Source organism: Arachis ipaensis, chromosome B4, assembly GCF_059453495.1.
Source record: "Arachis ipaensis isolate K30076 ecotype BB chromosome B4, ASM5945349v1, whole genome shotgun sequence".
Taxonomy (NCBI): Eukaryota; Viridiplantae; Streptophyta; class Magnoliopsida; order Fabales; family Fabaceae; genus Arachis; species Arachis ipaensis.
Window position 1 is genome coordinate 127,331,676 of NC_142439.1, and position 72,089 is coordinate 127,403,764.

Genomic DNA, 72,089 nt, shown 5'->3' on the forward strand with positions numbered 1-72,089 from the left:
ACTTGTATGACTATCGCCTATATAGGCCTAATGTTGAGGCAAATCTTTTATGTTATTCCTGTGTCAATGATTCATTTAATCAAGGTTGCAAATAGTTACTTCAATGATGTTCCATGACAATGTAAACTGAACAGATAAAATTGGGTAACAATGAATTTTCATTCAAAATCATTCAATCAACATCTTACATTTCATCCAACCCAATCCCTACATCCACACTGCAAAATACAGACAAGATATTGCCAAGAAGCCTACACTACCACTTATGTTCTGCAACCTTAATGCAGAAAAAACCTCCCATTTCTTGTCAGTGACAATTTTTCACACAATAAAATCATAGCACATGTCCATCCAACCAGAGCTACTGCTACTGCCATTGTCAACATCCTCTCAAGTGTTGTAACTTTACCCTTCAAGTCTGTGATTTTCCTTTTCAATCGTGCAACTTCTTGCTCCTTCTCAGACTCTACCCATACAAAGTACCCACACTCTTCTCCAATCTAGGCCAAAACCAAAAAAAAAAAATTCAAATCAGATAACCAGGTAACAGCTAAACCCCACCAATTACGTTTTCTACTTACCCCATAGTTAACACAGCCCTAAAACCTCCTTCCGGGATTCTCTGCCGTTGATGAAGTCACAAGCACTGGCCTCTCCCTACAGTAACAAGTTGTTCTCCGTCGCCTCCCTTGGCTGCTGTTTCGATACGAAGCACTGCAACTAGGCGCCGCCTGGGAGGCCTGCGAAGCCATGGACTCACCAACGACCAGTGCAGAGTCGGCGATGGTGAGAAGAAGAAGGGGACAACAGGTGCATTCTCAAATTAGGGTTCCCCCATTTAAATAAATATTTCTTTTTTTTTCTTTCTCAGTAACGGTCACTAGGAAAAACATTTGCCACAGTGGACAAAGTTAGCCACGTAAGCATCTCCGTTAGTGTTCCGTCAGTCAATTTAACGGGAGGGTAACATTGAATCAGTTTTCAAACGTTGGGGACGTAAATAGGATGAATGAAACGTTAGGGACAAATATAAGACTTACCCCAAACGTTGGGGACAAAAACAATACTTTACTCTTATTATTATTATTATTATTATTATTATTATTATTATTATTATTATTATTATTATTATTATTATTATTATTATTATTATTATTATTATTATTATTATTATTATTATTATTATTATATGCAACTTTCATACGCAACTTTTCATAGTAAAATTATTCTTACATTAAATTACCTAAATTAAGAGAAGAAAACTGCATATTGAATTGAAAACAAACTCTCTAGCTACCATAGCTCATCATCAGATATGATTCTAGTTAAACTTTTGGCATTTTGTATTGAAGAGAGGGAAGACAAAAAAAAATGAGTCACTTTCAACAAACTCTGTCATATGCTTTCTCTAAGTCAATTTTGATAGCCATAAAACCTTTTTCAACCTTCTTATTTTTCACGGAGTTAATAACTTCTTGTGCTGTTAGGATGTTATTTGCACTTATTCTGTTAGTCACAAAACTAGATTGAGTGTTGGATATGATACTAGGCATAAAATATTTTAAATGACCAGCAATAATCTTAGTAATAATTTTGTAACAGACATTACAAAGACTAATAGACCTAAAATGACTAAGATTTTCAGAAGAGTGTATTTTCGAGATTATAGAAATAAGAGTTTGGTTAACCCTATCAATGCAATTCGGATCCCGAAACACCAATTTAACCCATTCAAATAAAGAGTCAACCATACACTCGATGATTGTTGGTAAAATTTAGCCGGTAACCCATCATTCCTGGGAGCTTTCCAACTTTTCACACACTTCTTTGCCAATTTCAATATAGTCATTGTCCCTTAGTCTAGAAAATATTCCTTAAATAGAAAAAATATATATAATAATGTCATTGGTATAGAGATTTTAAAAAAATTGACTCCCCAATCTTTAAGCATATCTATATCATCCACCCAAGCCTCATCTTCAGACTTGATTACCATGAGTCCATGACTCTGCTCCTCTTATGTTTTCTATTGGCTTTTTGATGAAAATATTTTGTATTTCTGTTCCCGAAGTTGATGATATTGCAGTGGAACATCTTCTGCCAATACATCTCTTCTTGGATAGCAGTAAACTCATGCTCTTTCCAAAACTCTTTTTGGAGGTCTTTAAAAAAGAAATTTTGGTTTAAGAATAATTTTGTGTTAATCCCTTCTAATCTTTTTTAGGATCTGTTTTTTTTAAAGATATTTCCAAAGACCTTTTTATTTCACATTTTAATATTATGGATAAAGTTGTCAATGTTCTTTGAGAAGGAACCAAGGGGCTAAAAATCTAAAAGATCTTTTCACTTGGTTGCTAATAGTAGCTCTAAAATCTAGTAAAATAGAAAGATGATCAGATTTTAATTTAGGAAGATGTCTAATCCCAACATCTAAGTATCTATTTGCAAATTCAAAATTACTTAAAAAATAATCAAGTCTCCTTTTACTATTTTTTTTGGTAGAGTTGTCAGATAAAAGGAGGACCTGAAAAGTCTAAATCTTTTAATTCATAGCAATTTAAACAATTAACAAACCTAATCATGAGTATCTTGAGAGAGATTATGAGAATTTTCCTAATCATTAAGAGAAAGGATAGAGTTAAAATTGCCTCCCAAGCACCAAGAGCCAGTTGCTCCATAACAAATTTCTATTTCCCACTTGGGGGCTGTCATAAATTACTGTAAAATTCTAAGGGATTCGACTTTTTTAATTGGATTGCCATGTGAATAAACTATTTATGCGTAACGAGGGTCCTCATATTCCATGAATCTTTCATCCATAGACACCAAATTTGTAATACCCGGTCTAACCAAAATTAATTAAATAATAAGTTAAATAGGAGCGGATATGGTTGGAAGATTTGGCAATTGGAATTTGATCATCTAAATATGATATTTAGATTCAGTGAATTTTTCCGAGTCGAAAAACATAGTTTTCTGCGTAAAAGCGCGCAGTGAAATTTTGACCGGCAGTACCGGCTGAGATCTGTCAGGTACTACAGCTGAGGAAATTGATTATGAGTAAATGAGATTAAGAAATGAAGAATTATAATTAGGGAAGGTAGAAATATTTAAAGTGCGATTTAGAGCGCTAATCTTAAAGGTTTTGGCCCAAAATTGGGCCAACGGACAAAAATAAGTGAACCGGGCCTAAGTGGGCCCAAGATCCAACATATATAAACATTAGTTATGAGCATTTCAGCTCATTTTACCCTAAAGAGAAGGGTTGGGGCGCTGAAATTGAGAAGAGAGAAGAGAAGAGAGAAAACCTAACTCTCTTCGATCTTCAAACCACCATAACTTGAGCTACGGAGCTCCGATTGACGAGCCGTTTGTGGCCACGCGTCGCTCTTCTCATCCTCTACAATTCTATCTAAGTTTTGTGGTGAGTATTCCATTCATCTCTGCCCAGTTTTCGAAATTCCCCACTGTTGCATGTTTTTGGGTAGTTAGTGTTGAAATCTTGTGATTTTGGGTGTTTAGGGATACTCCAACATGGATTCTAAGTGGGTTTTATCCCTACTTCATATGGGCTGAGGTAAGATGTGCTCAAACCCTTGTGATTTGTCATTTTTATGAGCCCTAGGTTGATGTATGTATGTGATATTGGTTGTTAGTGTATTTGGTGATGTTGGTGCACAATTGAGAGATTGGTATTGCTTGAGGAGCTTTGGTGAGGCTTGGAGCTAAGGTTGGTGAAGACTTCCAAAGAAGAGGCTCAATTGGTTTGGCTACAAGAGGTACGGTTTAAGTTTCATTTAAGTACCGTGTGTTGTGATGAGAATTCCTAGGCTAGATGCCCCTAGGATTAAGTTTGGATTGTGTAAATGGTTGGTGCTAATATGCATAGTTGGTATGTAATGTGAATTAATGATTGGGTTGAGAATTGTGTAGCCTTGTATGCTTGGTGTATTGAGAATTTGATGTACTGGGTAATGAGTATTGATTTGTGGTTTATGCATTTAAATTGTGAAATTGGGCCGGAGGCCGTGAATTTTGGGCCGGAGGCCGGAAGAAGGTAAGAAAGGTAAGTGATGTGTGCATTGTATGATGACACAAGTGATTGGATGAATTTTCGATAATGAATATATGAATGATTGGGTTGGTTATTGAATAATAAGGTTTGAGGAGTTGAAGTGTGGAATTTGGTAAATTTGGGTGAAATTATATAGATGAGGTATGTTTGGTTTTGGTTGAGACATATTATGTGGTCATATATGTGATTATGACTATTGATGCCTTGATGGTATGATGATGCATTAGAGATATGTATGTTGTAATATATGCTTGAGGAATGATTAAGGTTGACTTGTGGGTGAAACTACGTGATAGTGAGTATGATATTGATTATGTATAATGATGGTTGATTGGAAATAGTCTTGTTGAACTTTGGCATGAGGAAGAGTATATGATATGTAAATATGTTTGAGTTTGAGAAAGTGTCAATGTGTGAGTTGAGGAGGCTTGATGTTGATTTTAGTATATTTTGATTGATTTCAAAGAAAGGGATGAAATTGGCATGTTTTGATTGAATTTGAAAAGAGTTGAAAATGGCTTGTTTTGAAAATGGCACTTTGTGGTTTTGTATGAAAACATGGTTTTTGGGCATATTTTGACGGGACATAACCTGGACTACGGACCTCTGTTTTCTACCAAATCTATTTAGAAATGAAATTGGATCCGGGATGTCCATGCCATTCGAAGAATGGGTGAAAAATGATTTAAAATGAGAGAGTTATGACCGTCGGAAGATTGGGGGTTGAATCTGTGAATTCTGCAGCTTTTAACTTAGAAAATTTTTAGCAGAATGACCCTACGCGCGTAGGCGCACTTGGCGCGTGCGCGCCGTTCTTCCAGAAAGCACCATCCACGCGTGCGCGTGGTGTGCGCGGGCGCGTCGATGCGCTGCACCATATGCCCAGCTATTTTCCAGAGAGTTGTGCCGGAGTTGTGCCAGTTTTGTGCCTGGCGCAAGAGCACCCACGCGTACGCGTGGCTGACGCTTGCGCGCCGTTTAGATATTTTTCAACCCACGCGTTCGTGCGTATGACGCTTGCGCGTTGATGAGTTATTGGCCATCTACGCGTGCGCGTGGAGTGCGCGTACGCGTGGCCCTGTTTTCATGCCAAAGATGGTTTTTGAGTTTTTAAAGCCAAATCTCATACTTCTAAGCCTCCGATCTCACCCCTTATGTATTAAATCATTATGATATGCCTAGCAATGAGAAAAGAGCTAGGGGATGTGGTAACTTGCGAGTGAAGCAAGGGGAAAGGGTATGATCAATGATGATCAAAGATGATTATATGAGATATGGAGGATGACGGTGGAAGTACCGTGTATGCCATGAGCCGAAGGGCTATATTTATTGATAAATGGCCGGTTCTTGATTGAACCATGAGCCGGATGGCTGAGTTATTGCCGGGTTACGGCGAAGCCATTATTGTTTATGGCTGAGTATAAATGCATATATGATTAATGAATGAATGTGTTACATGGATAATAATGAAAAAGGTTGAAATGTGATGTGTGACCCCGGGTAGTAGGCAGTGGCGTTGTCCACTTGCTCCGGATATGAGACGGGAAAGGATGTCTATGATAAATGAGTTTAATTATGGAGTTTTGAATACATGTGTATTTGTGATACCTGGGTAGTAGTAAGGTGGTGGTTCGTCCCGCTTGCTCCAGGTTAATGTTTGAGATTTGATAACAGTGATGATTGCTTCTAAACTGAACGAATGTATGTTTTGAGACCCTGGGTAGTAGCAAGGGTTGTGGTTCGTCCCACTTGCTCCAGGTCAGAGATTGTGACGCCTGGGTAGTAGCGGCAGTAGTGGTGAATCCACTCGCTCCAGGTTGAGCTGTTAAACACCCGCCTGGGTAGTAGCCGCAGTAGTGGTTAATCCACTGGCTCTGGGTGGAGCGGGTAGTAGCAAGGGGGTTGTAGCTCAAACCTACTTGCTCCGCAATGGGTGTTTCTGTCCATGGTTAGCTACCAGGACGTGTCGGGTTGGCTATATAACCGACAGATGATATCATCAGCCATAGGGCAGGCATTCATCATTTGCATATGTTTGAATTGTTTGGGTTTGCCATTTGTTTTGGATTTCTACATCATATATGCCATGTTACCTGACTATATGCTACTTGCTCTACTTGTACCATATTTGTGTATTACTTGCCTGTATTGCTTGTGTTTGTACAACTGAGAGGCCCCTCATGCTGGTGTTGATGGGTGTTGAGGGTTGTTCTTGATGTGAAGAATTGATGATGCGATTGCATGATGATGATGATTATTGAATGAGATAACTGGAGCTCCCTGGGTAGACGCAGTGATGTGGTTTCACTAGCTCCAGGCGAGTGTATGATGTATTGATATAGAATTGCTGAGGCAGAATAACTGGTGATGGTTTTGCTTATAATTCGGAGTCTGATTCGTGGAAGAGTCAGCAAGTTGGGAAACATGTGAAACATGAATTAGATTTAGCACTCCCTTATGACAGTTGCCTATTCATGGATTAGCGAGAACCTAAGATGAATAATTGGTGAAGAAGCTTAGGATGCTTAGTGAGTTTTATTGCAGTGCATTGTATTTATTTGGCACTTTTACCGTACTGGGAACCCATGGGCCCGGGGTTCTCATTCCGTATATATCTCTTGCTTTTCAGATACAGGTCTAGGTGCTCAGAAGTGAGTTGTGGGTCGTCTGAGAAACGGCGAAGATCTTTATTTCCTCTACTTTGTGTTTTGATTAGAATCTCTCCACCTTTATTTTGGAAGGATTATATTATGTATTGAACTCTTTGAATTTGCCTATAGAGGCTCTCATGTTTCCTTCGGGAGAGATTAGGACATATTGTTGTCAACTATTTTCATACTGTACCCTAGCCGGCCTAAACTTCGCAGGTCGCGACTAGTGGCTATTTACTTGTATTATATATATATATATCTATCTGTTATCTATCTCTTAATCTCCTCTACGCCTTGTCCGTATATCGTTTTCGGCTTCACGGTTTATCTTTTGTTGTCGAAACGTGAGAGATACGTCTTCGCAATTTTATTTCTACTCTTTTCAGGCTTCTCGATTAATACTCCTTTCGAAATTACCTATATTTATTTATTAAAAAATCCTCCTGAGAGTCGTACCACCGTAATATCATTGACTTATGACTCGAGCATAAGGATTTGAATATTAGGGTGTTACAAAATTTCTCCTGAAAAAACTTCCACCTCACTAATGCTCCAAGAGCCAAAGACTAATTTCCTAATAATTTTCTCTGCTTTAATCCCTGAAATGTGAGTTTCAAGTAAGATACAACACTTAAAGTTATATTTAACTATGAGATCTTTAATAATGATGTGGAAGACTTTTGATGAGGTTCCTCTACAATTCCAAATAAAAATATTCACAATAACAAAGACAAAATAAAGAGAATCCTAAGAATAAAACTTCTCTACCCATAATCAAAGTAGTCAAGTTTTTATAATATTGGTAGACAAATTTGTCTGCATCTCTTCCCTACTTGAGAGTTTTTTTTTATGGGTAGAGTAGCTCTGGTCCTTCGTGCACTTGTCTTGGTTGTTTTTCTCTGGTTCTAGAGGTTTGTCTTTTAGAGATCTCATATCATGAGCTATAGGACACCTGCCATCATTTTAGCAATGATGAGTTTAGTTTGGTTGTATAAACTAGCATCCATTGGAATGTACATTCCATCATGCTGGTTATTTTTATATATTTCTTAGTTTAATGTGCTAAACTAACTTCAATATTATTTGTATTCTTCACATTCTTTCCCCAAATTCTCATTGGTTCTTTGATTAACAGCTAGCACGACATTGTTTTCTTGGAATTTTGACTTAGAACTTCCTTCTTTGATCTGAAATGGTGATTGTACTTTGGTAGTGTCTACCTCTTTTTCTTTGAAAATTTTAATGCTAACAAAATTTTTCTATTTCACTATTTGATTATTATTTGCATTACTATTTTTAATTTTCTAGAATCTTTCCTTAGATTTTCTCCCTTTTTTTTTCCTCTTGAAGTCTTGGCCTACTGAATATTAATTTTTGGATTGCGATTCTTCTTTATGTTGATACTATTTTCCTTTCTCATCATTTATGACATTTAAGACCTCAAATATGATGGAATAATTTCCTTTCTTTTCGGTCTGTTTTACCTTCCCTGATTTTTGCTTATTTTTTCGTTGTTGCCTCTTAATAACTATCCATGGTCCATATAGATTTTCTTCCTTTGATTCAGGGATATTATTCTGATTTTGCGTGTTGTGAAAGTTTTTGGTCACATTAAGCATATTCTACGGAATAGAATCATTATTAGCAGAATTAACGGCACCATGTGTGAATGCTGATCCAAATTCTTCGCCTTCTATTGATCCATATTCTTCGCCTTCTATTTCTTCTTTCTCTTTGTGTCTTTTATTTACTTTAGCTGTTGCTGGCTCCAACAATCAGAATCAGCTTCGTTCATAAAATTTTTATTACCAACACCTATAATCGCACCCTCTTTGATAAATTTTCATTATTTTTCTTTGGACAAACATTCACCTTATTTTGACCATATTTTCAGTAACTGAAATAAATTAGATGTAGTCTCTTGTATACTAACATGAATTCTTTTTTCAAGACTGAGAAGGTTGGAATCAATTGGTTTAAAAAAATAAAGAGAATTGAAGACAGAAAATTAGAGAAGATGAATGAGATAGTAATTATATACTCAAATCTCTGTTAAGAATTTTGTATTCTACAAAATATTATTGAATAAATCTCTCATAAATTAAACTAACATCCGCTTGACATGTAAAGCGATATATTAGGTTCAGATTAGTTCAAATTGAAAAATTATAAGAATGAGAAACTAATATTCAACCAATTATTATTATTATTATTATTATTATTATTATTATTATTATTATTATTATTATTATTATTATTATTTGCAACTTTCATACGCAACTTTCATAGTAAAATTATTCTTACATTAAATTACCTAAATTAAGAGAAGAAAACTGCATATTGAATTGAAAACAAACTCTCTAGCTACCATAGCTCATCATCAAGTATGATTCTAATTAAACTTTTGGCATTTTGTATTGAAGAGAGGGAAGACAAAAAAAAATGAGTCACCTTCAACAAGATCTGTCATATGCTTTCTTTAGGTCAATTTTGATAGCCATAAAACCTTTTTCAACCTTCTTATTCCTCACGGAGTTAATAACTTTTTGTGCTACAAGAATGTTGTTTTCACTTATCCTGTCAGTCACAAAATTAGATTGAGTGTTGGATATGGTACTAGGCATAAAATATTTTAAATGACCAACAATAATCTTAAAAATAATTTTGTAACAAACATTAGAAAGACTAATAGTCTTAAAATGACTAAAATTTTTAGGAGAGTGTATTTTTGGGATTATAGAAATAAGAGTTTGGTTAACCATATCAATGTTATTCGGGTCCTGAAACACCAAGATTGTTGGTAAAATTTAGCCGACAACCCATCATTCGTAGGAGCTTTCTAGCTTCCCATATTAAAGGTTGTTGTTTTCAATTTAGTCATAAACACGCACTTCTTTGCCAATTTTAATATAGTCATTCTCCTTTAGTCTAAAAAATATTTCTTAAACAAAAAATAGATATAATAACGTCATTTGTATAGAGATTTTTAAAGAAATCGACTCCCCAATCTTTCAGCATATCTATATTATCCACCCAAGCCCCATCTTCAGACTTGATTTCCATGACTTTGTTCCTCTCGTGTTTTCTACTGATTTTTTGATGAAAATATTTCATATTCCTATTCCCGAAGTTGATAATATTGCATTGGGACATCTGTTGCCAATGCATCTCTTTTTGGAGGTCTTTAAGAAAGAAATTTTGGCTTAAAGATAGCTCTGTATTGATCCCTTTTATTCTTTTCAGGATTTGCTTCTTCTTTTTAAAGATATTCCTGATGACCTCTTCATTTCACATTTTAATATTATTGATAAAGTTGACAATGTTCTATAAGAAGTTATTGTTTTTATCCCAACTATTTTTCACCAGGTTGTTAAATTCTTTGTGAAGGAACCAAGGAGCTAAAAATCTAAAAGGTCTTTTCACTTAGTTGTTAGTAGTAGCTCTAAAATCTAGCAAAATAGGAAGATGATCAATTTTAATTTAGGAAGATGTCTAATTCCAACATCTAAGAATCTATTTGCAAATTCAAAATTACTTAAAAAACAATCAAGTCTCCTTTTACTATTTTTTCGTAGCACTGTCAGGTAAAAGGAAGACCTAAAAAGTCTAAATCTTTTAATTTATAGCAATTTAAACAATTAACAAACTTTTGAGTATCTTGAGAGAGATTATGAGAATCCCCCAAATTATTAAGAGAAAGGATAGAGTTAAAATCGCCTCTCAAGCACCAAGACCCAATGATGTTGAGATAAATCTCTTCAATGTTGTTCCATAACAAATTTCTATATATTTCCCACTTGGGGGAGGCTATAAATCGCTGTAAAAATTTCAAGGGATTTGACTTTTTCACTTTATTGCCATATGAATAAACTATTTATACATAACGAGGGTCCCGATATTCCATGAATCTTTTATCCATAGACACCAAATTTCTCCTAAAAAACCTTCTGCCTCACAAATACTTCAAGAGTCAAAGCCTAATTTTCTAATAACATTCTCCACTTTAATCCCTAAAATGTGAGTTTCAAGTAAGATACAAAACTTAAAGTTATATTTAACTCTGAGATCTTTAATAATAGTGTGAAAGACTTTTGACGAGGCCCTTCTACAATTTCAAATAAAAATATTCATAATAGCAAACATAAAATAAAGAGAATCCTAAGGATAAAAATTCTCTATCCATAATCGAAGCAGTCAAGATTCCATAATATTAGTAGACAAATCTATCTGCATCTCTTTCTTACTTGAGGGTTCTTCTTTTTGGGTAGAGCAGCTCTCGTCTTTCGTGCACTCGTCTTGATTGTTTTTCTCTAGTTCTAGAAGTTTGTCTTGTAGAGACCTCATATAATGAGTCATAGGACCCCTTCCCATCATTTTAGCAATGATGAGTTTAGTTTGGTTATCTAAACTGCCATCCATTAGAATGTACATCCCATCATGCTGGTTGTTTTTGTATATTTCTTGGTTTAATTTGCTAAACTAACTTCAATATTCTTTGTATTCTTCACATTTTTTTTCCTGATACTCATTGGTTTTTTAATTAGCAGCTGGCATGACATTTTTTTCTTGGAATTTTGACTTAAAACTTCCTTCTTTGATCTGAAATAGTGATTGTACTTTGGTAATGTCAACTTCTTTCTCTTTGAAAATTTTAATGCTAGTAAAATTTTTCGGTTTCACATTTTGATTGTTATTTGCATTATTATTTTTAATTTGTTAGAATATTTTTTTAGATTTCCTTCTTTTTTGCTCTTGAAGTCTTGACCTGTTGAATATTAACTTTGGACTGTGATTCCTCTTTAGGCTGAGACTGTTTTCCTTCCTCATCATTTATGACATTTAAAATCTCAAATATGATGGAATAATTTTCTTTCTTTTCAGTCTGTTTTACCTCTCCTGATTTTCTTCCTTTGATTCAGGGATATTATTCTGATTTTACGTCTTGTGAAAGCTGCTGATGCCATTAAGCATATTCTATGGAATAGAATTATCATTAATAGAATTAATGGCACCATGTGTGAATGCTGATCTAGATTCTTTATCTTCTATTGATCCAAATTCCTCGCATTCTATTTATTCTTTCTTTTTTTGGCCTTCATTTACGTCAGTTGTTATTGGCTTCATTCATAGGATTCTAATTACCAATACCTATAATCGCATCCTCTTTATATAAGTTTTCATGATTTTTCTTTAGGCAAACATTCACCTTATTATAATCATATTTTCAGCAATTGAAACAAATTAGATATAACCCCCTCATATACTAACATGAATTCTTTTTTCAAGACTGAGAAGGTTGAACCAATTGATTTAAAAAGATAAAGATAATTGAAGACAGAAAATTAGAAAAGATGAATGAGATAATAATAATTATATACTGGTAAGAATTTTATATTTTACAAAAAATTATTGAATAAATCTCTCATAAATTAAACTAACATCCACTTGACATGTAAAGCGATATATTAGGATCAGATTAATTCAAATTGAAAAATTATAAGAATGAAAAACTATTATTCAACCGCTTATTATTATTATTATTATTATTATTATTATTATTATTATTATTATTATTATTATTATTATTATTATTATTATTATACTCTCATATGCAACTTTCATACACAATTTTTCATAGTAAAATTATTCTTATATTAAATTACCTAAATTAAGAGAAGAAAACTGCATATTGAATTGAAAATAAACTCTCTAGTTATCATAGCTCATCATCAGATATGATTCTAATTAAACTTTTGTCATTTTATATTGAAGAGAGGGAAGACAAAAAAAAAAGTGAGCCACTTTCAACAAACTCTATCATATGCTTTTTCTAGGTCAATTTTGATAGCTATAAAACCTTTTTCAACCTTCTTATTCCTCATGGAGTTAATAAACTTTTGTGCTATAAGAATGTTATTTGCACTTATCCTGTAAGTCACAAAATTAGATTGAGTGTTGGATATGGTACTAGGCATAAAATATTTTAAATGATCAGCAATAATTTGAGTAATGATTTTGTAACAAACATTCCAAAGACTAATAGACCTAAAATGACTAAAATTTTTAGGAGAGTGTATTTTCTAAATAAGAGTTTGGTTAACCGTATCAATGCTATTCGGGTCCTAAAACACCAAAATTGTTGGTAAAATTTAGCCGACAACCCAGCATTCGTAGGAGCTTTCCAGCTTCCCATATTAAAGGCTGTTGTTTACAATTTAGTCATAAACACTAGGGGTGTTCAAAACCAATCCGGACCAAACTAAACCGACGAACCGAACCGAAAAAATTGAAAACCGAATTAACTGAAAACCGAAAAAACCGAAAAAAAACTTGTTTTGCTGTTTTTTGTGCGGTTCGGTTCAGTTTTCGGTTTTGACTTTGAAAACCCTAACCGAACCGAACCGAACCGATTAGGAAAAAACCCTAAACATTACTAACCCACCCCCAGACCCCCACCCCCAAACGAAACTACGTGAGTGTGAGCGTCTGACCCTAACCCCCAAATCCCCAATCCCTAACCTACCTCAGTGCTCATCGCCCTCTCTTCTACAAAACTCCACACCTGCGCACCCAGCCACACCTGCGAAGCCTTCGGCCCGTCGCACATTAGGCCAACACGAAGCCTTCCTCTTCGCGAAGACGCCGACAGAGCAGAGATCCCATCACGCCGCCACCCTAACCCATCAGTTCAGCCCAGCACAGAGACGCCACCACCCTAACCCCTCAGTTCAGCCCAGCACGGCAGCACCTCCCAGTCTCCCACTCAGCCTTCCTCCCAAGTCAATATGGAGCCCGAGCCACCGATTCAGGTAATGTTTACCATTTGCTGTTTACTGGTAATTCTGTTCATTAGTGTTGATTTGTTGCTACTTGGCGCTTGCTGTTGATTTGTTTATTTCTTGCTAAGTTTTGTTGATTTATAGCCTTTTTTTTCCACGTTAATACTTACAGACAAATGCATTGTTGATTTGTTGCTACTTGCTATTGCTGGCTCAGTGGCTTGCTGTTTAATGGTTCATTTTATTGTTGTTTAATGGTTCAATATATTGAAAATGTCCTGCTTGCTGCCTTGCTGGTTGCTGTTTAGTGGTTTATTTTATTGTTGTTTAATGGTTCAATATATTGGAAATGTCCTGCTTGGCTGCTTACTGCGTTGCTGTTTAATGGTTCATTTTATTGTTGTTTAATGGTTCATTATATTGGAAAATGGAAATGTCCTGCTTGCTTCCTTGCTGGTTGCTGTTTACTGATGCATTGTTGGTATTGCTGGTTATTGTTCAGTTTATTCAATTTAGGGTTATTGTTGGTATTGCTGTTTACCATCTATTCAGTTTATTGTTGGTAATTTGGTCTTGCTGATTTATTGTTCAGTTTAGGGTTATCAGTTTATTGTTCAGGTTTTGTTCAGTTTATTCTTGATAAATTGTCGTTTGCTAATTATTGATTTATTGTTCATTTTATTGAGATCAGTTTATTGTTCAGTTTATGTTCAGTTTATTCTTGTTAATTTGTTATTGTTGGTTATTGACTCATGATAACAAAAAGGGAACTCTGAGGCATGTCTTTTGAGTAAAATTATAACAGAAATGAAGGCTTCTTAGTGTATCATAACTCATAATTCAATTGGCCCTTTTTATATAAGCATCTTCTCATCATGAAACTATTGCACAACAAAATAGTGAAGAAGAGTTTGATTTATATTCTTTGTAGTTGAAAATGAAGAGTTTAGGATTAAAAGGTATGTCTATTGAAAGAAAATAAAAATTTATGCCCCAACTACATATTTTGTACTTGAATTGCTCCAACATAATTCTCACCTTCCTACTTTTGTTGCAAGAATAGCTTTTTGGGCTGTCTTGACCACTTTCCTCTTGCTCTTTGCTTAGCCATATCCTCCACTTCCATAATTGTTTCATTTTTCTTCTTCCATAATGTGAACAAATGTATACATTATTGCTTATTTTCTTCATGGTATGAACATAGATAAAATTGCAGAAATATACTCTGGGGATATAAAGTTCCAGTCACATAGTGATGTCTTGCGGTGCTTAATTAATTATCATAATTTTATCGAACGTATTCCTCATTATTTCATTGCATGATGCATATATACTACTATCACCATGGTTTCATTTCATGTAGCTGTTTCCTAAGATTAATTTTATTGGCACTGGTACTTTTGAATTTTGGTCATTCTGGTATATGTATATTATAATGTCACTGGAGTTATAGATATTGGACTTGTACCCTCACTCTCATATAGAGCACCAATGCCAATTCAACTTTAGAGTAGAGAATAGATGCATAACTATTATTATTATTATTATTATTATTATTATTATTATTATTGTTGTTGTTGTTGTTGTTGTTGTTGTTGTTGTTGTTGTTGTTGTTGTTGTTGTTGTTGTTGTTGTTGTTGTTGTTGTCGTTGTTCTTATTATGTAACTATTTTTTTTATTTCAGGTTGGTTTGTATTAAGAAGTTTAGCTGTTTTGTTAGAGAAGACACCATAACTTTGCTATCTTTTAATGACATTTTTTTTAATTTTCAGTTGTGTTGACTGTTGAACTATTAAACTTCTTTAATTGTCGTATTTGAATTTCTTTTGTCGTTAAATTTTATTAGATCTAGACTTTGTTAGCTATTGTGTATTTGTGTTTGTCGATTTCAATGTTATGACTTTGTGAAATAGTATGGTAGTATTTTTTTTCTGAATTGATTGAAAAAATCAAACAAACCGAACCAAATCAAACCGATTTTAATTGGTTTGGTTTGGTTCGGATGGCCTTGATAAAAAACCGAACCAAACCGAACCGCAGTTTAATTAGACGATCGGATCGGATGACTTTTTCCTCAAAAACCAAACCAAACCGCACCGCGAACACCCCTAATAAACACGCACTTCTTTTCCAATTTTAATATAGTCATTCTCCCTTAGTCTAGAAAATATTTCTTAAACAAAAAAAAAAATAGATATAATAACGTCATTAGTATAGAGATTTTTAAAGAAACCAACTCCTTAATCTTTAAGCATATCTATATCATCCACCCAAGCCCTATCTTTAGACTTGACTTCCATGACTCTATTCCTCGTGTTTTCTATTGATTTTTTGATGAAAATATTTCGTATTCCTATTCCCGAAGTTGATGATATTACATTGGGACATCTGTTGCCAATGCATCTCTTCTTGGATAGCAATAAACTCATGATCTTTCCAAAGCTCTTTTTGAAGGTCTTCAAGAAAGAAATTTTGGCTTAAAGATAGCTCTGTATTGATCCCTTCTAATCTTTTCAGGATCTGCTTCTTCTTTTTAAAGATATTTCTGATGATCTCTTTATTTCACATTTTAATATTATTGATAAAGTTGACAATGTTCTGTAGGAAGTTATTGTTTTTATCCCAATTATTTTTCACCAAGTTGTTAAATTATTTATGAAGGAACCAAGGGGCTAAAAATCTAAAAGGTCTTTCCACTTAGTTGCTAGTAGTAGCTCTAAAATCTAGCAAAATAGGAAAGTGATTAGATTTTAATTTAGGAAGATGTCTAATTCCAACATCTAAGAATCTATTTTCAAACTCAAAATTACTTAAAAAATAATCAAGTCTCCTTTTACTATTTTTTCATAGCATTGTCAGGTAAAAGGAAGACCTGAAAAGTCTAAATCTTTTAATTCATAACAATTTAAACAATTAACAAACTTATGAGTATCTTGAGAGAGATTATGAGAATCCCCCAAATTATTAAGAGAAATGATAGAGTTAAAATCGCCTCTCAAGCACCAAGAGCCATTGATGTTGAGATAAATCTCTTCAATATTGTTCCATAACAAATTTCTATTTTTCACTTGGGGGATACCATAAATCGCTGTAAAATTTCAAGGGATTTGACTTTTTCACTGTATTGCCATATGAATAAACTATTTATACATAACGAGGGTCCTGATATTCCATGAATCTTTTATCCATAGACACCAAATTTCTCCTGAAAAACCTTCTGCCTCACTAATACTTCAAGAGTCAAAGCCTAATTTTCTAATAATATTCTCCTCTTTAATCCCTAAAATGTGAGTTTCAAGTAAGATACAAAACTTAAAGTTATATTTAACTCTGAGATCTTTAATAATAGTGTGAAAGACTTTTGACGAGACCCCTCTACAATTTCAAATGAAAATATTGATAATAGCAAAGATAAAATAAAGAGAATCCTATGGATAAAAATTCTCTATCCATAATCGAAGTAGTTAAGCTTCCATAATATTGGTAGACAAATCTATCTGCATCTCTTTCCTACTTGAGGGTTCTTCTTTATGGGTAGAACAGCTCTCGTCTTTCGTGCACTCGTCTTTGTCATTTTTCTCTGGTTTTGGAAGTTTGTCTTTTAGAGACCTCATCATATAATGAGCCATAGGACTCCTTCCCATCATTTTAGCAAGGATGAGTTTAGTTTGGTTATCTAAACTACCATCCATTAGAATGTACATCCCATCATGCTGATTGTTTTTGTATATTTCTTGGTTTAATCTACTAAACTAACTCCAATATTCTTTGTATTCTTCACATTCTTTTTCTGATACTCATTGGTTTTCTTATTAGCAGCTAGCATGACATTTTTTTTCTTGGAATTTTGACTTAAAACTTCCTTTCTTGATCTGAAATGGTGATTGTACTTTGGTAATGTCAACTTCTTTCCCTTTGAAAATTTTAATGCTAGTAAAATTTTTCGGTTTCACTTTTTGATTGTTATTTGCATTATTATTTTTAATTTGTTAGAATATTTCTTTAAATTTTCTTCTATTTTGCTCTTGAAGTCTTGACCTATTGAATATTAATTTTGGACTGCGATTCCTCTTTAGGTTGAGACTATTTTCCTTCCTCATCATTTATGAAATTTAAAACCTCAAATATGATGGAATAATTTTCTTTCTTTTCAGTCTGTTTTACCTCCCGTGATTTTCTTCCTTTGATTTAGGGATATTATTCTGATTTTGTATCTTGTGAAAGCTGTTGGTTCCATTAAGTATATTCTATGGAATAGAATTATCATTAATAGAATTAATGGCACCATGTGTAAATACTGATCTAGATTCTTTGTCTTCTATTGACCCAAATTCTTCGCATTCTATTTATTCTTTCTCTTTTTGGCTTTCATTTACGTCAGTTGTTGTTGGCTCCGATCATCAGAATGAGCTCCATTCATAGGATTCTAATTACCAACACGGCAACACCTATAATTGCATCATCTTTATATAAGTTTTCATGATTTTTCTTTGGGCAAACATTCACCTTATTATAATAATATTTTTAACAATTGAAACAAATTAAATATAATAACCCCTTCGTATACTAACATGAATTTTTTTTAAGATTGAAAAGGTTGGAACCAATTAATTTAAAAAGATAAAGATAATTGAAGACAGAAAATTAGAAAAGATGAATGAGATAATAATTTTATCCTTAAATCTCTAGTAAGAATTTTATATTCTATAAAAGATTATTGAATTAAATTTCTCATAAATTAAACTAACATTCACTTGACATATAAAACTATATATTAGGTTTAGATTAGTTCAAATTGAAAAACTATATATAAAAATGAGAAACTATTATTCAACCACTTATTATTATTATTATTATTATTATTATTATTATTATTATAGAATATACTATACATTTTTTTCTCTGATACTCATTGATTCTTTAATTAGTAGCTTGCACGACATTTTTTTCTTGAGATTTTGACTTAGAACTTCTTTTCTTAATCTGAAATGGTGGGTAGTGAGTGTTAATCTCTTTTTCTTTGAAAATTTTAATACTAGCAAAATATTTCTGTTTCACTATTTGATTGTTATTTGCATTATTTTTTTTAATTTGTTAAAATCTTTTGTGATGAAAATGATAAATCACAAGGGTTGGAGGGTTTCTTATGTAAGACCCAGAACTTTTGAAAAGTCTTATTATGATCAAGTCTCAAATCCTACAGTTATTTATAGTCTTAATTTCAGAGATTATTTTATTAAAGATAATTAAGGCAAGCTTTGATTTATTGGATTTGAGATAAGCTATGATTATTATCCAATTTTATAATTATTGGATTATTTTCTATATTTAAAGTATAAGGTTGATAGTTATGAAACAATAAGGATTTTATATGATTTGGATTAGATAAGTAATATTTTAAATATTATTACTGCTATTTTGGAAAATGAAGAAATTAAGTATATTATTTCTAATTTTTAGATTTGGACATTTTATTGAAAATAATTTGTGAAATTGATGAGCAAGTAGTATTTTCTATATACCTCTAGTGTTGGATTTAATTTGGGTTTCAATTATTATATTATTCCCAATTTTATTCGAAACTACCAAATTACCCCTAACCCTAATTTTCAAAATAAGGAAACCCTAACCCAGTAACCCGTTAACCGACCCGGTTCCCTTTTTGCCCACACTTAGCTCCCTAGCCCTCAGCAGCCGAAACCCTTCCCCCCAAAGCAACAGCACACAAAGTTTCCTTTGACTCCCTGAAAGAAAGAAACGAAGAAAGGGAGGAGGGAAACAAGAGATCAGAGAAGTGGAGAGAGGAAGAGGAAGGACGGCGCCGGCGGGCATCACTGCCGCCGCGCCGTCGTGTCGCCGTCGAAGGAGAGGAAGCCATGGACCGAAGTCATGGGTGGAAGAGAGAGCGCGAGACAGAGCCGCAACTGCTGGGTTGCCGTCCAGCCTCACCCCACCTTCCAGCCTTCATCACCACCGCGTGCACGCCGTGCCGCCGCCTCTGTTCGTCACACCATCACTCCTAGCCGCGCCGTCGCCAAGGAATCATCGTTGTCGAGGGATCCCAGAGGAGAGAAACTGCGCGACATTGAGGGAGGAAAGCGCGGGTCAGTGACGCGAGGAGCACGACCCGTTGCGCCGCCGTGTGCTAACGCCGTCGTCCTCACCGTGCCGCCATCACCTTTGCCACCGAGACAGTCTCCGTCATTTATGGTAGAGCAGAGAGGGAGAGCTCGGGAGCAGAGCAGATGCGAGAGATCTGGGGCTGAGCTGGGAGTCCAGCCACCGCACCCGACCGTGCTTGCGTCGCCGGCGCCGCCTCCGTTGGAACCGCCGTGCTGCGCGAAGCTAACGCTTCCTCCGTCGGAAAAAGCCGCCATTAGAACCCTTACTGATTCGGTGAGCCTTTCCCCTGTTTCTGGTTCTGTCACAGCCTTTCTTGGAGGAGAAGTCAGTCGTGCCGCCATGCCTGGCAGCCGGAAAACGCCATTTACCGTCACCGAAATACACTGCCGGTAAGGTCTTGTTAATGGATTCTGTTTCCTTTGAACTTCAAGAATACCATAGTCACGTCTTGTTGCTGCAGTGGTCATCTGAGTCACGTGGAGGGAGGAAGGGCCGCTGGGTGTCGCCGTACCTTGCCTCCGCCGCCGAAAACAGCCGTTGAGTCCTCAGTATCGGGTCGTGTATCCATGCTTGCCTTTCGTGCTCGGTGTTCGCAGCTGCCTTTGTCATTTCAGTAAGTATGTTTCGGAAAACCTCGCGTTAGTATTTCGTTGTGTTTGGTTAATGAATGTGAATTTTAGTAACGTGGGGTCGAGTCCTGATTATTATATGTTGCGAATAGTGTTGCGATGGTTATTGTGAAAGTGGCTGGGAGCTGAGGTTTTGGTTGCCGTCGGTTCGGGTTGAGGCGGAAAGGACCCTGTGAGGCATTTGGGTTATGGATTTGCATTTCGAGGTAGGGGCGCTTTCCAAAAACTATAGTTTATTATTGGAATTATTACATATGGGTATTGATGTGAGATATTGTGTATTTGGTGATTGTATCTGCCTTATGTATCAATTGATTGACTCGAATGACTATGGATGTTGATTTGGCTGAATTGTTGTGTGGCTTGTGAAACGTAATGTTTGAAGTTGATTCTTTAAATATTTGAAATGAGTTTAATCCATTGAGGATTGGTTTGGATTGAGTCAATTATTTTGATGATGTAAAAGATAGAATGCTCTTGAAATTCAGCCTGGGTTGCTTTAATTGCTCTAGTTTTGATAAATGATTTATTGCTGAACCGATTCTTTAAAGCTTTATAAATGAGTTAAATCGGTTGATATTGAGTTGATTTTTGAAATGGTTTCCTTGGGGTATGCCATTGAGGCGACTGTTGGATTTAGCTTGCTTTTGAATTGATTTCTGGTTTTGAGCTGTTGAAAAGGAATGAGAAACGGTTTAGTTGGGACCCGAACCAGGTGGCAAAAGTCCAAGTTTTAGGGGAGGTGCTGCCGAAATTTCTATAAAATCCGAGTCTTTATTGAAATGTTGTTTGGAAAATGATGAGTTAAAGACTTCTACTATTTTATTTGAATTATCAAGAAAAGGATGATTCATAATTTTGAAATGAATTATTAAAGAGGAAATTGTGATTTAGTCTTTCTTCTTAAGAAAGGCATTGTATCTCTTTCAGGAGAAAGTTATTTAGATGAAACTTGTGTTTTAAAGCTATTTGAATGTGAAAAGGGTTTATGCCTTTGAATTTGACTTAGGGGTTTCAATTAAAGAGTTTTAATGATTTTGAAAAGACCTGACTATCTATTGACAAGTTTCATTTTGAAATGTTTTGAGAAAGGTTTTAAGTACTCCTTGAATTTTGAATTCTTGCAAGACTAAAACAAACCTTGAACAGTTGAAATGTTCTAGAATTTATCATGGGGGTTGAAGTTGGTTTTGCTTAAGTAAAGGAAACGGCTTTGAAAGAAGTAAATGATTACGTGACTCGGTTTGGCTTAGATCCTATTTTATTACTCAAATCGGAAAGCCAAGGTTTTAATGATTTAAAATGAATTTGGCGAGATGAGTTATGCTATTCTCCCCTAAGGACTTGAGACTTTGCCAAGGAACTTTTGTTACAAAAATCCCATTGTTGGATGGGTGGTTTTGAATGTTTCAAAAGGAATCTTTAACTTTCCATGGTTTCGAAAGTTTTGGAAAGAGAATGCCGAGAGTGGCTTTGTTTTAAAAAGGGAACTCACTTTGAGTAAATTTGGCTTATGAGCCTGAGATGATTTGAGAAATGAGATCTTTAAAGCCAAGGCTGAAAAGAGTTGAAACTTGATTTCAAAGTGAATGAATTGAGAAAAGTGATTTATGGCTTAAATGCCGATGTATGAATTTGATGATGTTGAATGGTGGAGGTGCCATTTTGTTATGAGTCGGAATGGCTGTGTATAATATTGATTTATGGCGGATTGCCGAATGAGTTATGGGCCGTATGGCTGATTATGAATTATGAATTTAAGCCGGATGGCTGAGATGGATGTTGATCCATGGTTGGGACTGGATGAATATATGCTTGAGATACCTGGGTAGTAGCAAGGGTTGTGGTTCGTCCCACTTGCTCCAGGTCAGAGACTGTGATGCCTGGGTAGTAGCGGTAGTAGTGGTGATTCCACTCGCTCCAGGTTGAGCTTTTAAACATGCGCCTGGGTAGTAGCCGCAGTAGTGGTTATTCCACTGGCTCTGGGTTGAGCGGGTAGTAGCAATGGGGTTGTAGCTCAAACCTACTTGCTCTGCGAAGGGTGTTTCTGTCCATGGTTAGCTACCAGGACGTGTCGAGTTGGCTATATAACCGACAGATGATATCATCAGCCACTAGGGACAGGCATGCATCATATGCATTTGTGTGACATTGGTTGGGTGTGCATATTATACTTGGTTTGCCTATGTGATTAATTGCTAACTGTTCTACTTGTAATAACCGTTTGTTCGTGCTTGAACTTCCTATCTGTGTTTGCATCTGGGACTCTGTTGGATTGTGGTGATTGGTTGTTGGTTGGATTGTTTGGGCCTAGGGCCGTGGTTGGAAAGAGATGAACTGATGGTTGATTTCGGTTTTGTGTTTCTGATTTGGAATAAAATTATGAAAGGCTATTTTGGTTCCGCATAGATAAACCGTTTTGAAAGGCTCTTGAGTTTTGAGAATTGAATGGTTCTTCTTTCCGAAAATATTTCCGACTTTACTTTCATTGTAAACCGTTGTTTTTGAAAAGAGGCATAAGATGGTTATGAATCACTGGTGCGGTTATCTTCACGTATCCTATTACAGTAATTCCCAAAAACCCTCTACTGAGAACCCTTTCGAGGATGATGTTCTCACCCCCCTACATTTTTCCCCTTTCAGGATATGGGCGCAGAAGTTACGAAGAGTTTATCTAGTTGTTGTTGAGATGCTCTGTATTGCTTTAGATTATTATTCTTGTACCCTCGCCTTTATCTTGATATAATCTGTAAGAGGGATAGGGATTGTATTGGATTATGTTTGTAATATTATTTATATATATATTTGTATATATATGGATGTACTCTTTATGAGTTGTTGTAAGTTGTATGGTATTTATGGAAGTATGTTATCGAACAAGAGTATTTTTGGGAGCGGTGTTGCGGTTTAAAGTTTCAAACAGGCTCATATTTTAGTAGTAAATAGTATAAGTGTCGTCGTAATATCCGAGCTATCAGAGTTGCGCAACTGGAAGCGTGAGCTTTGGTAGTTAGGGTGTTACATCTTACCTTAACCCACTGAAGTTTGTGATGAAGATCACCCATGGCTCATACTAGAGCACTTCTAAACAACCAAAATCACAAGATTTCCTCAAAACCCAAATTAAATTCGAATTTAAAGAGAAAAATGAAAACTGGGCAGAGGACAGTGGAATACTTACCACAAAACTTATATAGAATTGTAGAGGATGAGAAGAGCGACGCGGGGCCGCAAATGGCTCGTCAATCGGAGTTCTGGAGAGAAAGTTATGGTGATTTGAAGTTTGGAAAGCTAGGTTTTCTTTCTCTCTTCTCTCTATCCGCCCCCTCTCTCATTCTCTAGGGTAAATGAGTTGAAATGCTCATAACTAATGTTTATATATGTTGGGTCTTGGGCCCAATTCACTTGTTTTAGTCCGTTGGCCTAACTTTGGGCCAAAACCTTTAATATTAGAGTTTTAAATCGTATTTTAAATATTTCTAGCTTCCCAAATTATAATTTCTCATTTCCTAACCTTATTCACTTATAATTAATTTATTCAGCTGTAGTACCGGATAGATCTCAGCCGGTATTGCCGGTCAAATTTCTAGTGCGCATTTTTATTCAGAAAACTATGTTTTCCGACTCAGAAAAATTCACTGAGTCCACATATCATATTTAAATTATCAAATTTTGATTGCTAAATTTTCTAACCATATTCGCTCCTATTTAATTTATTATTTAATTAATTACGGTTTGACCGAATTTTACAAGGATAAGGTGGCACTGAAAGAGATCTCTATCTATTTCCCTTATTTTTTAATAAAAAAAATTATTGAAATGATTTTCGAAAGAGATCTTGTTGGTAATAATAATTTGAGTTGATGTTTAATTATTTATTTATCTTTTGATTGGATGATTTATTTTTTATTATGAATGATGGAGAAAAAAATAGGTAGTGGTAGTTGAAAAGTTTGAGTGATGATAGTAAAAATAGAAGATGAGGATATGATAAATTTTTTAAGATTTTGTGTGTTTTATGTATTTGTTTTGCCAAACATAAAATATGTATACATATCTTTTGTATTTATGTTTTCTTAATTTATGTCTCAATGTCTATGTTTCCATATATATATACTAATCAAACAGAATCTATGGGTAGTATATGCAAATTTAAAATAAACATGATAGAAAGTTAGAAACAGCCTACCATAATAGTATTTGATTGATCATGATGGAATTTATAATAGGATAAATCGAAAATGAGTAGCTATTTAGGTATTACCGAGATAAATTTTGAGAGAAATAAATAGTATAAATCAAAGATTATATAATTATAATAAGAAAATAGTAAAATTGTGGTGAATTTTTTGTTTATTAGGAATTTTATTTATTTATTTATTTTGCTTAAAGTAAAGAGAATTTGGAATTATGTTCTTAATTAGTCGTATTATTTCTTCCATGACTAATTTTCATATAAACAACATTAAACACTTAGTCAACAATGTAATATTTTTCATTTGTGACATTTTCTGATCTCTCTTTTTTTTTTTGTAGGTGTTAGCTTTACAAGCCGAACTCTCATTCTTACAAAATCATCTTGCTACAATGGAGATACGCCAACCGCCACCAATTCCTCCAACGCAAGGAGTGCCGACATCAACTGTTTTCTCAGTTGCGGACTTACCAACGGTTGTGGGCGTTGCCCCCGCCACCTTATCAATGCCGACCACCTTTGATCTATCTTCCCACTTTGATCCAGCAACGGCCCAAGCATCTTGGGCTGTGTATCAACGGGCCATGATGGACCCACGCCAATACATGGCTGTTGCCAGCCCAATAGGCCCAACTGCTGGTGGTGGTGTTGATCTCCAAACAGTTGCACGTGAGCTCATCAATAGGCATGTGCCTCTGCAAGCACCACCTCAGGCTTTTGGTTCCAATGCTGCATCGATGTCAGCTCCATCGCTTAGTTCTTCTAAGTGATCAAAAACATATTTACATCTTTGAACTTTAAGCAACTGATCTTTAATTTTCGTCTCGTTAATCATAGATAGTTATGGAGGAATGTTTGAGTTTTCTTAGGTGGATGTTTCGTTGAGAAAATAAAGTCATAGTTACTGTATCGATAGTATATCATTATCCTTAGCCTTTCCTCCTTTAGTTTTTTCTGTAAAAATGCTGGGCAGTGAACTTATTAGTTATTAATACAGATGTGAAATATTTTTAAGGGGTAAAATTTTAATTTTTCTTTAAGTGAAAACTAAAATAAAAATGCTTTGAAATGTTTTAAGTGAAGATATAAATTTAATATTAACAAATATTATATTATTAATTTACTCAAAAAATAATTTGTTTATCTTATACAAACGATTACCAACTTTTTTTCCGATGCTAATATTTAAATTTGCATTACCATGTGAATACAACTTTAGATACAAAATATGGCCCCCCAAAATCAACATAGAAGAAATCGTTATTCCATTTATTCATACATAATAAGCAAAAGAAATAAACCTGTTTTTATGACAAATTCAACACACAGAGCAAAAGTATTTAATAAACATAAACGGATAAAACACTTAGAAAGAGAGTGAAGGGAGGAAAAAGAGGAAAGAAAATAAGAAGAAAAATTATTTTTTTTAATATTTGATTTAAGATAAAAATTATAAAAGAAAAGGCAAATAATATAAAATAGATTGTGAGAATAACTGTATTTTAATCTCCTTTTATGTTAGATGAAAAAGTGATAGAAAATTTGTTATATATATAATTTTGTTTTAATATTATTTTTTTAATATATTTTATAATATAAAAATAAAATTATCTTTTATAATATGTTTTTATTAACTAAATATATCGAAAAATAAAAATTTACTTAATTTTTTCTCTTTATTTCTTTTTTATTTATTTATTTTCTTCCAACCAAATAAAACTTAAGTCTAAAAAGTATTATAATATTAACATGTGTGACTACAACGAAAATAAAAAGAAAACACTAATAATTCGATCTTGAGAACCTTGGTTGAAACACAGAGCCAGAATTTTCAACAAGTGTGTTCGAAATAAATACAAAATATATTAATAATTTGATCTAGTACAATTTTATTTTATAAGAATAAATACTGCTTGATTCCTAGAATTTGGAATAAAAATAAAAATTGTTTCTAACTTTTTTTTTTCGTTCAAAATAGTCTTTAACGATATGTTTAATATTAAACTATGTTTTTAAACACAATAATTTTTAAATGATAGAAATACCTCTTTGTTTTATTTTAATTGCATCACATCAACGACCACACCACTACGTACTTCCCTCTCCATGGTCACCACCACCAATAATATCATATTTCAAAATTTTCAAATTCAACAACAACAACAAATAACTTCTCTTTCAAATTCAACAACAACAAAAACAAAAAAAAAATAGGATAGAGAGAGCCTCATCTATTCCTCAGCGAAGAAGAATCGAAAAAGCTTCTCGCTAGTCTTTCACTGGTGGCGGCAACTGTGTGGTAGTGGTAACAGTGAATGTGGATGGACGGCAGAAGGGTAACATATCACAACTGTAACACCCTAATATTTAAATCCTTATGCTCGAGTCATCAAGTCAATGATAATAAGGTGGTACAACTCTCAAGGGGATTTTTAATATATAATTATAAGTATATTTGAAAGGAGTATTAATCGAGAAGTCTGAAAAGTGTAAATATAAAATCGCGAAGTCGTATCACTCACGCATCGACAACTAAAAGATAAAGCGTGAAGTCAAAAGCGATATACAGTTGAAGACATAAAGGAAAATAAGAGAATGACAGTATATAGATATATAACATAAGTAAATAGCCACTAGTCGCGACCCGTGAAGTTTAGGACGACTAGGGTACAGTATAACAGTAGTTGACAACAGAATCTCCTAATCTCTCCCAAAAGAAACATAAGAGCCTCTATCGGTAATTTCAAAAGAGTTCAATACATAATGTAAGCTTTTCAAGGTAAAGGTGGAGAGATTCTAAGCAAAATATAAAGTAGAGAATATAAAGATCTTCACCATCTCTCAGATGAACCACAGCTCACTTCTGAGCACCTGGACCTGTATCTGAAAAACAAGAAATATATACGGAATGAGAACCTTCGACCCATGGGTTCCCAGTATACAGTAAAAGTGCCAAATAAATACAATGCATTGTAATAAAAACTCGCTAAGCATCCTAAACTTCCTTTCACCAAACATTCACCCTATGTTCTCGCTAATCCATAAATAGGCAACCGTCATAAGGGAATGCTAAGTCAAATTCTTATTCTTCATACTTCTCGAATCTCTCTAACTCTCCAACGAATCAGAATCAGAAACATAAACAAGACCATCACCAGTTATTCTATCTCAGCAATTCTATATCAATACAACATATCCTCACCTGGAGCAAGTGAACTCACTTCACTGCGTCTACCCAGGAAACTCAAATTATCTCATTCAATAATCATCATTATTCAATTACATCATCAACTCATCTCATCAAGAACAGCCCTCAGCGTCCACCGACACCAACATGAGGGACCTCTCAGTTGTACAAACACAAGCAATACAGACAAGTAATACACAATTAAAGTACAAGTAGAACAAGTAGCACATAATCAGGTAACATAGCATATATGATATTGCAATCCAAAATAAATAGGCAAACCCAAACAATTCAAACATATGCAAATGATGTATGCCTGCCCTATGGCTGATGAGTGTCATCTGTCGGTTATAAAGCCAACCCAACAAGTCCTAGTAGCTAACCATTGGAGTGTCCCTCTGTCGTGCATCCCCAACTCGAGTTATTCACAATCATAAACATGATCATAATCATAATCATACAACACCCACACTGGTGTTTATCCACGGGGGAGAGCTCATCCGGAACTTTCACAGTGTCCGGCCACACTTACGACATAGGGTCAGCAGAGTATCGAGTCTCAACCTGGAGCACGTGGTGGCTAGTCACTGCTTTCATCCAGGGAAACTCGTATCTCAGATAATCATTTCACATTCATTCATAACATTCCATAATCATTCATCATGACCATGTCGTCATTTATACATCACATGATTGCACATTTTATACATCACTCATCATAATTCGGGGCAAGTGGGGTGAAACCACAACCCTTGCATCCATCCGGGGAGCCTCTATACTAACCAACCTGGAGCAAGTGGGGCCCAACCATAACCCTTGCAGGAGTTACGTTCTCATATGCCTAGGAGGAACCATTGAGGGGATCCTAACCTCCCACCATCTCGCTAGGGGCGATTTTACAATACCAGGAGGAATAAGATAGGGGATCCTCACCTTCCTTCATCTCTCTGGGGTCGCACATCTGAGAAAGAGAGCTCAAGATAAAACAATCATTCAAAGTCATATTTTCATTTTCAGCCATAAATCAATATTTATCATAGCCATCTGGCTCAAAACATAACCCATAACTAGCCAATAATCATTATTAAATATAGCCATTTGGCTCACGGCATACACCGCACTTCCATCATCACCTTCAGTAACTCATATAGTCATCATTAATCATAATCATCATTAATTCTCCGCTTACTTCGTCCACAAGTTACCACATCTCCTAGCCTCTTCCCATCGCTAGGCATACTATAAATATTCAGGACATAAAGGGTGAGAATGAAGACTTAGAAGTCTGAAATTTGGCCTGAAAACTCAAAATCAGCTTTGAGGTGAAAACGGGGTCACGCATGCGCGTCGCCCATGCGCATGCGTGGAAAGCAGAAAAGTTACCGTGATGCGTACGCATCGCCCACGCTTACGCATGGATGGGAGAAAAGTAAAGTGACGCCAGTGCGTCAGCCACGCGTACGCGTGGGTACGTTTTGTGCCCCTCGCACAAAACCAGCACAATACCCGCACAACTCTCGAGAACTTTGGCTGGGCACTTGAAGCATTACATCGACGCGTACGTGTCGGCTAGGCGTACGCATGGGGGAGTGGAAATTTGAAAGTGACGCGTGCACGTCGGCCACGCGTATGCGTGGGAGTACGATCTGCCAAAAATTTTACTAAGTTAAAAAGCTGCAGAATTACATTTTCAAACTCCAAACTTCCAACACACATAACTTCTCCTACAAAATTCCTTTTTCAACCATTTTTGAACCGTTGGAAAGATCGTTGAATAAAATTTCATGAAAATCCAATTTTGAAGAATTCCAAACTCCGTGGGCCGAGTTACGGACTGCCAAAGTTGGTCAAAAAATCTGTTTTTACCCAAAAAAATAGAAATCACCAATTTTTCTAATGTTCACAAGCCAAATTCATTTTCACTCATCCAAATGACCATAACCCAACCACATTCACAAAATTACACTCAAACAAACCAAACCTACCTTCTCTACACAATTTTACACAAAACTATCAAATTCCACACCTCAATTCCTCAAACCTAATTATTCAATAACCAAACCAATTATTCACACTTTCAATATCTAAAATCCATCCAATATCTTATATCATCACACAATACACATATCAACTTACCTTCCTTACCTCTTTCCGGCCTCCGGCCCAAATTTCACAGCCTCCGGCCCAAATTCACAATTTAAATGCATATTTCACAAACCAATATTCATTATTCAATTCATCAAATTCTCAACACACCAAACATACAAATTCACACAATTCTCAACTCAATAATCAATTTTCATTACATAACAACTATACATATTAGTACCAACCATTCACATAATCCAAACTTAATCCTAGGGGCATCTAGCCTAGGAATTCTCATCACACCACACGGTACTTAAATGAAACTTAAACCGTACTTCTTGTAGCCAAAATAATTGAACTTCTTCTTGAGAGTCTCCACCAATCCTTAGCTCCAAGCCTCACCAAAGCTCCTCAAGCAATATCAATCTTCCAATTGTGCACCAAAATATAATACTCTAACATAATCAATTTTCACACTTATAATCAACCTAGGGTTCATGAAATTGATAAATCACAAGGGTTTGAGTACTTCTTACCTTAGCCCATATGAAATAAGGATAGAACCCACTTAGAATCCATGTTAGAGTATCCCTAGACAACCAAAATCACAAGATTTTAACACTAACTACCCAAAAACACGTAACAGTGGAGAATTTCGAAAACTGGGCACAGATGAATGGAATACTCACCAAAAAAGCTTAGATAGAATTTTAGAGGATGAGAAGAGTGACGTGTGGCCGCAAATGGCTTGTCAATCAGAGTTCTGGAGAGAAAGTTATGGTGATTTGAAGATTGAAATTGAAGTTGGAACCCTCACCTCTCACCTCTCTCCCATTTCAGCGCCCACACCCTTTCTTTAGGATAAAATGAGCTGAAATGCTCATAAATAATATTTATATATGTTGGGTCTTGGGCCCACTTGGGCCTGGTTCACTTATTTTAGTCCGTTGGCCTAATTTTTGGCCAAAATCTTTAATATTAGAGTTTTAAATCGCATTTTAAAAATTTCTATCTTCCCTAATTATAACTCCTAATTTCTTGGCCTTATTCACTTATAATTAATTTTCTCAACTACAGTACCAGACAGATCTCAGCCGGTACTGCCGGTCAAAATTTCAGTGTGCGTTTTTACGCAGAAAACTATGTTTTCTGACTCAGAAAAATCCACTGGGTCCAAATATCATATTTAAATTATCAAATTCCAATTGCTAGATTTTATAACCATATTCGCTCTGTTTAATTTATTATTTAATTAATTACGGTTTGACCGGCTTTTACATTCTACTCCCTAACTGAAATTTTCGCCCTCGAAAATTCCATCTGCCACCACGAGTATGTGAGCGTAGTCTGCCTTTATATCCAACGTATAGTAGTTCCAAGGTCTTTTTACTCTGCGCACTTCTATTGCCGCGCTCTGATTCTTTTATCTCCGAGGGTCTCGATCATTCGTCCAACTCCGACCAACAGCCTCGTTCGTTACTTTCGTCATCTTATCAACTCACATCTTATTAAATCTCAAATCATATCATCAATGATATCACCATCATCATTAATCATAGTCGTCATCCCACATCACTATAATCAACCAAAAATCATCACCATACCTTAATCATACCCCATCACTATCCTCTCTCTCTGTCAAGCCAATTACCACTAATCACAGCTCAACTCCAAGCGTAACTGGTGCACAGAAATTGTTATTACACTTTGATTATGTAGAATTCATCGCTCTTTCTTTCCCTGGTAATGGCGCCAAAAAAACATGATGCCGATACCATGGTTCACAACTTCGCACAACTAACCAGCAAGTGCACTGGGTCGTCCAAGTAATACCTTACGTGAGTAAGGGTCGAATCCCACGGAGATTGTTGGTATGAAGCAAGCTATGGTCACCTTGTAAATCTCAGTCAGGTGGATATAAAATAGTAATGTGGTTTTCGAAAATAATTAATAAAATAGGGATAGAAATACTTATGTAAATCACTGGTGAGAATTTCAGATAAGCGAATAGAGATTCTTTCGTTCCTCTGAACCTCTACTTTCCTGCTATCTTCATCCAATCAGTCTTACTCCTTTCCATGGATGGCTTTATGTGATACATCACCATTGTCAATGGCTACTTTCGGTCTTCTCTCGGGAAAATGATCCAAATGCCCTGTCACGGCACGACTAATCGTCTGGAGGCATCACCCTTGTCAATGGTTTCACCTTATCCTCTCAGTGAAAATGATCAACGCACCCTGTCACGGCACGGCTATTCATCTGTCGGTTCTCGATCATGCTGGAATAGGATTTACTATCCTTTTGCGTCTGTCACTAACGCCCAGCACTCGCGAGTTTGAAGCTCGTCACAGTCATTCAATCATTGAATCCTACTCGGAATACCACAGACAAGGTTTAGACCTTCCGGATTCTCTTAAATGCCGCCATCATTCTAGCTTACACCACGAAGATTCCGATTAAGAGATCTAAGAGATACTCATTCAATTATAATGTAGAACGGAAGTGGTTGTCAGGCACGCGTTCATAGGGAATGATGATGATTGTCACGTTCATCACATTCAGGTTGAAGTGCGAATGAATATCTTAGAAGCGAAATAAGATGAATTGAATAGAAAACAGTAGTACTTTGCATTAATCTTTGAGGAACAGCAAAGCTCCACACCTTAATCTATGGAGTGTAGAAACTCTACCGTTGAAAATACATAAGTGAAAGGTCCAGGCATGGCCGAGAGGCCAGCCCCCAAAACGTGATCACAGGATCAAAATACAATCCAGGATGTCTAATACAATAGTAAAAAGTTCTATTTATAATAAACTAGCTACTAGGATTTACAGAAGTAAGTAATTGATGCATAAATCCACTTCTGGGGCCCACTTGGTGTGTGCTTGAGCTGAGCTTTAGTGTTACACGTGTAGAGGTCATTCCTGGAGTTGAACGCTAGTTTTGGTGCCAGTTTGGGCGTTGAACTCCACTTTGCAGCTTGTTTCTGGCGCTGGACGCCAGAATTGGGCAGAGAGCTGGAGTTGAACGCCAGTTTGCGTCATCTAAACTTGGGAAAAGTATGGATTATTATACATTGATGGAAAGCCCTGGATGTCTACTTTCCAACGCAATTGGAAGCGCGCCATTTCGAGTTCTGTAGCTCCAGAAAATCCACTTTGAGTGCAGGGAGGTCAGAATCCAACAGCATCAGCAGTCCTTCTTCAACCTCTGAATCTGATTTCTGCTCAAGTCCCTCAATTTCAGCCAGAAAATACCTGAAATCACAGAAAAACACACAAACTCATAGTAAAGTCCAGAAATGTGAATTTAACATAAAAACTAATGAAAACATCCCTAAAAGTAACTAGATCCTACTAAAAACATACTAAAAACAATGCCAAAAAGCGTATAAATTATCTGCTCATCAGTAACCTTTAGACTTACTTTCTTATTCCCAAACCCTCAAATTTCTATATAATTTTCTGTTTTAAAGTCTTTTACTAATTAATCAAAACTCTCTTTGTTTTTAAAAGTCAAATGAGTTTGAAATAACAAGTTAACCAAATCATAAGAATCTGATTTTCTTTAATAATTTATAAAAGCATTCAAAACACATCTCTTTTGTTAAAGTTACTCAAATCAAAAATTATTTTCAAAACCATAACCAACACTCTTTCAAATTCTTAGGAAATTTTGACAGCACCTCCCCTAAAAACTGGAGTTTTCCACCCATCACGGGTTCCCTCAAACCAATCTCAGTACAACATCAGCATTTCAATTTAATGGTTTTTCAAATTCATCTTTCAAAACCAATCATTATAAATCTCAATCTAAATCCAAGGCCACCATGACCAAATATCATAGTACTCATCTCTCAAATACGACGACTTGCACTCACTCATCATCTAAATCCAATTACGCATCAACGATCATTTCCTCATCCATTTCAGAACCATCAAAGTTCATAGCCATAATTTATCCCAATTATCTAGAATTATTATCTGCATTAGTTCACTAACCGTTTAAGTACTCAAAATATAAAGCATTTCTAATCATACCCTACTATTCCTTATTATTACCATACTATGCTAACGCTTTAGCAAGCTTCCGATGCGCCACTCTAATTTCTCGTCTAGTACTAGTCCTATCACTTATTTCCTCAAGTACTAAACCACAACTTAGCATGACTGACATTCACTAGATTTCTATCTATGATAGCCAAACCAAATACCAACTTAATCGTACTTTTAACACGTTGTTACCGATCTTTCACTTACCTCTTCCCAAACCGTCGGATCTAGCGGTATCCCCGTCGTCATAGTGAACACACGACCTTGTTGTTGGCTCTTGGCAATATTCTGGTTAACCTTCTCAGGACAATTCCAGGACATGTGTCCGGCTCCTCCACAACTATAGCAAGGTCCCAATCCAGCTCGACACGGAGTTCCCGGATGGTAGCTTCCACACCGCCTACAAGTCATTTCATTCTAAGGTTGCTTTCCATACCTCCTCCCTTGGTGATTGTTGTTGTTGTTCCTTCGAAAATTGTCTTGAAAAATCTCTCGTATAGGGATTTGGTCTCGTCTTCACTCGCCCCTCAAACGATGAGCAACTAAATGTTGAATCTGCTCTATTCTCTTTTCTCGCAGTTCACTTTTATAGGGTTTCGAACAATAACTCCGTACAGTTCTCAACACTTCCGATCCCTTAGATATAATCCAACTCGCTTCTGCTGTGTCACTCTTATTCCTAACCTTCAAGAGCCTAGCTACTCCTCTAACTTAACTAAATATCGCTCCGTCTCAGCAACTAATGGTCCTCGACTAATCGTCGACTTGGACTTTACGATTATAAACATTGTCATGCATCACGAATGAATATCACATATCAATGATATGCAGGGAAGTTAGAAATTCAACTGCTAGTTTATAATTACCTCGGGTATGAGAATCGAATTCAGTTGCATCCAGGCCTTCTCTGTAGGGGCAATTCCAAGACATATGCTCTGATCTCCCGCACTTGTAGCATACACCTAACCCCAATCGGCATAGCCTATTTGGGTGATGACTTCCACATCTCTGACAGCTCGAAGCATCTGAAGCAGCCGCTATCTGTTTTCCCTTACCGTTCCCTTAGGACTCCTCATTCATTGCAAAGTTATTCCGTCCTTGGGGAAAGTGTTGTGTGTATCCTCTCTCCTTAAACTCTCGACCCCTTGGTGCGAATCCTTGGTTGTGCTCCCTATGACTTTCTTTCTCTGCAGCCACCTTTTTCACACACTCTTCAGCAACTTTGCTCTTATTCTTCCTTAAGTGTAACGCCATAGCCTTACATACTAAGCATCTGATGAATCTCATTTATCATAACTACATGCACATGCCAACCAATATCAAACTCAACCAAGTCCAAGCCCAATTCATACTCTACCTACCTCAACACTTAATAATTCGCCATCTACTCAATGTTATTCCAATTCACATCTTAATCATTCAAGGCATATAACATAAGTTTTCTGATAATTAGTCATTTTTCAATCCCTACACAAGTGTACAATTTTACAAACTTTCATTTCCATTCAAATCCAACTATTCCAATGTCAATTACAAGCCCCTTCTACTCTAAATCATCAGATTCCAATCAACTCAAACCTAATTAAACAAATTGTTTGAGCAACCATTCGCCTCCAAGTATTTCACCCAACAATCCAAAATCAACACATCATTCTCACATATGGATTTGGATCCTCTAAAGTTTGAATTTCACTTTAGAGAGTAAAGTGTGATCTCTCACCATTTATTTCATAGGTGGGACCAAGAATAAATATGAAAGAGAAACTATTCAAAGGTAGAAGATCACACTTTACTCTCTAAAGTAAAATTTAAACTTTAGAGGATCCAAATCCCTCACATATACCACTGCCAAAATTCCTATCATGGCGCTCCCTCACCAGTTCGTTCTTAGGAATTCCTCTACGATTACTTCATTCATGTCCATGAGACACCATTCGGGTCTTGTCCACACTAGATAAGCAATATCAAGGTGATCAGACTCAATATCTCAAGTTAAGTGCTTCAAATTACCAAAGGTACACTCATGGACTTCATGCTAGATGTATCGGTTAGATACCCTAACTAACACAAGCACAGACTCAGAGTATGCATTGAAGCATAAGCAGTTCCATCTCTCAGGCTCACGAGGACGAACTACTCTGATACCATAATGTAACACCCTAATATTCAAATCCTTATGCTCGAGTCATAAGTCAATGATAATAAGGTGGTACGACTCTCAAAGGGGATTTTTAATATATAATTATAAGTATATTTGAAAGAACTATTAATCGAGAAGCCTGAAAAGAGTAACAATAAAATGCCGAAGTCGTATCACTCACACATCGACAACTAAAAGATAAAGCGTGAAGTCGAAAGTGATATACGGTTGAAGACATAAAGGAGAATAAGAGAAGGACAGTATATAGATATATAACATAAGTAAATAGCCGCTAGTTGTGACCTGCGAAGTTTAGGTCGGCTAGGGTACTATATAACAGTAGTTGACAACAGAATCTCCTAATCTCTCCCAAAAGAAACATAAGAGCCTCTATAGGCAAGTTCAAAAGAGTTCACTACATAATGTAAGCTTTTCAAGGAAAATTTAGAGAGATTCTAAGAAAAATATAAAGTAGAGAATATAAAGATCTTTGCCATCTCTCAGATGAACCACAGCTCACTTCTGAGCACCTGGACCTATATCTGAAAAACAAGAGATATATACGGAATGAGAACCCCCCGACCCATGGGTTCTCAGTACGGTAAAAGTGACAAATAAATACAATGCATTGTAATAAAAACTCGCTAAGCATCCTAAACTTCCTTTCACCAAACATTCACCCTATGTTCTCGCTAATCCATAAATAGGCAACCGTCATAAGGGAATGCTAAGTCAAATTCTTATTCTTCATACTTCTCGAATCTCTCTAACTCTCCAATGAATCAGAATCAGAAACATAAACAAGACCATTACCAGTTATTCTATCTCAGCAATTCTATATCAATACATCATATCCTCACCTGGAGCAAGTGAACTCACTTCACTGCGTCTACCCAGGGAACTCAAATTATCTCATTCAATAATCATCATCATTATTCAATTACATCATCAACTCATCTCATCAAGAACAGCCCTCAGCGTCCACCGACACCAGCATGAGGGGCGTCTCAGTTGTCAAACACAAGCAATGCAGACAAGTAATACACAATTAAAGTACAAGTAGAACAAGTAGCACATAATTAGGTAATAGAGCATATATGATATAGCAATCCAAAACAAATAGACAAACCCAAACAATTCAAACATAAGCAAATGATGTATGCCTACCCTATGGCTGATGAGTCTCATCTGTCAGTTATAAAGCCAACCCGATAAGTCCTGGTAGCTAACCATTGGACTGTCCCTCTATCATGCATCCCCAACTCGAGTTATTCATAAATTAAACATGATCATAATCATAATCATACAACACCCACACTGGTGTTTATCCACGGGGGTGAGCTCATCCGAAACTTTTACAGTGTCTGGCCACACTTACGACATAGGGTCAGTAGAGTATCGATTCTCAACCTGGAGCACGTGGTTGCTAGTCACTGCTTTCATCCAGGGAAACTCGTATCTCAGATAATCATTTCACATTCATTCATAACATTCCATAATCATTCATCATGACCATATCGTCATTTATACATCACATGATTGCACATTTTATACATCACTCTTTATAATCCGGGGCAAGTGGGGGCGAAACCACAACCCTTGCATCCACCTGGAGAGCCTCTATATTAACCAACCCGGAGCAGGTGGGGCCCAACCACAACCCTTGCATCTACCCAGGAGGTACATTCTCATATGCCCAGGAGGAACCAAGGAGGGGATCCTAACCTCTCACCATCTCGCTGGGGGCGATTTTAAAATACCAGGAGGAATAAGGAAGGGGATCCTCACCTTCCTTCATCTCTCTGGGGTCGCATATCCGAGAAAGAGAGCTCAAGGTAAAACAATCATTCAAAGCCATATTTTCATTTCCTGCTATAAATCAATATTTATCATAGCCATCTGGCTCATAACATAACCCATAACCAGCCAATAATCATTATTAAATATAACCCTTTGGCTCACGGCATACACTACACTTCCATCATTACCTTCAGTAACTCATACAGTCATCATTAATCATAATCATCATTAATTCTCCCCTTACTTCGTTCACAACTTACCAAATCTCCTAACCTCTTCCCATTGCTAGGCATACTATAAGTATTTAGGACATAAAGGGTGAGAATGGAGACTTAGAAGTCTGAAATTTGGCTTGAAAACTCAAAATCAGCTTTGGGGTGAAAATGGGGTCACGCGTGCGCGTCGCCCATGCACACGCGTGGAAAGTAGAAAAGTTACCGTGACACGTACGCGTCGCCCATGCTTACGCATGGATGGGAGAAAAGTAAAGTAACGCCTGCGCGTCAGCCACGTGTACGCGTGAGTACGTTTTGTGCCCCTCGCACAAAACCATCACAATACCCGCACAACTCTCGGGAAGTTTGGCTGGGCACTTGAATCAGTACATCGACGCGTACGCGTCGACCAGGCGCACGTGTAGGGGAGTGGAAATTTGAAAGTGACACGTGCGCGTCGGCCACGCGTATGCGTAGGAGTACTCTCTTCCAAAAATTTTACTAAGTTAAAAAGCTGCAGAATTATATTTTCAAACACCAAACTTCCAACACACATAACTTCTCCTACAAAATTCCTTTTTCAACCATTTCTGAACCGTTGGAAAGATTGTTGAATAAACTTTCATAAAAATCCAATTTTGAAGAATTCCAAACTCCGTGGACCGAGTTACGGACTGCCAAAGTTGGTCAGAAAATCAATTTTTATCCCAAAAATAGAAATCACCAATTTTTCTAACGTTCACAAGCCAAATTCATTTCCATTCATCCAAATGACAACAACCCAACCACATTCACATAATTACACTCACCCAAACCAAACCTACCTCCTCTATACAATTTCACCCAAAACTATCAAATTCCACACCTCAATTCCTCAAACTTTATTATTCAATAACCAAACCGATTACACACTTTCAATATCTAAAATTCATCCAATCTCTTATATCATCACACAATACACATATCAACTTACCTTCCTTACCTCTTTTCGGTCTCCGGCCCAAATTTCACGGCCGCCGGCCCAAATTCACAATTTAAATGCATATTCCCCAAACCAATACTCATTATTCAATTCATCAAATTCTCAACATACCAAACATACAAATTCACAGAATTCTCAACTCAATCATCAATTCTCATTACGTAACAACTATATATATTAGTACCAACCATTCACACAATCCAAACTTAATCCTAGGGACATCTAGCCTAGGAATTCTCATCACACCACACGGTACTTAAATGAAACTTAAACCGTACCTCTTGTAGCCAAAATAATTGAACTTCTTCTTGAGAGCCTCCACCAATCCTTATCTCCAAGTGTCACCAAAACTCCTCAAGAAATATCAATCTTCCAATTGTGCACCAAAATCACCCAATACTCTAACATAATTAATTTTCACACTTATAATCAACCTAGGCTTCATAAAATTGATAAATCACAAGGGTTTGAGTACTTTTTACCTCAGCCCATATGAAATAAGGATAGAACCCACTTAGAATCCATGTTAGAGTATCCCTAAACAACCAAAATCATAAGATTTTAACACTAACTATCTAAAAATGCGTAACAGTGGGGAATTTTGAAAACTGGGCAGAGATAAATGGAATAATCACCAAAAAACTTAGATAAAATTGTAGAGGATGAGAAGAGCGAGGCGTGGCTGCAAACAGCTCGTCAATCAGAGTTCTGGAGAAAAAGTTTTGGTGATTTGAAGATTGAAATTGAAGTTGGAACCCTCACCTCTAACCTCTCTCCCATTTCAGCACCCCACACCCTTTCTTTAGGGTAAAATAAGCTGAAATGCTCATAACTAATATTTATATATGTTGGGTTTTGGGCCCACTTGGGCCCGGTCAAAATTTCAGTGTGCGTTTTTACGCAGAAAACTATGTTTTCCGACTCAGAAAAATCCACTGAGTCCAACTATCATATTTAAATTGTCAAATTCTAATTGCTAGATTTTCTAACCATATTCACTCCTATTTAATTAGTTTTAGTTTGATCGGGTTTTACAACAACAGTAGTGGCACTGCACAGAAAAGGACAGGGGACAACATAGAAACAACAATTTCACGCATTGAACCCTAAATTTTGCTTTCCTTTTCAAATTTCAATTTTTATTTGGTTGTAGAATTCAAGTGAAAAGGACAATATCCTTTTTAATTTGACTTCTTCTAGTTGTCTTTCTGATTTTTTTTTCATCCATCTTCAACCTATTTTTTCTGTTCGTGTAAAATTTTATCATTTTTTGGTCTTTGTTGTGTGTGAATTCTTGTAACCTTGAAATTTTTGTTTCGAAAGAGTTGAACTGTTAGATTTCACTTTTGATTTGGGTGACTATGTATTTCTCAATTTTAGAATATTGTATATGTAATTAGTTGTTAAGTGTTATTTGAAATTAGGGGTGTGCATGGCCTGGCCCGGCCGGAAGACCCGACCCGGTCCCGAATACTTTAGGGGCTAATTTGGTGTGATTTCACCGGGTCTAGGGCCGGGTAAGGGTCTCAAAAATAGACCCGGTCATTATTTCGGGTCGGGTCCGGGACATGGCTCGGGTCACCCGAAATCGACTCGGTGGCCCAGTCATCATACACAATTAATATTTTGTGTTATTAGTGATGGATGATGGCTATTCTCATGTGGAATTTAAGTATTGTTAACCTTAATATTTTGGATATTTTTACATGCTAGCTTATAAGAAGATATCAAGGTAATGTAATGTTAACGGCCCGGTTTTCACCCGGTATAATCGTGGCCCGAAAGTGTATAGGTTTCATCGGGTTTAGGGTCAGGTTCGGGTCTAATAAATAGGCCCGGTATATATTTCGGGTCGGATCTGGGTCACATCAAACCCGGTTTCACCCGACCCATGCACACCCCTATTTGAAATTATTATTTACTTTTGAGAAATTATAGGGGCCAACCCACCCACCAGTCAATGTAAAAATTTCTTTAAAAATTAATTTTGAAATTTTTTAAAAATCAGATTTTGAATAATTAGAATTAGGCAACGTAACCTCCTCGAAACGCTGGGATATATTCACGTCAACCATCCTTCCCAAGCGTCAACCTCTAGTCGCGCAGACCCTTTGCTGACACTGCATCTCTGCCGCCGCTGGAGGGAGTTCTCGTGCGAGTTGCACCTGCATTCCTTCACGTCGCCGCTGTAGGGAGTTTTGCGCGAGTGACGTGATCATCCCCTTACATCACACTCCTCCATCGCGCCATAGTGGGCGCGTCCTCCCTCACATCATCGTCCTCCATCCCGTCATGCCCTCGCCACCGTCTGTCTTTCTTCATCTTCTTTCAATATAATTTGAATATTTTTCGATATAATTTGGATGTTTTTTTGGTATATTATAGATGTTATTTTCCATGTAAAGTGGATACCTTTTTTTGATATAATTTGGATATTCTTTTGGTATAAATATATGTGTGGTTTAATTTGTTTTCAATGTGTATTTGTATTCTAACATGTATTTTATACTTGTAGCTGATTTTGGTATACACGTAGCATAACTCTTAAAAAAATAAAGATCAAATTATTATTATTATTAGAAATTAATTAATCCGATATAAAAATTGTTATTGGTAAATTTAGGATATGTATTATGCAGTTTCAGAATGAACATCAGCATAGATTATTGTATATTACACATGCAAATGTGGCATGAATCTTACTTGGTAGAGTTAACGTTGTCCATACTCGAGTTGCATGAGATGGCTCTTTAACTGTAGATCGAAATTTCTTTTCCACGAAAATTGAGTTGGGTTTATAAGATACAAAATCATCCATGTGAAGCTCTTACATAAAAGAAGCGCACTACATATACCAGACTTTCATGTTATAAATCATCTGTTTAAACTTTAAACTCTGGAAAATGATGATTCATATCATGTATCTCTTTCTTATAATAATTTTCTTTTGAATAAAGTTATATAATTCAAATTTATTACGTTATAAATTAACATGGAACACCCCAACTTTTGACACGTCATGACCAACACCAAATGTTCAAGTGTTACTCGTCCTGAGGGCCTACTTAGCTCTAGACTCAAATTTGAAACAAATTTTAATAAAAGCCTTTTATCGGTTTAATCGTGAATAAACTATTATTCGTGGATTAGCGTTAGTTGCTCGCAAGGTTAGTTTCTTTAAAGTTATGATGTAGGAAAACACAAAACAATAGATAATAACATATATAAACATATATACAAATATATACATGAGCTAAGTTTAAGGATACGTGCCGTCTATCAAAAGTCGAGTATCACACCAAGTTATATGTACAGATACAAAAGAAGAAGTTAGTCCCAACCCTCACACGGGTTTCCTAAATTGGAACCGAACTACTAAGATATCCTACCCCTCTAAAAGTACTACAAAAGCGAGGGGAAAGTAATACTAAGATCACCAAAAAGAGTAAAAAAGTCAGCTAGGTGGATCTCCGGAATGGTCTTCAGCTAGAGTGAATACGTACGACATGCTGGGGTCGAAACGTGGGAAAGTAATACTAAGATCACCAACAAGAGTAAAAAAGTCAGCTAGGTCGATCTCCAGAATGGTCTTCAGCTAGAGTGAATACGTACGACATGCTGGGGTCGAAACGTGGGCGATGTACCAAAACCCAAACCTCAACGGACTCGTCTGCCGAACCCATCTGAGGAGGGAAAAAAAGAAAGGAAGAAAGGGTGAGAACCTAGAGTTCTCAGTAAGGTAAAAGGGGAACCTAGGGCCTTTGTCTCTAAGTTGTCACGAAACAGAAAAAGAACAAGCATAGAGACTCAAGGCACAAATATACATATAACAAGTAGATAGCATAGACAAGCAAGAAATAGCAGTGATTAATTCACAAGAAATACATATGCGCAAACAAGATGATGCATGCATGTTCCTAGCGCATGCCATGAGCTCATGAGTCAGTTGTCTACCCGCAACCCGATGTTACTCGGAGTGAACCCCGAATATGGTCTCTTTACTGTGTCAATTAGACACCTTGGCATCACGGTTACCCGTGTCAATTAGGCCTCATTATAATAACAGTTCAATGTGTATCACAGTAAGGAACAATGCTATCAATTAGGCGAATATTCCCGCATTAGCAATCTCAAGCTATCCATTAGGCGGGTACTTTCGCATTAGCAGTTCGGCACAAGGCCCATTCAAAATAATTCTCAACTTTTATTTCGTTCCTTGTTTCTCATTCTTCTTTCTTCTCTTTATCTCTCAATATCATTGTTTTTAACTTTAACCCTTCCTAGGGCAACTTACATCCCTTTTCATTTCCTAAGCATGTTAAATCTAAAACCTTCTTGTGTTGTAAATACTTATGCACGACCTATTTTACTTGGTAAGGTAACTCTAGAGATCCTAATCTTCAATTTAAGTTAGATTTTGCTGAACTTGGATTAGAATTGAATTTTTTACAAGATTTAGAATTCTACTACTGCATTTACAAAATTTCAGAAAAACAAACAGCATTAGTATTTTTTTATAAATTCCACAATAATTCCAATTTTAATCTGTTGCTTCTAAATTTTAGTGGGATTACAGTCAACATTCCCAAGTTTAAAAACCAACAAGTTTCAGGTTCATATCACTTCATTTGAGTAATTAATTATCAATTGGAAGAGGTGTCCTGTGTTTATGATCAGTTCAGAATTTCCAGCAAACAACCTATCTTCCAAATGACTTATCTAAGTCTACAAAACAGAAATGGACCTGAAACTTGTTCTCACTTAAAATAGTCTGATAAATCTTTAAAACCCTTTTAAGAGCAACTCAAAATTCTATTTAAATTAAAAGTTATAGCTTCTGGAATTCGGTACTGTAAAACCAGAAAACTAGAAAATTCTGCAGCAACCACTAAACTTCAAAAAATCATATCTTCCAAACCGCTTGGCTAAATTTTTTGAAATTTTTATGACATATTTGGTGCACGAAATTGTGATCATCAATGGCGCCAACAACTTGGTACGCATAATTATAATCTCAACTCTTTGTCACAACTCCGCACAACTAACCAGCAAGTGCACTGGGTCGTCCAAGTAATAAACCTTACGTGAGTAAGGGTCGATCCCACGGAGACTGTCGGTTTGAAGCAAGCTATGGTCACCTTGTAAATCTCAGTCAGGCGGATTCAAATGGTTATGGAGAATTGATAATTAAAATATGAACATAAAATAAAGATAGAGATACTTATGCAATTCATTGGTAGGAATTTCAGATAAGCGTGTGGAGATGCATTGTTCCTTCTGAACCTCTGCTTTCCTATTGCCTTCATCCAATCATTCATACTCCTTTCCATGGCAAGCTTTATGTTGGGCATCACCGTTGTCAATGGCTACTTCCCGTCCTCTCAGTGAAAATGTTCCAAATGCGCTGTCACCACACGGCTAATCATCTGTCGGTTCTCGATCATGTTGGAATAGGATCCATTGATCCTTTTGCGTCTGTCACACGTCCAACACTCGCGAGTTTGAAGCTCGTCACAGTCATCCCTTCCCAGATCCTACTCGGAATACCACAGACAAGGTTTAGACTTTCCGAATCTCAAGAATGACCGCCAATGATTCTAGCCTATACCACGAAGGTTCTAATCTTAGATTAGAAACCCAAGAGATACACATTCAAGCTTGATTGCTTGTAGAACGGAAGTGGTTGTCAGGCACGCGTTCATAGGTGAGAATGATGATGAGTGTCACGGATCATCACATTCATCAAGTTGAATAATGAGTGTATATCTTAGAGAAGAAGTAGGCGTGAATTGAATAGAAAAACAGTAGTACTTTGCATTAATTCATGAAGAACAACAGAGCTCCACACCTTAATCTATGGTGTGTAGAAACTCCACCGTTGAAAATACAAAAGTAATGAAGGTCTAGGCATGGCCGAATGGCTAGCCCCCATAAAGGTCTAAGATCGCATAGGGCTAATCAAAGATCTCCCCAAATACAATAGCAAAAGGTCCTATTTATAGAGAACTAGTAGCCTAGGGTTACAGAAATAAGTAAATGATGCAGAAATCCACTTCCGGGCTCACTTGGTGTGTGCTTGGGCTGAGCATTGAAGCTTTCACGTGTAGAGACTTTTCTTGGAGTTAAACGCCAGCTTTTGTGCCAGTTTGGGCGTTTAACTCCAGCTTTTATGCCAGTTCTGGCGTTTTGACGCCAGAATTTCTATTCTGACTTTGAATGCTAGTTTGGGCCATCAAATCTTGGGCAAAGTATAGACTATTATATATTGTTGGAAAGCCCAGGATGTCTACTTTCCAACGCAATTGAGAGCGCACCAATTGGGCTTCTGTAGCTCCAGAAAATCTACTTCGAGTGCAGGAAGGTCAGAATCCAACAGCATCTGCAGTCCTTTTTCAGCCTCTGAATCAGATTTTTGTTCAGGTCCCTCAATTTCAGCCAGAAAATACCTAAAATCACAGAAAAATACGCAAACTCATAGTAAACTCCAGAAATGTGATTTTTAATTAAAAACTAATAAAAATATAATAAAAACTAACTAAAATATACTAAAAACATACTAAAAATAATGCCAAAAAGCGTATAAATTATCCGCTCATCACAACACCAAACTTAAATTGTTGCTTGTCCCCAAGCAACTGAAAATCAAATAGGATAAAAAGAAGAGAATATACAATAAATTCCAAAATCATCTATGAAGATCAGTCTTAATTAGATGAGCGGGGCTATTAGCTTTTTGCTTCTGAATAGTTTTGGCATCTCACTTTATCCCTTGAAGTTCAGAATGATTGGCATCTATAGAAACTCAGAATTCAGATAGTGTTATTGATTCTCCTAGTTCAGTATGTTGATTCTTGAACACAGTTAATTTATGAGTCTTGGCTGTGACCCTAAGCATTTTGTTTTCCAGTATTACCATCGGATACATAAATGCCACAGACACATAACTGGGTGAACCTTTTCAGATTGTGACTCAGCTTTGCTAAAGTCCCTAATTAGAGGTGTCCAGAGCTCTTAAACACACTCTTTTTGCTTTGGACCATGACTTTAACCGCTCAGTCTCAAGTTTTTACTTGACACCTTCACGCCATAAGCACATGGTTAGGGACAGCTTGGTTTAGCCGCTTAGGCCAGGATTTTATTCCTTTAGGCCCTCCTATCCACTGATGCTCAAAGCCTTAGATCCTTTTTATTTTACCCTTGCCTTTTGGTTCAAAGGGCTATTGGCTTTTTCTGCTTGCTTTTTCTTTTTCTTTTTTTTCTTTTTTTTCGCCTCTTCTTTTTTTTTCGCATATATTTTTTTCTGCAAGCTTTTTACTGCTTTTTCTTGCTTCAAGAATCATTTTTATGATTTTTCAGATTATCAATAACATTTCTCCTTTTTCCATCATTCTTTCAAGAGTCAACAATTTTAACATTCTTAAACAACAAATTCAAAAAATATGCACTATTCAAGCATTCATTCAGAAAACAAAAAATATTGCCACCACATCAAAATAATTAATCTGTTTTAAAATTCAAAATTCATGCACTTCTTTTTCTTTTTCAATTAAAAGAACTTTTTATTGAAGAAAGGTGATGGATTTATAGGACATTCATAGCTTCAAGGCATAGACACTAAAACACTAGTGATCATGTAATAAAGACACAAACATAGATAAACATAAAGCATAAAATTTCGAAAAACAGAAAAATAAGAACAAGAAAATTAAAGAACGGGTCCACCTTAGTGATGGTGGCTTGTTCTTTCTCTTGAAGATCTTATGGAGTGCTTGAGCTCCTCAATGTCTCTTCCTTGCCTTTGTTGCTCCTCTCTCATGATTCTTTGATCTTCTCTAATTTCATGAAGGAGGATGGAATGCTCTTGGTGCTCCACCCTTAGTTGTCCCATATTGGAACTTAATTCTCCTAGGGAGGTGTTGATTTGCTCCCAATAATTTTGTGGAGGAAAATGCATCCCTTGAGGCATCTCAGGGATTTCATGATGAGGAATTTTCTCATGCTCTTGTCCATAAGTGGGATCTCTTGTTTGCTCCATCCTTTTCTTAGTGATGGGCTTGTCCTCATCAATGAGGATGTCTTCCTCTATGTCAATTCCAGCTGAATTGCAGAGGTGACAAATGAGATGAGGGAAGGCTAACCTTGACAAAGTAGAGAATTTGTCCGCCACCTTGTAGAGTTCTAGGGATATAACCTCATGAACTTCTACTTCTTCTCCAATCATGATGCTATGGATCATGATAGCCCGGTCTATAGTAACTTCAGACCGGTTGCTAGTGGGAATGATTGAGCGTTGGATGAACTCCAACCATCCCCTAGCCACGGGCTTGAGGTCATGCCTTCTTAGTTGAACTGGCTTCCCTCTTGAATCTCTCTTCCATTGAGCGCCCTCTTCACAAATGTCTGTGAGGACTTGGTCCAACCTTTCATCAAAGTTGACCCTTCTAGTGTAGGGGTGTGCATCTCCTTGCATCATTGGCAAGTTGAATGCCAACCTTACATTTTTCGGACTGAAATCTAAGTATTTCCCCCGAACCATTGTAAGCCAATTCTTTGGATCCAGGTTCACACTTTGATCATGGTTCTTGGTGATCCATGCATTGGCATAGAACTTTTGAACCATTAAGATTCTGACTTGTTGAATGGGGTTGGTGAGAACTTCCCAACCTCTTCTTCGAATCTCATGTCGGATATCCAGATATTCACCCTTTTTGAGCTTGAAAGGGACCTCGGGGATCACTTTCTTCTTGGCCACGACTTCATAGAAGTGGTCTTGATGCACCTTTGAGATGAATCTCTCCATCTCCCATGACTCGGAGGTGGAAGCTTTTGCCTTCCCTTTCCTCTTTCTAGAGGTTTCTCCGGCCTTAGGTGCCATAAATGGTTATGGAAAAATAAAAAGCAACGCTTTTACCACACCAAACTTAGAAGGTTTGCTCGTCCTCGAGCAAAAGAAGAAAGAAGAGAGTAGAGGAAGAAGAAATAGAGGAGATGGAGGGGGGGTTATTATTTCGGCCAAGGGAGAGAAGTAGTGTTTAAGATGTGTGAAAATGAAGGGGTGAAGAGTGGTTTATATAGGAGTGGGGAGAGGGTAAGGTTCGGCCATGTATGGGTGGGTTTGGGAGGGAAAGTGGTTTGAATTTGAATGGTGAGGTAGGTGGGGTTTATGATGGATGGATGTGGATTGGTGAAGGGTTTATGGAGAAGAGGGTAGGATTTGATAGGTGAGGAGTTTTTGGGGAAGAGGTATTGAGGTGATTGGTGAAGGGTATTTGGGGAAGAGTATTATAAAAATGTGTGAAGAAGAAAGAGAGTGAGTAGAGGTTAGTGGGGATCCTATGGGGTTCACAGATCCTGAGGTGTCAGGGATTTCTCATCCTTGCACCAATTAGGCTTGCAAAACGCCCTTTGCTGCCAATCCTGGCGTTAAACGCCAGGTTGCTCCCATTTCTGGTGTTTAACGCCAGCTTCTTGCCATTTTCTGGCGTTAAATGCCCAGAATGGTGCCAGACTGGGCGTTTAACGCCCATTCTGCTGCCCTTACTGGCGTTTAAACGCCAGTAGGCTTCCCCTCCAGGGTGTGCTATTTTTCATTCTATTTTTCAGTTTTTTTTTTTTGCTTTTTCAATTGTTTTTGTGACTTCACATGATCATCAACCTACAGAAAACATAAAATAACAATGGAAAATAGAAATTTAACATAGATAAGTAAAATTTGGGTTGCCTCCCAACAAGCACTTCTTTAATGTCAGTAGCTTGACAGTGGGCTCTCATGGAGCCTCACAGATACTCAGAGCATGATGATGGCCTCTCAACACCAAACTTAGAGTTTGGTTGTGGCCTTCCAACACCAAACTTAGGGTTTGAATGTGGGGATTTTGTTTGAATCTGTATTGAGAGAAGCTTTTCATGCTTCCTCTCCATGGTTACAGAAGGAGATCCTTGAGCTTTAAACACAAGGGAGTCCTCATTCACTTGAAGGATCAATTCTCCTCTGTCAACATCAATCACAGCTTTTGCTGTGGCTAGGAAGGATCTGCCAAGGATGATGGATTCATCCATACACTTCCCTGTATCTAGGATTATGAAATCAGCAGGGATGTAGTGGTCTTCAACCTTTACCAAGACATCATCTACAAGTCCATAAGCCTGTTTTCTTGAATTGTCTGCTATCTTTAATGAGATTCTTGTAGCTTGTACCTCAAGGATTCCTAGCTTCTCCATTACAGAGAGAGGCATGAGGTTTATGCTTGACCCTAGGTCACACAGAGCCTTCTCAAAGGTTATGGTGCCTATGGTACAAGGTATTGAGAACTTTCCAGGATCCTGTCTCTTCAGAAGTAATTTCTGCCTAGTCAAGTCATCCAGTTCTTTGGTGAGCAAGGGGGGTTCATCCTCCCAAGTCTCATTACCAAATAGCTTGGCATTTAGCTTCATGATTGCTCCAAGGTACTTAGAAACTTGTTCTTCAGTAACATCTTCATCCTCTTCAGAGGAAGAATACTCATCAGAGCTCATGAATGGCAAAAGTAAATTCAATGGAATCTCTATGCTCTCAGTATGAGCCTCATATTCCCATGGTTCCTCATTAGAGAACTCCTTGGAGGACAGTGGACGTCCATTGAAGTCTCCCTTAGTGGAGATCACTGCCTCTTCCTCCTCTCCAGGTTCGGCCGTGTGGGTTATGTTGATGGCCTTGCACTCTTCTTTTGGATTCTCTTCTGTATTACTTGGAAGAGTACTAGGAGGGAGTTCAGTAACTTTCTTACTCAACTGACCCACTTGTGCCTCCAAATTTCTAATGGAGGATCTTGTTTCAGTCATGAAACTTTGAGTGGTTTTAATTAAATCAGAGACTACAGTTGCTAAGTCAGAATGGCTCTGCTTAGAATTCTCTGTCTGTTGCTGAGAAGATGATGAAAAAGGTTTGCCATTGCTAAACCTATTTCTTCCACCATTACTGTTGTTGAAGCCTTGTTGAGGCCTCTGTTGGTCCTTCCATGAGAGATTTGGGTGATTTCTCCATGAAGGATTATAGGTGTTTCCATAGGGTTCTCCCATGTAATTCATCTCTTCCATTGCTGGGTTCTCAGAATCATAAGCTTCTTCTTCAGACGAAGCTTCTTTGGTACTGCCTGTTGCTGCTTGCATTCCAGACAGACTCTGAGAAATCATATTGACTTGCTGAGTCAATATTTTGTTCTGAGCCAATATGGCATTCAGAGTATCAATTTCAAGAACTCCTTTCTTCTGATTCGTCCCATTATTCACATGATTCCTTTCAGAAGTGTACATGAATTGGTTATTTGCAACCATTTCAATGAGTTCCTGAGCTTCTGTAGGCGTCTTCTTCAGATGAAGAGATCCTCCAGCAGAGCTGTCCAATGACATCTTAGACAGTTCAGACAGACCATCATAGAAGATACCTATGATGCTCCATTCTGAAAGCACGTCAGAAGGACACCTTTTGATCAATTGCTTGTATCTTTCCCAAGCTTCATAGAGGGATTCACCTTCCTTCTGTCTGAAGGTTTGGACTTCCACTCTAAGCTTGCTCAATTTTTGAGGTGGAAAGAACTTTGCCAAGAAGGCATTGACTAGCTTTTCCCAAGAGTTCAGGCTTTCTTTAGGTTGTGAATCCAATCATGTTCTAGCTCTGTCTCTTATAGCAAAAGGAAAGAGCATAAGTCTATAGACCTCGGGATCAACCCCATTGGTCTTGACAATGTCACAGATTTGCAAGAATTCAGCTAAGAACTGATGAGGATCTTCCAATGGAAGTCCATGAAACTTGCAATTCTGTTGCATTAGAGAAACTAATTGAGGCTTAAGCTCAAAGTTGTTTGCTCCAATGGCAGGGATTGAGATGCTTCTCCCATAGAAGTCAGGAGTAGGTGCAGTAAAGTCACCAAGCACCTTCCTTGCATTGTTGGCATTGTTGTTGTTTTCGGCTGCCATGGCTTCTTCTTGTTTGAAAAGCTCTGTTAGGTCCTCTACAGAGAGTTGTACTTTAGCTTCTCTTAGCTTTCTCTTCAAGGTCCTTTCAGGTTCAGGATCAGCCTCAACAAGAATGTCTTTGTCCTTACTCCTGCTCATATGAAAAGAGAGGAGAAGAAAATATGGAATCCTCTATGTCACAGTATAGAGATTCCTTAAGGTGTCAGAGGAAAATAAAAATAGAAGGATGAGGTAGAGAAGAGAGAATTCAAAATTGTCAAGAGGGACAGAGTTCGAATTGCTGAAAATGGAGAAGTGTTAGTCCTTTAAATAGAAGGATTTGAGAAGAGGGGAAGAATTTTCGAAATTAAAGTAAAAAGATTTTGAAAAATTAAAAGAAATTTTGAAAATTTGGTAAATGATTTTCGAAAACTAAGATTGGGAAAGAAATTAAGTGATTTTTGAAAAAGATTTTGGAATTAGAAATTAAAAGATATGATTAAAAATAAATTCTGAAAAAGATGTGATTGAAAAGATATGATTGAAAATCAAATGAAAAAAGAAAGTCTTAAAATTGAAGTTGATTACTTGACTAACAAGAAATTAAAAGATATGATTCTAGAATTAAAATTGATCATTTCTTAATAGGCAAGTAACAACTTGAAAATTTGAATTAAATCATTAATTGTAGCAAGGATTTTCGAAAATAATAAAAAAAAATGGAAAGAAATTGATTTTGAAAAGATATCATTGAAGAGATATGATTTGAAAAAGATTTGAATTAAAAACAAAATCTTCCCTCTAGTGTCCTCCTGGCGTTAAACGCCCAGAATGGCATCTATTCTGGCATTTAACGCCCAAAATGCTACCTTTTTGGGCGTTTAACGCCCAGCCAGGTACCCTGGCTGGCGTTTAAACGCCAGTTTTCCTTCCTCACTGGGCGTTTTGAACGCCCAGCTTTTTCTGTGTAATTCCTCTGCTGAATGTTCTGAATCTTCAATTCTCTGTGTTATTGACTTGAAAAGACACAATTTTAAAAATTTTTTGAATTTTTAATGATGAGAAACAATAAAAAATGCAACTAAGATCAAATAAACAATGCATGCAAGACACCAAACTTAGAAGTTTGTATACTAAGGACTATAACAAATTGAAAATGCATATGAAAAACAACAAAAGACACAAAATAAGAGAAATTAAAGATTAGCTTGAAGATCAATGAAGAACATATTACATTTATTCAAAAAAATGCAAGAAAAAGAAAGACATGCAATTGACACAAAACTTAAAAATTTGACACAAGACTCAAACAGAAAACACAGAATATTTTTGGTTTTTATGATTTTATTGATTTTTTTTTGTTTTTTCGAAAATAAGAAATAAAAATCTTAAAATAAAATAAAATTACATAATCTGAGCAACAAGATGAACCGTCAGTTGTCCAAACTTGAACAATCTCCGGCAACGGCGCCAAAAACTTGGTTCACAAAATTGTGATCATCAATGGCGCCAACAACTTGGTACGCACAATTGTAATCTCAACTCTTTGTCACAACTCCGCACAACTAACCAGCAAGTGCACTGGGTCGTCCAAGTAATAAACCTTACATGAGTAAGGGTCGATCCCACGGAGACTGTCGGCTTGAAGCAAGCTATGGTCACCTTGTAAATCTCAGTCAGGCGGATTCAAATGGTTATGGAGAATTTATAATTAAAATATGAACATAAAATAAAGATAGAGATACTTATGCAATTCATTGGTAGGAATTTCAGATAAGCGTATGGAGATGCTTTGTTCCTTCTGAACCTCTGCTTTCTTATTGCCTTCATCCAATCATTCATACTCCTTTCCATGGCAAGCTTTATGTTGGGCATCACCGTTGTCAATGGCTACTTCCCGTCCTCTCAGTGAAAATGTTCCAAATGCGCTGTCACCGCACGGCTAATCATCTGTCGGTTCTCGATCATGTTGGAATAGGATCCATTGATCCTTTTACGTCTGTCACACGCCCAACACTCGCGAGTTTGAAGCTCGTCACAGTCATCCCATCCCAAATCCTACTCGGAATACCACAGACAAGGTCTAGACTTTCCGGATCTCAAGAATGACCGCTAATGATTCTAGCCTATACCACGAAGGTTCTAATCTTAGATTAGAAACCCAAGAGATACACATTCAAGCTTGATTGCATGTAGAACGGAAGTGGTTGTCAGGCACGCGTTCATAGGTGAGAATGATGATGAGTGTCACGGATCATCACATTCATCAAGTTGAATAACGAGTGTATATCTTAGAGAAGAAGTAGGCGTGAATTGAATAGAAAATTAGTAGTACTTTGCATTAATTCATGAAGAACAACAGAGCTCCACACCTTAATCTATGATGTGTAGAAACTCCACCGTTGAAAATACAAAAGTAATGAAGGTCCAGGCATGGCCGAATGGCCAGCCCCTATAAAGGTCTAAGATCGCATAGGGCTAATCAAAGATCTCCCCAAATACAATAGCAAAAGGTCCTATTTATAGAGAACTAGTAGCCTAGGGTTACAGAAATAAGTAAATGATGCAGAAATCCACTTCCAGGCCCACTTGGTGTGTGCTTTGGCTGAGCATTGAAGCTTTCATGTGTAGAGGCTTTTCTTGGAGTTAAACGCCAGCTTTTGTGCCAGTTTGGGCGTTTAACTCCAGCTTTTATGCCAGTTTTGGCGTTTTGACGCCAGAATTTCTATGCTGACTTGGAACGCCGGTTTGGGCCATCAAATCTTGGGCAAAGTATGGACTATTATATATTGCTGGAAAGCCCAGGATGTCTACTTTCCAACGCAATTGAGAGCGCGCCAATTGGGCTTCTATAGCTCCAGAAAATCCACTTCGAGTGCAGGAAGGTCAGAATCCAACAGCATCTGCAGTCCTTTTTCAGCCTCTGAATCAGATTTTTGCTCAGGTCCCTCAATTTCAGCCAAAAAATACCTGAAATCACAGAAAAATACACAAACTCATAGTAAAGTCCAGAAATGTGATTTTTAATTAAAAAAGAATAAAAATATAATAAAAACTAACTAAAATATACTAAAAACATACTAAAAACAATGCCAAAAAGCGTATAAATTATCCGCTCATCAATATTCAAAACATACTAAACTAGAAAGTCGTTCGTTCTGCTGCCAATTATGTAGATTTTGCAGAAATTCTGTACAATGTATTTCCAACAACCTCATATACCAAATCTCATATTCAAGCCTAGAATTTATCTAAAACCATAATTTTACCTTTCTTTTGACTAACTAAAGTTTCTAGCATGGTCAGCATAGCTCTAAGAGGTTACACTCATTAATTTACCCCTTTTTACAAACACACATTCATAACCCGAATTCACTTTTCTGTATTTTTATCAAACATAACAATTCATATAACCTAACCATCATTCAAACACATACTAGAGCCTCATTTATCATCAATCAAGCATATAATAGTTTATCTATTCTCATCACTGGTACAGCCACAAAAATAGTAGTCTAATTGTCCTAACCCTTACTTGGTGATGTCGAAAATTGATATGTCTTGCTCTTAAGCTCACTTTCTCAGCTACAACACCTCCTTAAACTAGGCGGTTTGGTGGTTCAGAGAGGTTAGGAAAAATGCCATTGAGCTATACAAATTGAAAGGAAAGACAAGGTTGGGCTGTTGGGTAATGGTGAAAAGCGAATTGAGTAGAGGGGAAGGAACCGAAGCTAGCTTACCTAGTGAAGAGTTTCAAAACAGCAAGGGTTGATAGAGAAATTAAAGGTGAGAGCTACCTTGTTTCAAGCTCGTAGGGAAGTCGAAAGGGTTGGAAAAGCTTGCATGCAAACCGTGCTCTCTGTTGGGGTTGCCTTTAGTCTTCTCTCCTTCTCCCTTCTTTGAATCGGGTTACTTGTGTTGTGAGCAATTGAATAAAGGAAGGATGGGATAGGTGTAAGCTGATATATATGTTTTGTAGCTCTTGTAGGAGGATAGAGTAACACCTGTACCTAGCACTAATGACTAAGCATACACTAACTAATTAACTAAGTGGTGTAACTATGGTTTGAGGGTGATGTCCGTGGGGATTGAAGGAAGGAGAGGGTAGGTTTCTTTTCTTTTTATTCTTAGCCATGGTTAACATTGATGGGTTGAAGTAAACTAATGGTTTAATTTAGGGTTAATTTAAGGTTTTATACCAGGATAGTTAAAGCCTTAATTTGGCTTAACATATAGCAAGGAGATTTTGGTTTGACAATAAAAATTATGATTATGTATTAATTGATTGACGATGTATCTAGGGTTGTTTCTTTACTAATTTATCACTTAATAAATTTAATAAATTAACAAGATGTAGCTAATCTTAAAAGAAAAATTAACTATAGCGGTAATTAATTAATTACCCAAAACTTATTGTTTGGAAAAGCTAAAAAGTTTTAGCGCCACGGATTATAGTTTTAACTTACTACCTATGTCGCATATATATTTAAACCTATGCGTGTCGGCAAACGTCATGAGGAATGAGAAATCTCAGGCCTCATGGGGTAGGGTGGTTACATAACACACTTGTGCTTATGATTTTGAAAAGTTTGGATGTTCTAAGTGTACATAAAAAATCATTTACTAAATTAGTTATCGGTATAAAATACATATTAAAATATGAAATAATAATAAAAATAAATTAAATAATATATGTATTTATATACAAATATCTAATATTAATTTAATAACTAATTTTTTATGTGTACATAGTATTTTCTTTGAAAATACTTAAAAAATATTTTTTTAACATTAACTTGTGTTTATTATAACTAAAGTTAATATAATCTTATCTATTAATAAATATTTAGATTCACTCTTAATTAAATTATTGATGTAAAATTTTATTTGCAATCAAATTTTATATTTATGTCTATTATAATTATTTTAAATTTTAAAATCATTTTTTAAATACATTATTGTTGTTTGTATATATTTATTGAAAGTTATTTTTAATTTACCAAATATAAATACTACCATTTTAATTTTTTTTAAATAAACTTTAATCAACTTCTTACGAAAAATAAAAAATTTATCAAATTAAACCTAAGACTTATTGCAAGTTTGGCACATAGACATCATCTCCCATAACGAGACCTTAACTAGGTAAAACTCTCTAATAATTAATCACGAAGAGAGAATAATAAAAAATATAAAGGGGAAAAAAGTTTATGAGAGTATAATATTACTAAGTATCAAAAAGCTATTATTGTACAAAATTCAAATTCATAGTTTCATTTTTTTTTCTTCATACAATAAATTAGGTGAAAATTCAGGTACAGTTAACTTCATATAAAGTTAATAGCTAAAATTTATTAAATAATTGAACAAATTTGACTAAATTATCATCTAACAACTGTCAACTATCAATTTCATACAAGGTTAATTATACCTGAATTTTCATCTATAATCATGTTACAATCAATTATCTAAGTGTCTTTCTTGTATAAAGATCTTGGAGAGGGGAACGAAGCATGCCTTATAAGGGTGTGGATACCTCTCCCTAGCATGACGCGTTTTGACGAGTGAGTGTGGGGGGCTTAGGCTATCATCCCTATCGTCAAAGGCAAAACCGTGAGGCCTTGTGTGCCAAAGCGGACAATATCGTGCTAGCGGGTGGTCTGGGCTGTTACAGATGGTATCAGAGCCAGAACCCAGATCAATGTGCTAGCGAGGGCGCTGGGCTCCCTTAGGGGGGTGGATTGTAAGGCCCACATCGGTTGGAGAGGGGAACGAAACATGCCTTATAAGGGTGTGGATACCTCTCCCTAGCATGACGCGTTTTGACGAGTGAGTGTGGGGGGCTTAGGCTATCATCCCTATCGTCAAAGGCAAAACCGTGAGGCCTTGTGTGCCAAAGCGGACAATATCGTGCTAGCGGGTAGTCTGGGCTGTTACAACATCAAGCACCTGAAGCAAATGAATGATGGAGACAACAAAGCTTTTCATTTGAAGGGAATACCAAGCGATGCCGATCAAGCTTGAGGGTGACAGCAAGGAGGCTTGAGCACCTCGTCAGAGTAGCGGAGGTCCAAAACACCAACAGAGCCAGAAAACTCGAGTGCGCACCAGGGATCAAGCGGCGGCGACAAGCAGCATAGACTCATTCAGCAGCACCTTTTGTTGAGGCGGACTAGTTTGGATCCAGGTGCATCAACGTGGCGGGATGGAATGGGCAGATATCTTCATGTAGCAAATGTAGAGGAAAGGCCGGCAAGGAAGGTGGAGCAGATCCATGGTGGTTTATTAGAGAAAATGGGTTGAGATTGGGTAAGCTCTCTCAATTAGGGTCGAAACTCTCACTAAGAACCAGTTTGTTAGCCCAAAGCCAAAAACCAAAAAGACAAGAAAAAGGTGATTATCCACATCTAACAATTATTGCCCTAATTATGAAAGTTACTATTTTTTCAAGTTTTCTAGTAAAAGTCAAACTGCCACGTGTCATGTCATTTAAAGTTCATCAGCCTTAGCCCCCATAGCCATGGCTTTCCCAAGCCATCAGAGATGACACCATATATATATACCCCCTAGGTTTTCTTATCTGCCTCACAACCTCTCCCTCGCAGCCGCCACTCCCTCACTCTCAGTCTTTAGTATCACATATTCACCCACTCTCAGTCTCACTCTTACATAATCAAAGCCTCCACTCATTAGCCTAATCTCCTCAACCTCATATTCGTTGGCATTTTCCTATTTCTCCTTCTCATGTCAATCACATTACTCTCATCGTCAATGTTGTTCTGCATCGCACTGTTCATCGCCGCTTCCAGTAATGTCGCCACTTGTAGATCGTCGCTTCTTGTAGATCATCGCATCTTGGTTGTTTCCTTTTTTATCTCATCTTCTCTGCAAAATTCTTTCTTTTTCTTTTCTCTTTGCTTCTTTCAGTCTTTCTTCTTATGCAAAGTTTCAATCTTTTCAGTTAATCAAGGATTTGAGATGTTTTCATCTCATTGGAAAGAAGAGAAAGAAGAATATTTGAGAAGAATGAAAATGTTCTATTTTGCATTCTTTTAGTTATATTCTGTATTTTTGTGAATGTAATGTATTTTTATTGTGTATAATCCACATCTAACAATTATTGCCCTAATTATGAAAGTTACTATTTTTTCAAGTTTTCTCGTGTAAGTCAAGCCGCCACGTGTCATGTTATTTAAGGTTCATCAGTCTTAGCCACCATAGCCATGGCTTTTCCCAAGCCACTAGAGACGACACCATATATATATATATATATATATATATATATATATATATATATATATATATATATATATATATATGATTAAAAACCCTTAGGTTTTCTTATCTGCCTCACAACCTCACCCTTGCAACTGTCCCTCCCTCACTTTCAGTCTCTAGAATCACATATTCACCCACTCTCAATCTCACTCTTACATAATCAAAGCCTCCACTCATCAGCCTCATCTTGTCATCTCCTTAACCTCATATTCGTTGGCATTTTGCTGTTTCTCCTTCTCAATTCAACCACATTACTCTTATCGTCAATGTTGTTCTGCATTGCACTGTTCATCGCTGCTTTTAGCAACGCCGCCTGTGGATCATCGCTGCCTGTAGATTGTCGCGTCTTGGTTGTTTCCTCCTCCATCTCATCTTCTATGCCAATCTTTTTCTTTTTCTTTTCTCTTTCCTTCTTCCAATCTTTCTTCTTATGCAAAGTTTCAATCTTTTCAGTTAATCAAGGATTTGAGATGTTCTCATCTCTTTGGAAGGAAAAGAAAAAAGAATCTTTGAAAATAATAAAAATGTTCTATTTTGCATTCTTTTAGTTCTATTCTGTATTTTTGTGAATGTAATATATTTTTATTGTGTACTTAATGTTTATTTTCTTGCTAAATCTGGATCTAGAATGGATAGGAAACAAATCTGATTTAGTTATGGTGTAATCAAATAATATTTTCTCAAGCCTACGAGAAAGGATTGACACCGATAGGGAATGGTTATGGTACCTTGACTGTTAAAGATAGGTATTCACTTGCTTGACTGACAAGGAGAATTCTGAGAGAACTTACTCGAAGTGGGTTTCTACTTGCTTGAGAAAAATCCATACGTGTAGCACTCAGTCATCGTTCTATCATCCAACATGCTTTTATCTAAGTGATTTCATAAAATAAGGAATGGATATGTATCGCAAGAGGGTTGACTCGTGATTCAGGCAATCCAATCTTACGTGTGTAAGGCAGAAGCTTCCAAAAATAGTTTTCCAAAAATGGGTGATCAAAAGATTGAATCATTATGCGTATCTTGGTGGTCGTTACTTTTGGTGTTCTTTCTTTTTGGCTGACTCATCTTCCTGTTCTATTGATCAGAAGCATCCAGTAGTGCCGCATTGTCACGGTATCCAAAAAAGGTGCTCCAAGTTGTCAAATGGGTGGCGGAAATACTGCCCCTGTTGGTGGGGAGGTACCTACCTTGGGTTTCACATATCCTTCTTGGTGAACATTATGTTTACAATAGAATATGACCAACGCTTTAGAGAAATGATAGTAGTTCTTTGTGGTATGTTTCAACATTAGAAGCCTAGAAACCTCTCATCACAAAGTAGGCCAGACATGCGATGGACTGGTGGTAGTGGCTTGAAATAAAATCCGAATCATTTCAATAGAATATGAAACCTTTTTTTTATGACAATTTGGTTCGTGAACCAATTTTAAAAATCCTAATCCCCAAATTTACTTCTCTTTCTTCAGACCTTTTATTCTCTTTTCTTCGTAGCTGTTTTGCAAAGCTTCCATTCTCCATATTCAAAGTGAAACTATTATGGCTAGCAGGAATAACGCAGCTGGGAGCTCAAATAACCTACGCTTTAATAGAAGCGATGCTCGGAGAACCACAAAAAATGGAGCATGTCTTTCTTGATATAACAGTAATTTTTGCTCCAACTCATTTACCAATTCCAAGTACCCCATCTGACATTTCAACCTCTTTTTCAACTTCATCATCAAAAGCTTTTCGTTGCCTTTCATTTTCTGCAATAAGCTTATCCAACTGTACCTCAAGCTTTTGAGACAAGATTTTATAATAAAAATTCTCTTTAATTTTCAACATATTTTCAACTTTCATAGCTTGAAAATAAAATACACATTAATCTGTCTACCAAAAAAGCAAACCAAGTCAAATATCAATAATGTTTTTAGTTTCATATAACAGTAATAGTAACATATTAAGAACTTTGATAATAAGTCAATCAGAATCTATGATGAATCGATGATTGAATGAGGAATAAATGATTTCAAATTATTAGGAAAAAACAAATATTAACTAGCCATTAAATAGGATATGCAAATTAAGATAATAATAATTTTAACAACAGTAGATAAATACATTGACAAGAATAAAGGTAGAATCTAAAGTAATCGATTCATCTAAGAGAGGATTATCTATTTATAAGTAAAAAAGATATCAGGTTTAATACCTTCAACAACATTATTAAAACTACAAGTAAAATATAAATTCCTGTATTCAACAGTAACATGATTCAACCCTAGATCATATTATCGGTAACACATCAAAATCAAACTATAAGAATGTTGAACATCAATCAACCATAACAAACAACCCTTAATCAAAGAAATAATTTTATCCTAGCTGCCAAGATATCTAGTTCCCATCAAACTCTACCACAAACTGCAGAACAACAACATACAAACCCACAGAATAAGCCACAAATAATCTTATTTAACGTAAAAAAATTTAAAATATTAACAAAAAATATCGTTACTTCCTCTTTTCTTTTTTACTTACCTCTGTTAGAGACTTCCTTCTCTAAACACACCTAGTCAACATTCACGATGACACAGCCGACCGTAGAGACGAGTTGTTTTAGAAGGGAGTCGCTGCAGTGACAACACTCAGTGTAGCACCATTGAAGAGTAACAAAGAGAAGAAAGGTCTCTGATTTTGTTTAGTGAGGGAGAGAAAATGTTGGATTAATGCTTCAGGGAAGGGTTAATGTAATTCGTGGATAAACCGAAGTCCATTGGCACAATGTAAATGCCAAATCAAATAGTGCTTCGTTTAAGGCTTGCCAACATGTCAGAGACGAGTCCACATCAACTTTTCAATGGCTCCTAGTTGACAAAAAAATGCTTGAAAGACAACTCTGGGTCCTGGAATGCAACTCAAGGGATGAATATAAGTAACTATTAACTTCAGAGACTACTTTAAGGCTCGAATATAATTTTAAGGACCACTTTGAGACTTAACTCTTAGGAGAATAGTTGCTTCAAATCATTGTTTGCCTACTAGCCCATGCCTCTACATACCTAATTGTTCTTTACCTTTCACTACCTTACTTTATTGGTGTAGTTATGTATTTCTTCTTGTTCTAATCGACATCTTTGATTCTGAAACAGAGCCATTGATAAACCCATATTTTATGATGTATTTTGTCCCTAATTTGAGAGATTTATTCAATCCTTCACCCACTTATTCATATTAATTGCATGGTTTTACTTCTCCTTCCTTATTATATGATGTATGTGACAAACATGTTTCCTATGCTTTAAAATTAATTATTTTAATTACCTTTATTTCCATTCGATGCCGTGATCAGTGTGTTGAGTAGTTTCAGATCTTCTAAGGCAGGAATGACTCAAAGGATGGAAAGAAAACATACAAAAATGGAAGGAAAGCATAAAACGGAGTCCTTGAAGAAACTGGCATCCACGCGATCGCATGGACGATGCGATCGCGTGCCAAGCGCGAAGAAGCAGCGACGCGGCCGCATGACTGACGCGGTCGCATGACTGACGCGACCGCGTGGCAAGAAAAGCTCCGAATGACGCGACCGCGTGACCCACGCGGACGCGTGACAGAGGCCACACACCAGAAATTGCAGAAAACGCTCCCAGCGATTTCTGAAGCCCTTTTTGGCCCAAATCCAAGTCCAGAAGGCATAGACCAGAGGTTATGAAGTGAGGGAATGCATCCATTCAGACAGGGAGCTCACCAATTTTTACTTTCCATGAATTAAATTTAGTTTAGAGAGAGATTCTCTCTCTCTCTTTAGGATTAGGATTTAGATTTAAGATTTTTATTCTCTTTCAGGATTATCTCTTTTGATCAGGTTCAATATTCCTTTTATTTTACTTTTGCAAGCTACTTTATGAATCCTTTCATGTTATAGATTATTTGAATTAATGTTAATTGAGGTATTTCAGTTTAATATTGATTTCTCTTATTCATGCTATTGTTATTTTTACTCTGAAGACATTTTTATTCCAAGTAGATTTATTTTTCTCCTTTTGGTCTTGGTTAAGAAATCAGTAACTCAGGAGTTATCCAATTCAACAGCATAATTGATAATTGTTATCTTTGTTAATTGAATTAAACTTCTATAATCCCAATCTTTTCTTAGGAAATAAATAGGATTCGAAGATCAATCCAATTAATCCCTTGACCTTCCTTTATCTTAGTAAAGGTTAACAAAGTGGAATTAGGATTCAACCATCATCATCATTGCTAAGGATAGCTAGGATAGGACCTCTAATTTCTCATACCTTGCCAAAAGTTTGCTTTACAGTATTTATTTATTTTCAATTGCCATTTAAATTATTTGTCATATTTGTTCCTCATTCTTGAAACCCCAAATTTACAATCTCCATAACCAATAATAAGAACATACTTCCCTGCAGTTCCTTGAGAAGACGACCTGAGGTTTGAATACTTCGGTTATCAATTTTTAAGGGGTTTGTTACTTGTGACAACCAAAACGTTTGCACGAAAGGGATTTTTGTTGGTTTAGAAACTATATCTACAACGCGACTATTTTTATGACATTCTTTACCACCATAAAATCCTGATCGTCAAAATGGCGCCGTTGCCGGGGAACTACTAACGTGTGCCTTATTATTGGTTATTGTACATATTTTTCTTTTGCTTGTTTTTTATTTTTGTTTTTCCTTTTTTTTTATTTGCTACCCTGAATTCTCACCCCTCTCGCTTTAAGTTTGGTTCTAACTTTGTTGAAGGAAATAGAAGTTGCAGCAGGAATATGTATCAAGGTCAAACCAATCAAGGATGGATAGAGCCAAGAGGATCTAATCAACCCTTTAGGCAACAACACCCTCCAAGATATCATGGACGATGACCATTCTACAATCCATACCCAGCTGAAAGATATGGTGGACAACCTTGTGACTACCAACAAGCCCCACCCCGTGCCTATAGACCATCCTCTCAACATAACCTCGAACCACCACACTCACAAGCTTCTCTTCACCATTCGCCATCGTATGATCCTTCCCTACCCCAGTTCTAATCCACTCACTCCCAAGCACTACCACTTCCCTATGTTTCATATCCAAATCCATCACCCAGAGAATCAGAGGTTCGCCTCAAGGCAACAGTAAATAAGCTTCAAGCAACCATTCGACAACTGGAGCAAGCAGTAATTCAATTAGTTTCTAGATGCGCGAACATTCAAGGACCGACCACAGCCCCATGTGGACAATCTAATGAAGAGCGTAGCATGAAGGAGACACTGGAAACTCCAGTGGACAAGACAGAGAATGAATTCATACTAGAACAAGTAGAAGAAGCTGTCATTGTACAAGAAGAAGAGTTGGTTGAAGATCTAGGAGACGCAGAACCTCCATGGGAATCCAGAACTGAAGAGAACTCCGTCAAGGACATTATAGTTAATGCTAAGGAGGATAGCGTACAATCCCCAAGGCAAGTCGTTTATGAAGAATCAGACGGAATAATCCAAGAAGCAAATTCTCTTGATGATGATAGTCACAAGTCAAGTTCTCTTAGTAATGAACTTGCATCTGCAAGTGAGTTCTCTGAGATCGACGAATCTTCCCCAAATGAATACGAGGATGATGCAGAGGTAGATTTCTCTCAACCTCCAATCTATGACTCAAGTGATGAGGAAGACATAGAAGACTTTGACCAGGGTGATGATGCATTTGAAGATCCTTGCAAAGAAGTGGAGGAATTCATAGAAGATTACCAGGGAGCAGAACTTACAGAACCACTAGAAACACCTTCCCCAAGGCCATTACCACCCAATACAAGCTTCAAGTGGGTAAAATCCTTAACTTTTAACTTTACTTATTCACTTGAATATGGTTTACTTGAAACAGATGGCCAGCTTAGAGCTCTCTGCGGCTTTAAGAGTAAGAGGGAAATGGCTCGTGCTCAGAGCTGGTGCACAAGGTTCAATAAGGTTCCACGCTTCAACTCGAAGTGCACGGATTGGCATCAAAATCAATCGAATGGATCTCGGAAAACGTTTGGTTACCATGGTGATAATTTACTTTTTAAACCGCCCGGATGGAAACACGGAGATCAAGATAGAGGCGGATTTAAAAACAAGGCTTGGGATCCTGGAATCTATTCTGACATTCGTCACCCCGGGAGCCTGAAAATCTGTTTGAAGCTGCTCAGAAGCTTTACATGCCTAGTTTGGGACCCCGGAGGCTATTGGCATTCCAAGCACTGGTGGAGATTTCTAGATGAATTTAAACACAAGCCACCATAACGGGAAGCCCTTCCAATGTCCAACTTAAGGACTTTAACTAAAAGTGCTAAGTGGGAGACAACCCACCATGGTATGATCGTTCCTTTTGCAATTTTAATTTTATTTCGTTTTGTTTGTTTTTGAATTTTATTTTTATTTTATTGAACCTGGAATCATGCATAGAATTCACATTAAGCATTGCATCCTGTATTCAGTTTAAAAAAAAATGGGTGCGCGACGCGACTGCATGCCCCATGCGATCGCGTCAAATGGCGAACTACACTTCCCACGCGACCGCGTCATCCACGCGGCCGCGTGACCTGGAAATCGGTGTAAGGATCCAACGTCCAGAGAGTTGGGCTGGAATCGTGCGGCCATTGTGCGTTTAGCACAAAATGGCCCACGCGATCGCATGCCCCATGCGATCGCGTCACTTTCACACAATCAATCCCACGCGATCGCGTGAGCGACGCGACCGCGTGAGCGACGCGACCGCGTGAGCGACGCGACCGCGTCGCATGGATTGCACGAACACCCCCAAGGAGACAGAGAGTTGCGCTGAAACGACGCTGGATTCGTGCGTTTAGCACAAATTCTAGCGACGCGATCGCCTGCCCCATGCGATCGTGTCATTTACTCTTTTTTCCCTCCGCGCGATCGCGTCATCCACGCGATCGCGTCAACCACTTTTTTCGCTCCAGCCACGCGACCGCGTGCCCCACGCGGCCGCGTGGATTCAAAAATATAACCCCCCAGTCACGCAAAACCCCATCAGTCGCGACGCCCCCCTCCCCCCCCCCCCAACTCTTCTTCTCCCTCTCTTCCCCCCCAACCCTCAACCACCACCAACCAGCCACCACCGCGCCACCACCCAGACGCCGCCAACCACCCGGACGCTACCGCCACCCACCCCCTTCCTTCTCCCCCCTTCTTTCTTCTTCTTTCTTCCTCTTCTACCCACTCTCCGCCACTGCCCTCTGCGAACTACCACCCACCGCCGCCGTCCGTCCCAGCCGCGCCCCCCCCCTTTTTTCCTATCTCCCCCTACCCCATTACCCCCCCTCTCCCCCATTACCCCCTTCTTCCCCCCCTGCCGAACAGCCGCGCCAGTAGCCGCCCAGCCGCCGTGCCCACCACCCCCAGCCACCCTTCTGCCTATTCTCATTATTCGGCCTTCCAGATTCCGCAACACGCAATCCCTTTTATCCGTTCGTAGTTTATTCTTATTTTTTCGTTTATGTTCATGTTAGGATAGTTAGATATGCATGTTGTAGTGGATTTTAGGTTGTTAGGTAGCCTAGGATGTGGTTAGTGGATTTAGGTCTATTTACTTGCCCTGTTCTTGTTTCTGTTTTATCAAATTTGCGAATCTGCTGCTGCTGTGATCTTGTTCATATGCTATATTTCTTGTATATTGCTGCTCCTTACACTGAATTTTCATGCTTATATTCATTATATGTAACTGCAGCTTGATTTTTTTTAATTCATATGAACTGTTTAATTGCTGTTTATTTTCCGAGAAAGTCCTATTTTAGCCGGAATGCTGCCCAAATTTCTGTAAAATATTTCTGTTCCTGTCTTGGTTTTGGCATTTTCAACTGTGCTTTCCTATAATTTCACCAAACTAATTCATGACTGCTTAGGCACGCATTCTTATTTTCTTTGATCTCCTGGTTCATAAACTGCAATTTTGATGCTTGATTCCTATTTTTGCTTTCTTTATCTCTATTTGAATCATCATCAAACTGTTTTACTTGTTTGAATATGAGTTACCTATAGCTTCTACCTGTGATTACTTGTTACTTAGACTATTTTCATTATGCCTCTTACTTTAACCCATTTTTCACTAACCCACTAATTTTAACTCTAACCAACCTAACCTTTTCAAAACTTCTTTTTTTTTTTTTTGCTTTTCTTTCACTTTCTTTTAACATTATAACCAAGGCATGATGTTAATTTTTCTATTTAACTTGCATTCAATTACATTTTGGATTGTGATTTCTTCTTTTCAGACTTTTCACTCCTATACAATCCTAAATGCACATATTACCTAACTCATATTCATTATCCTATTGCTCATTTGCCACTTTGTGTTTTCTTTGATTATTTGCCTTCCTATTTTTATTATATCCTGGTTTTCTATTTTTCAGGATGTCAGATTCCCAGAGAAGGGGAAAAGGCAAGGCCACTTCCGGCAAAAGGAAACGAGGCGAAGCCTCCGTGTCTATCATCGACCTCATGCATGATGCCTCCTTGCGGGAGAAAGCCTTTACCCCGCAGGAGAAGGCCGACCAGCTACTTCCCGCCACTGACACAGTAAAGTTTGCCAACCGATGCTATGAGCTGAAGTATCCGGTGTTTGCAAACTCCAGGAACCTATACCTGGAGCGGACTTTGAAGATCCCAGAAGAACTCCAGCTATATACCTCTGATCAGATCAAACAAAGAGGCTGGTTCTTTCTGGAGAGACCTCTGACTGAGGTTAATGCATCTTGGGTTAGAGAATTTTACTGCAACTACTTCAAAACTTCCCTAGATGCAGTGAACCTCAGAGGGAAGCAGATTCTGGTTACTAAGGAGGCAATAGAAGAGGTTCTGAAACTTCTGCCTAAGACTAATCAGACAGATGGCTATCAGAAAGCTGAGGAGGATATGCGCTATATGCGATTTGACTGGGATGCAGTCAAGGCCCGGATTGCCCTTGACCCGTCAGTTCCTTGGATCATGGGTCAGAACACCACCATGCCCAAAGGGATCAATCGGATTTACCTGAACGATGAGGCTCGGCTATGGCATCAGATATTCAGCAACTACATTATGCCGAGTACTCACGAGACTGAGATACCAGCCGCTATGATCACCCTCCTATGGTGTGTGATGGAGGGTAAGGACCTCTACCTGCCACGCTTTATCCGGCACTACATGGCCAGGGTCCACGTCCGCGGCACTCTTCCCTTTCCCTATCTGGTTACACAGCTGGGCCGTCGAGCTGACGTGCCATGGGAGGATGCTGATGAGAGGCCACCTGCTGCAGAGTGCAAGAAGCTTATCCCGCACAGCAGAAACTTCCTGGCCTTGGGCTACAGACCTCCATTCCTTACTGCCACTGCTGATGATACAGCTACACCATCTGCCGGTCCTTCTTCCTCCACTACTGCACCATCCACCCCTGCCACTACCACTGCACCTCCATCTGCCACAGAGCCTGTCTATCATCTGGTGCACCGCTTGTTTCGACGACTTGACCAGATGGAGCGTCGCAACAAGCGACGCTATGAGCACCTGAAGCTGATGATACGATCCAGCGACATCCCCTCCGAGCCTGACACACCATCCGAAGCATCTGAGGAGGAGGCGGATGCGCCCGAGGCAGAGACCCATCCCCAGGCAGACACCGAGCAGGCGGCACCACAGGTAGAGGTCCCACATCATATCCAGGCTGCAGATCCTGAGATCCCCATTCAGACAGCCCCTCCTCTACAGCAGCCAGACCCCCAGCCAGCCACCACAGAGACACCAGCTACCATCCCTTCCAGTGATGACACCCCTTCACACCCTGCTTGAGTGAGCATCAGGGACGATGCTTCATTTTAAGTGTGGGGAGGTCGCCATCTCTAGCGTATTATTTTGGTGAACCACTACAGACTCTTTTTCTTTTATTTTGGATATTTTTCTGTATTTTTCTCTTTATTTTTATTTTTTATTTTCTGAGTATTTATACATTGCTACTGTTTATGTATTTTTACTCTATTTCTGCATTTTGCATTTTTAGTTCATATTTTAGCCACTTAGTTGCAATTCTAACTTATTAATTATAGAAATAGTGGATTGACTAGTATAGTTTACCCTTTTTAGCATAAGATAGCTTAGTTGAAATTGAAAAGAAAAAGGAAGTAAACTAGAGACTTTAACAGAATCAAAACAACCCACACCTTGTATATATAGCATTACATGTTAGTTAACAACACTTCATCAAGGAGAAGCACTAGAACTTTAAAGCCATTCAATATAAGTTTTACATTGAGAATAATGAGAATTTTTAACTAAACCTGCATGACATACATAAGTGATAAATGATTTTTGAGTTAGAGAACACATAGCCTGTGAGTTTTTGAGCTTAATTGTATGGTTACATTTAAACCATAATTTTTATTCCTGTGTGTTCCGCCCTTCTTTTATATTCTGATGTTCTTTACTTTGTTTTAATCTATATGTCCAATTATAGAATATAGAATATAGAATATAGGTACATACCAAAAGAATGATTGAGGCCATCATTTGATTTTAGCTCACTTATCCCAAAATAGCCTACCTTTTACATCACCCTTGTTAACCCCCTTGAGCCTTTAAATGCCCTTTTTATTCTATTAGCCACATTACTAGCCTTAAGCAGAAAAACAAAATAAAATCCCAAGTTGAATCCTTGGTTAGCTTAAGATAGCAAATTATGAATAGTTTAAATATGGGAAACCTATTGGGAACATGGATGATAAAAACAAGAGGTAGAAAAATTGAAAAGAATAAAAATAACTCAAAATAAGAAATTTTGGGAAGCATGCTCATGAGAAATCAAAGTGATTAAATTACCATGTGCATTAAAAAAAATTATTTTTCAGTATTTAATAAAGGGGATACAAAAGAATTCCCCAAATACAAAAATAAAAGCAATGCACATGGAATAAGAATAAAAGTTGAAACATGAGCATGTAACATCCAAAAGTGGGAAAAAATGGGAAAATAGGTAAAGAAGTTTTGTTTTACTAAGTATGTATGTTAGGTGAGATCTTAGTCTAATTAAGGATTCACTTATTAGCTCACTTAGCCTTATACATATATCCTTACCTTTACCTTGGCCCCATTACAACCTTAATTAAAGACCTCATGATTTTTGGTATGACTGTATTCTATAATTGTTGATTGGTTAGACGAAGAACAAAGTTATAGAAAGGAAGAATAAAAAGAGGAATAGAGTGATTACCCCAATAAACATTGAGTGACTAGAGAGTAAACACAAATCCAGTGAGGGTTCAATAGCTCATTAACATTTATCTCTGTTTGAATTATCTAATTGTCTTGCAAGTTCATAAAATGCTTTTTCTCCCATCTCAATTGTAAAAGTGCTTATTGAATGTCTAAGGCTTGGCTATATATATATGACTCCTTGAGGATGTGAATTAATTTAACTACCTGTAAGCTTTATGTATGAGTGAATAAATTAGAATTGCATGATGCATCATTCATTTAGGTAGTTGCATTTAGATTAGATTGCATTGCATGACATCCCATCACTTTAACCTTACTTATTACCTTGGATTTAGCATGAGGACATGCTATTGTTTAAGTGTGGGGAGGTTGATAAACCCATATTTTATGATGTATTTTGTGCCTAATTTGAGAGATTTATTCAATCCTTCACCCACTTATTCATATTAATTGCATGGTTTTACTTCTCCTTCCTTATTATATGATGTATGTGAAAAACATGTTTCCTATGCTTTAAAATTAATTATTTTAATTACCTTTATTTCCATTCGATGCCGTGATCAGTGTGTTGAGTAGTTTCAGATCTTCTAAGGCAGGAATGACTCAAAGGATGGAAAGGAAACATACAAAAATGGAAAGAAAGCATAAAACGGAGTCCTTGAAGAAACTGGCATCCACGCGATCGCATGGACGATGCGATCGCGTGCCAAGCGCGAAGAAGCAGCGACGCGGCCGCATGACTGACGTGACCGCGTGGCAAGAAAAGCTCCGAATGACGCGACCGCGTGACCCACGCGGACGCGTGACAGAGGCCACACACCAGAAATTGCAGAAAACGCTCCCAGCGATTTCTGAAGCCCTTTTTGGCCCAAATCCAAGTCCAAAAGGCATAGACCAGTGGTTATGAAGTGAGGGAATGCATCCATTCAGATAGGGAGCTCACCAATTTTTACTTTCCATGAATTAGATTTAGTTTAGAGAGAGATTCTCTCTCTCTCTTTAGGATTAGGATTTAGATTTAGGATTTTTATTCACTTTCAGGATTATCTCTTTTGATCAGGTTCAATATTCCTTTTATTTTACTTTTGCAAGCTACTTTATGAATCCTTTCATGTTACAAATTATTTGAATTAATGTTAATTGAGGTATTTCAGTTTAATATTGATTTCTCTTATTCATGCTATTGTTATTTTTACTCTGAAGACATTTTTATTCCAAGTAGATTTATTTTTCTCCTTTTGGTCTTGGTTAAGAAATCAGTAACTCAAGAGTTATCCAATTCAACAGCATAATTGATAATTGTTATCTTTGTTAATTGAATTGAACTTCTATAATCCCAATCTTTTCTTAGGAAATAAATAGGATTCGAAGATCAATCCAATTAATCCCTTGACCTTCCTTTATCTTAGTAAAGGTTAACAAAGTGGAATTAGGATTCAACCATCATTATCATTGCTAAGGATAGCTAGGATAGGACTTCTAATTTCTCATACCTTGCCAAAAGTTTGCTTTACAGTATTTATTTATTTTCAATTGCCATTTAAATTATTTGTCATATTTGTTCCTCATTCTTGAAACCCCAAATTTACAATCTCCATAACCAATAATAAGAACATACTTCCCTGTAGTTCCTTGAGAAGACGACCCGAGATTTGAATACTTCGGTTATCAATTTTTAAGGGGTTTGTTACTTGTGACAACCAAAACGTTTGCACGAAAGGGATTTTTGTTGGTTTAGAAACTATATCTACAACGCGACTATTTTTATGACATTCTTTACCACCATAAAATCCTAATCGTCAGCCATAACTATACCTCCAAAAGAAATGACTATGTTATCTCAAGGTGGTTTTATTTGTGGATCTTTGTGTAGAACAAAGTTGTTCTTTAGAGAGGGTATTAAATTGACTTATCGCTAGTGTTAGAAAAAACACAAAAGCCCATCATCACTAAGAGAGCATTTGGTTGTTGTCTTTGTCTCTCTGAGACATGCACACGGTGACACATGTCTTCTTTTTGGTTCAGTGAGACACAATTTTCAGATAGACATGGAAGGATACGAATAGAGACAAAGAGACAAAATTTGTTTCCATCCAAACAGTTGAGTCACTGACACATAATTTATGAGACACTAATATTTTATACTTTACACTTGTTTAATTTTCAAATTTCTAAAATTTTATACTCTCATTCTCCTAAACTTATCTCCCTCTTGCTAGCATCTTCCACCTCTCTCCAACTCCTCATTCTATTTTCAGTGGCTCATCATTCCTTCCTCCATCCTCCATCTTTCCTCCGCCACTATCTTCGCCTCCATCACTGTTCCCTTCGAGACCGTCAGTGCCACCACCACTGTCGTGCCCTCCTTTCTTTGTCCTCCCCTTCACTCTCTACCACCCACTGCCGCCTTTCTCCCTTTTTCTCTTCTCGTCGCCCACCGCTGCCTCTCTTCCACTCTTCCTCTTCGCCCATCGTGCTTCGATCACTCTCTCTTCTCGATGATTTCAGAGACTTGAGTGTGGGGTACTACGAGTGTCTACCACTTCAGATGACGAAGGACGGCGGAGACACAGTGGAGGTGGAGGTGAAGGTGTATTTCGAGTACAGAAGATTTGGGGAATGACTATGGAGAAGAAGGGTGAGGTGGTGCTGAAATAGATCTTTATCTGTTTCCATTATTTTTTTTAATAAAAAATAAAAATTATTGAATTGATTTTTGACAGAGAT

At 37.1% G+C, this 72,089-nt stretch overlaps 2 protein-coding genes and 1 non-coding gene across 5 annotated transcripts; all 3 read left to right on the top strand.

Moving 5' to 3' along the window:
- Window positions 1–13,193: 13,193 nt before the first annotated feature.
- LOC107639135 (LOB domain-containing protein 18-like) lies at window positions 13,194–25,475 on the top strand. Its single transcript, XM_088485861.1, has 2 exons — window positions 13,194–13,535; window positions 24,794–25,475. The coding sequence occupies exons 1-2, from the start codon at window positions 13,512–13,514 to the stop codon at window positions 25,220–25,222; spliced, it is 453 nt and encodes a 150-aa protein (XP_088341987.1). The 5' UTR covers window positions 13,194–13,511; the 3' UTR covers window positions 25,223–25,475.
- Window positions 18,408–23,151, top strand: LOC107639134 (uncharacterized). Of its 3 annotated transcripts, none has more exons than XR_015881388.1 (4): window positions 18,408–20,017; window positions 20,089–20,241; window positions 20,350–20,463; window positions 22,901–23,151. XR_015881388.1 is itself a non-coding variant. In XM_088485860.1 (3 exons), the coding sequence occupies exons 1-3, from the start codon at window positions 19,395–19,397 to the stop codon at window positions 20,384–20,386; spliced, it is 813 nt and encodes a 270-aa protein (XP_088341986.1). In that variant the 5' UTR covers window positions 18,408–19,394; the 3' UTR covers window positions 20,387–22,888. The 3 variants fall into 3 exon arrangements, 1 of the variants encoding a protein (XP_088341986.1); XR_015881389.1 differs by having other exon boundaries at window positions 18,409–20,017; window positions 20,089–20,245; XM_088485860.1 differs by lacking the exon at window positions 22,901–23,151 and having other exon boundaries at window positions 20,350–22,888.
- A 24,887-nt stretch (window positions 25,476–50,362) lies between the features above and the next one.
- LOC148569144 (small nucleolar RNA R71) lies at window positions 50,363–50,470 on the top strand. Its single transcript, XR_015882053.1, has one exon. It is a non-coding gene; the product is annotated as a small nucleolar RNA R71 (small nucleolar RNA).
- The last annotated feature ends 21,619 nt before the right edge of the window (window positions 50,471–72,089 follow it).

What these genes read in the sequence shown, in the direction of transcription:
- LOC107639135 (XM_088485861.1), top strand. Translation starts at nt 13,512, where the DNA reads ATGGAGCCCGAGCCACCGATTCAG. An exon ending in AGCCCGAGCCACCGATTCAG is followed by an intron (nt 13,536 to 24,793) that starts GTAATGTTTACC and finishes TTTTTTTTGTAG; the next exon opens with GTGTTAGCTTTACAAGCCGA.
- LOC107639134 (XM_088485860.1), top strand. Translation starts at nt 19,395, where the DNA reads ATGGGTGGAAGAGAGAGCGCGAGACAGAGCCGCAACTGCTGGGTTGCC. An exon ending in GTCACCGAAATACACTGCCG is followed by an intron (nt 20,018 to 20,088) that starts GTAAGGTCTTGT and finishes TTGTTGCTGCAG; the next exon opens with TGGTCATCTGAGTCACGTGG. An exon ending in CAGCTGCCTTTGTCATTTCA is followed by an intron (nt 20,242 to 20,349) that starts GTAAGTATGTTT and finishes TGTTGCGAATAG; the next exon opens with TGTTGCGATGGTTATTGTGA.